The 72089-nt window shown below is 36.9% G+C and overlaps 1 long non-coding RNA gene across 1 annotated transcript; it reads left to right on the top strand.

Annotated features, from left to right (window-relative positions):
• Nucleotides 1–39879: 39879 nt before the first annotated feature.
• On the top strand, nucleotides 39880–58263 carry LOC138920108 (uncharacterized). The gene is made up of 3 exons (XR_011430789.1): nucleotides 39880–40029; nucleotides 56311–56608; nucleotides 58041–58263. It is a non-coding gene; the product is annotated as an uncharacterized lncRNA (long non-coding RNA).
• Nucleotides 58264–72089: the final 13826 nt, after the last annotated feature.

The following is a 72089-nucleotide window of genomic DNA, read 5'->3' as shown; positions in this document are numbered from 1 at the left end:
CCCAAACTTAGTGGCTTAAACAACAAACATGTACTGCCTCATGTTTTCTGTGGGTGAGGACTCCAGGTGTAGCTTGCTTCCTCCAGCTCAGATTCCCTCACACGGTTGCAGTGGAGGCATCAAGCAGACTAGAGTCACCTCAAGATTTGACTAGGGGAATATCCGACCTGATCGTCACTCACACGGCTGTTGGCACACCTCTGGTTCTCGACGGCTGTTGGCCAGAGGTGTTGGTTCCTCACCATGTGCATCTTTTCATAGAGCTGCTCACACTGACAGCTCTCCGCAGAGCAGGAAATCTGAGAGAGCGAGCAAGAAAGGTCCCAAGACAGAAGTGATCATCTTTTTGTAACCTAATTTTGGAAGTGGCATCTCATTGCTTCTGCGATATTCTTTTCAAAAGAAGTCAATGAGGATTTCAGCCCAACTTGGGGGGAGGGGGTCACACCTGGTTGTGAATATCTGAGAGCAGGAATCACCGGGGTCTGTCTTAGAGTCTGCACATTCACATCCCTTATCAAACAGCAGAGAGTGGAAACAAAGAATTAAAAGAAAGCAACTGGCAAAAATTTTGTGTTGTGTTGTAAAGGGTGAGGTGAAATATGGGCTATCAAAAGTATACACTGGTATAAACTTTCTGGAGAATATTTTTTCTCAAGAGCAATACACTGTTCACACTCTTGGACCCATAATTACGTTTCTAGAAATTTATCATGAGGATAAAAGAAGAGATACACACATAGATCTCTGTAAAGGAATGTCCGTCAGAGCCTTATTCATAATCACCAAGAGTGGCAAACTAACTTCCAAAAATAAAGGGAAGATGAAATACTTTACATTAAATCTAGATAATAGAATATTTCATAGTCACTTCACGGTGTTTCCGAAGTATATTTTACAGCATTAGAAAGTGCTTATAATGTTTTTGCACAAAAAGATGCAAACTACTGTGTAGTGTGATTTTGATTATACTGAAAAAATAAATGTATATAAAGAGAAAGAGATAGAAAGAGATACAGCGATATAAATAAAATTATTACTAGTATGCACCTTTGGATCAGAAGATTAGAGGAATTATGAGTGAAACTTTTGAAAACATTGTTTTGCTTTGTAAAAATATCTACGTATACAAAAAGGAACTTCCGGAGCATTTTCTTTTGCTCCCTCACTTCTCTAGCCAATGCAGAGTGGAGGGTTGTGATTTAATGTAAAGACCTGATTAGCGATGTTGGCAACAGTGTGTCCAGTGACTGGAATCAGTGGTGTGCCGCAGGATGGACAGGACCCAAGCAATGGCATGCTGCCGAGCTGAGGGCAGTTTCCAGCCCGCAAGGCCCAACATTCGTCTCGGCTAACATAGTAAGTGATGATAACGAATACCGTACTCTAAAAGTAATTTCATGTTGGCATACATTTAACATCATTTGATGCTTTTTAGTTAAAGTCATTGAGTTTTAGTTATGCTTCTAATATGAACCTAGTATAAATCCGCTTTCAGGAAGTTGGATCTCACCGCATCCTTGGTTAGCATTTGTCAAACCACCGCAATGTGTTTGAAGTCAGGGCAGCTGAGCATTTGAAACAAAGTGATCAATCAGGAAAATGCTTATTCTTTACTTTCAGGGCTATAGATGTCCACTCAGAGATTTCACCTGGAATGGGGTCCAGTCCGTTACCTCATCCTGTGGAAATAATTTCTTTAACATCTGCCCCTCCCACCAGACTGGAGGAAACATGAGGGCAAGGATGTTACCTGCCTTACTTGTCTCTCTGGTTCCAGCACCCTAGCACTGTGCCTGGAGTTTCTTGGGGACACAGTACGTCTTCATTAATTGAATGAATGAAGGAATGAAGCTTTGGAAATTTGAGTCTGTTTATAGTGACATGCCTGGGACCTTTCACTTTGTTTCTGTCCTGTTTCTATCCTCCCTAAGACAGGAAAATGCAGAATCCATAATGATAATTTTTTAGCTTTGATAACATTCCTTTTCCCAACTTCCCCACCTTTCCTCACAAAAAGTAGCAAGAAATGAAGAGAATTATTTAAATAATAAACTACAGACTAGCCACTTCTACTGGGAAACTTGCTGACTTTATTTACTCAAGTAACACAAAATAACCAGTATACCTGCCCTTTGTTAAATTTGGTTAAATGGGTTTGTCTTTTGATCATTATGTTTCTATGTACACCAGTCTTTCCTGGAGGTCAGTTTGAATTTGTGTACGTTGTGTGTATTTGAGTGAAGCAGGTAGAACAGTGGCTCCCAAAGGTACCACGCCCTAATCCCCAGGATTCGTGACTGTGTTACCTTATCTGGCAAAAAGGACTTTGCAGACGTGATGAAGGGTACAGACTTGGAGATGGGGAGGTTTTCCTGGATATCTGGTGGGCCCATTCTAATCCCAGGAGTCTTTTAAAAATGGAGAAAGTTTCCCAGCTGTGGTAAGAGAGATGTGACAATGGAAAAAGGGTCAGAGAGTTGTGACATTGCTGTTTTTGAAGATGAAAGAAGGAGGCAATGAGCCAATGAATGCAAGAGGCCTCTGGAAGCTGGAAAGGACGAAGGAAACCGACTTCTCCCCAAAGACTCCAAAAGCTACAAGGCCCTGCCGACATCTTGGTCTTCGCCCTTGAGATCCATGTTGGACCTCTGGCCTACTGCACGATAAGATGATAAATTGTGTTGTTTTAAGTCACTAAGTTTGTAGTAATTCATTGCAACATTAGACAAAAAATGCAGTGATATTTTGGTTAAATTCATGTGAACCTATTTGCTTAGTTCTAAAACAGCTATTTTAATAAAAACCTTTATACGAAATTTTTGTCTTTATACCAGCTTACTGTTTGGCCAAGTACATTTAAATATGTATGGATTTTATAAATTGTCCCTATTCGTTAAAAGAAAACATAACCAGGTGGACCAGATGGAACTTTAATAGGTAGTGCTCCTTTCCTGTTACTTCTTGGGGGGTTTTCTGGGCATCAATATGTGTAGTTAAATTAGGAATACATGTGGCTGCGGACGTGTTTTCCTTCCCTAAGGAGATGGGGAATAGCAGAAGGGATGTGGGAGTTGGAAGGTGACTTGCCATTTGTGGTCAGGTTGGTGACATATTTTGTGGGCTTGTTGATTTTATATATGACTCTTTTAGTCATAATCTATTGGCAATGTGACAACGGTATCTTTTATCTGGAGTTTTCTAATATTTGACTTGTTAATATCAACATGGGAGTAAAGAGATGAAAACAAGAAACTCAGTTTAAACAAATTATGCAAGATTGTGGTTAAAATTGAGTTAGAGGCTAAACTTTAGTTTCTTTTATTTCTACTTCTGTTATTTAAATATGAGGTAAAAAAAGGTAAAAAGCAACCAATTTTTAAACACAAATTCTTTATTCTTATAAAGTACTTCTATTTAGCAAATTTTGTAAGATTTCAACTCTTTCAAGCAATGCAAATATCTTTATTTCTTCTTCCATTTAGCATATGTACTAGTTGCTGTGGTAACAAATTACCATAAACTTAATAACTTAAAAAACACAGATGTATTCCCTTACAGTTCTGAAGGTCAGAAGTCCAAAATGAGTCTGAGGTGCTAAAATCAAGATGTCGGCAGGGCTGGAGGCTCCAGGTGAGACACTGTCACGTGGCCTCTTTCCCCTTGGAGAGACTGCTCACATCAGGTCTCATGAGCACGTCACTCCAATCTCTTGCCTCTGTTATCACATCTCCTCTAATTTGGACTCTTCCTGTATCCCTTGCATAAGAACATTTGTGATTACATCAGGCCCATCCAGATAATCCAGAGTAATCTCTCTATCTCAAAACCCTTAACTTAATCACATCTGTAAAGTCCCTTTTTGCATTATAAGGTGATATTCAGAGGTTTCAGAGATTAGGATGTGACATATTTAGTGTGTGGGGGGTGGCATCAGTCAGCCTACCACAGTATAAAGGAGAAATCACAGATGCTCTGAAATCTCTCAACGTTGTCCTTGTCTTTGAAGTTCAGACTCTCCCTTTCCAAAGGAGATTCTCTGTAAAAGTCCCTGCTTGTCATTTCAACCAAGACATTCCATGTTATTCATAGAGTGATAGTATTAAAGAGTTGCCAGAGGCTTGGGAATTGTGTAGTCCATAACTTTTTGAAAGATTTTATTTTTTCCTTTTTCTCCCCAAAGCCCCCCGGTACATAGTTGTGTATTCTTCGTTGTGGGTTCTTCTAGTTGTGGCATGTGGGACGCTGCCTCAGCGTGGTCTGATGAGCAGTGCCATGTCCGAGCCCAGGATTCGAACTGACGAAACACTGGGCCGCCTGCAGCGGAGCGCGCGAACTTAACCACTCGGCCACGGGGCCAGCCCCAGTCCATAACTTTTTGAATCAATGAGGAAACAATTTAAGTTTTTATATTATTAGCCCAATAATATAAAATCTTCAAAACTTAGAAGTAGAGCAAGAGCCAAGAAAGCCAATGAGAGCCTGTTGTATATAGACACTGTGTGTTTTGTCAATCTTCTGGGTTAGTCTGAGTTCTTCCACTTTTATAGATGCAGAAAGTGAGACTAAGAAAATAACTGACTGGTCTAGGATGACACAGACTTTTTGGTGAACCCAAGCCCTGCTTACCAATCTCGCTCTGTTTCTCTGCCCTGTTGAACTCAGATGTGGATGTGTGATTTTCTTTAGTGAATGAAATGTGTCCCTTCTGAGCTGAATTTCTAAGAGCTAGTGTGTGCTTTACCATACTGTTTTTTTCCTATCACCATGACTGGCAATGTTGTCAGTGACAGATGCTTTGCTAGGCTGGGTCTCAAAGTGAAATGAACCTGGATCCTCGTATATGATCTAAGCAAGAAACAAACTTGTGCTGTTGTAAGCCACTGAGATTCAGAGGTCACCTGTCACTCCTGTATCAGCTAACTTAGCCACGTAAAGCACTTATTAAGCATCAAGGCCAGAATTGGGACTCGAGTCTGTCTGATTTCAAAGCGTATGTTCTATAATCTAGTCTCTCCACACTGTGGGACACATATGCAGAATAGGAGGAAACCATCAAGTACTATGGATTGATTATAAAGACTTTGCCTTAGATAAGTTTGTGAATTAGGTAGATATCAACATTTAAGAAGGACTAAGTCATTATTCTCTTAATCTTTTTTCACCACTTATTAGAATATACTTTATGTGAAAGAAACTGAGCAATGATACTGAGCTTAGTATCAGAAAATGAGCGACACAGTGGTGACTAGGTGGCAGATGCTCATCTCAATTGCCTTGTTGTATATGTTAACTTACTTAATGCCCACAAAATGCCTGACAAGTGGGTATTACTATTATCATTCCATTTTTTAGATAAGAAAACTGGGACACAAACAGTAAATGGTAGAGCTTGCCCTGGAACTGGCTATGCTTCTAAACTTTATTCAGCCCCTTTCTAATCAAATGTTAACTTATTCCAAATACTCACAATCAAAGCCAGCACATTTAATATATGGGAATTCAAGAATGGTGGAATATAAACAAAATTATATTTAAAATTTTATATTGCAATTTCTGTTTTATTTGGAACTTCACATATAGGTTGCTTCTCTACAACAAGAAATTAGTCAATTCTAAGTATAAAAAACCAAACTGATAGTTTCAAAGACAGTAGCCATAATTAGATATACAGTGTTCTGCACATGCGCCCCTGTAGATACCAGCGTTGTTAAGCACAACTGCATCCCATTGTTCCCACTTTAAAGACATCTATGCCTATGGCTTCAACTAAAATAAAAATACATCCATTGCACTACCCTCTCACTTCTTTCTTTCATTTGTGCTACAATGGTACCAGGTTGACTCATCATCTTCTCAGCTTTTATAAGGAGCTAATGACTTTTTTTTTATGTATTAGATCTGAAATTCAACTCCTATGCAAGTCAAGTCACTGGATGCGGTAAAGCCCTCTCATGAGGAGTGATCTATGCATTGTTTTAGATTTGCAAAAGCAATTAGGGACAAAGTTGCTGGCACACTAGCCTGAAAGTGTGGAACTTACAAGATAGTATTTCTGAAGCTAATGGACCTAAATGTGTAACATCATAAGGAATTACAACAGTTTCCTTTCAGAGTCCACTGGTCACACAGACACAACACGTGGCTTTGAAATCATGTCCTCTTTCTTAGTTGTTCACTATGATGAGAAACAAACAGGGGCATGTCTACTTCCTATGACTGAACGATGTAATCTAATGGAGACCTCACACGATTATATAATTTATTAACATTATGAGGATCACTATTTATGATACAGTCTCCAATATTTCAAGGACTTGGGGGATAACTTACTACTAAATCATTCATTAGTTCCTATACTGTTGCTGCTGAAAATTCGTCAGCACTCTAGTTTCTACGTGGTGTTCCAAGATATTTATCTCTGATCCTTGTTCAGCAAGTTGAAGCTGCCTTAGTTAAAGGGTAATTCTAAATGTTCACAGTATTTAATCAGGAGCATTAGTCAGAGGGATGGTCCATTGAAAAATCACCTACTGTACAGAGATTACTCTTTTGAATACTCTCCCTGCCTTCCTCACTCCTCACCCCACCTAAGATCTCGTTGAACCTCAAGTATCAGAAAGAAATAAGCAAGTACAGGAATATTCAAATTGAGTATGTGATAAAGATGGAAAGATGGAGATACATAGTTAGAAATACAGCATTTTGAACTTCAAAAACAATTAGATATACATTTGGTCTAAAATTTAGGCTTAATTTTGGTTTATTAAACCTTTTTATTAATTGGAACTCCCTATCTCACTTGCTGCAACTTCTAAGAGCCTAGGAAGCTAGTGATGTTTTCTGGCTTGCTCTATACAAGCAGAACATAACTTGGAAGAAGATTTTTCCAAAAGTTGAAGGCTCTCTACATTGCATTTCTTCTGCTTTACCTTGTATATTTGAACCAATGCCATCAGTACATCTCGAATTAAAATTTAGAGTCTTTGTATCTTTGGAAAGACCAAAAGCATAGTGTAAAATGAAACAGGAGACTTTTTTGATTTATTGGACTGCATATTAAAAATCACACATGAATTATGTATACAATTTATGGTCATTTTTTGGTGTATGCAATGTAGGAACCACTTTTTAAAATGCAAAATATAGACTATGATTTCAAAAAATAAAAAACATGATTTCTAGCTAAAAACTTTTAATTAACCTATACTTATTCCAAAAATTATTTCAAAAATTTTTAACCTAAAATTTGCTTCCATATAAATATAATTTAATCCAATCAACAGAAACAACAAAAGAAACTTTAGACGTATTTAGGCATTGTATAGAATTGTGGGCTAAAAGTGAGCATTGCATACAATGACACATGCGGATACATAAAGACACACATGCACACACACACATACAGACATATATGTGTGTATGCATATACCTCATTTTATGGTTCTATTTTTTATAATCTTGCAGCTTCACATATAACTTTTATGTTTAATACAATAGTAAATACGTTGTAATTTGTTATTTTATTGACAATAATGTATTTTCACAGTGTTAAGAAAAGTTACCAAGTCTACCATATTATACGTTATTCTATCATGGCCACAGAAAATGTTCACTTATTAATACATCTGGAACTTCTCTTCTCACTGATAGTGAAAGACATTGCCGTATTTTGTAGCATTTCTAGGTAGGGCATAAAATCCATTCAGTATATTCCTGGCCCTAGAAATTTTTCAGCTATTAGAATGTACAATTTCATGAAACTTCTATTTGTTGTTTATTGGAATCCCAAGAATGAATTCCAACAACATAACAATTACATTTTTATGATTAATCAGATTTGTAAAAATGTATATTTTAATTTAGCTCTTTAAGAAGAAATTCTGTTCTTCTTGTGGTAATCTTAAACACATAGACATATTATCTGAAATTCATTTTGGTTTACAAATAGATTGGTCTGATCTTATTACTGAAATCCACCCGCAAATACTACAAGTGGTTATATATCCTATGAGAAAAACATAATGCAATTCCTCTTACTGTTACTTAGAAGAAACTGTGAACCTTAACTGTGCATTTTAAAAGATGACATTGTTTTGTAATTCATGTGTTCTTTTAAAAACAGATTACATTAAAACTAATGTTCAAAATTTAAACAGAGTCTAATAAAAACATTTTGAGTGTACTACCCATTCCATTCATCTGTTATATATTTGGAAAACAGTATTATTTATGTGTGTGTGTGCACGTGTGTGTGTACACACACGTGTTTATGTGTGTGTACACACATGCACACATTTATATAGCCATTCAAATATGTATCTGTGATGCCTAATTTTGTATGTCAACTTGATTGAGACGTGGTATGCCCAGATTAAATATCATCTCTGGGTGTGTCTGTGAAGGTGTTTCTTGATGAGATTAGCATTTGAATTGGAAGAGTGAGAAAAGCAGATTGTTCTCCCTAATGTAGGTGGGGCTCATCCAATCTACTAAATGCCTGAACAGAACAAAGAGGCACAGAAGGCAGAATTCACTTTCTGTGCCTGACTATTGAGCTGAGATGTCAATCTTCTCCTTACCTTGGACCAGGACTTACAGGAATCACCTTCCAGTTCTCAAGACTGTACCATTGGCTTTCCCGCTTGCAAACAACAGATAATGGGACTTCTCATCTTCCATAATAGTGTAAGTTAATTCTTTATAATAAATCTGTTTATATATATAAACATGAAGATATATAAATACAAATGTAAATACACACACACACACATAAATGGTCTGTTTCTCTGGAGAAACCTTTAGGGAATTACGAAATTCCTTTATGGAATAAGATGAGATATAAATAAAAATCTGAATCAGGGCATATATTCAGTACAGATATTACTTAATTTTGTTAGTACGGTCTACCACCATATTTTTTGATGTCACTGCAGTAAGAGGGAGAGGAGAGCAACATGCTTGTTATACGACAGAGAACAGGGAAAGATTGAAGTGGAAATAGAGTGGAACAAGTAGAGAGTACAAAGGAGAAGATGTCGACCTTTTTATATAACTGTTTCAGAGAGGGAGCAAATGCTGTGCTTGTGCCGGTGCTATACTGGCTCCAAGATCTGAAGCTATTAAAGAGAAAATTCGTTAAACAGAATTATCTCAAGAAGCACTTGTGACCATGACTTGAGATCCTGTGAGCTAGGCCACATGTACTTAGACTCTCTCTTAAACAGTCGGAGAAGAAAAACTAAAGTTATGAAGTTAACTATCACTAAATTGAAATAGCCCCTGAAAATAGACTGGTAATCTAGTAAACTGGCATAATGCTTAGGAGTGCTGAGCTTTCCTACCCGGGTACGTGAACGTAGCACAGTAGTCGGGACTGTAAATAATCAATGCCTTTTATTATTATCTTACAAAATGGAGTCAAAACTTTTTCTAGTCCTCGGGGACTTGGGAACCTCCTTTGGAATATGGTGTCACTGGAAGTGTTTACGCACAAGTGAAGATCTATTTAAAACCACCCACTTTCTTTACTAACCTGCTCTTACTCTCTTCTCTGGAATAACCAACACTCTCCCTCCCCTTTGTAAAGAACAATGACTAATAGGATCTGTTCCTTTTCTGTTCCTGTGGAGTGAGCTGTATATCCCCAAATGTTTTTTTTGTTCACCAAACATCTTTATGCTGATTGTAATTGTTATTCTAATTCTGTAATTTAAGCATGATATAAACCAATAAAAGTAATTGAATAAAGACAGCTGCTTTTATGAGAATTAAGTTGAATTCTACCTGATAGATAACAATAATTGAACATGTGTTTATCTATGCTCTTTCCTAAAACTTCATGACAGGAAAGGACTAAAAGTTATAAGACCAGAAGGATGAAGAAAGCAGGAAAGGAGACGATAACGGATAAGAAATAACACAGATGGACTGGTGGTAACTGACCCACACGGTCGGAGAGTTCAAATTCAAGCTATCATAGAGTGAAGCCAAGAAGAGAGCAATTCAACTGGTGCCCCAGAATTGTGCAAAGGTTCAAAATGTTAGATACCAGATAGTTCTGGGAGCAAGCGTAAGGAGGCAGGGATGAAAACAGAAGGACTAGTTGAAAGTCTGTACAGAGAAGTTTACAGCTGCAGATCCCTTTCTTCATCCGCTGTGCATCTAGGCACCTGCCCTCTTCACAAATAGGCGGAAGACTGGAGATGCGCAATATGGAGATATTGAACCGGACCTGTTCTGTACTCAGGGATGACAGACACTCCTGTGGGAAAGCTAAAGGAAATGTTTAAGTGTACCAAGTTATGGTGCCACCCCAGTTCCCTTCCCACTGCTGGGCTTACAGACTGTTTATACCCTCCAGGAAGGAGACTGAGCACAAGTTTCTGTAGAAACAGACAGACTTAAAAGAAATGACTTATACATGCAAATATTCAGGATGCTGCTAGGAAATGTCCAGATGCTTGCTTGATCCTCCTACAGGGACGTGCACTATTCCGCAGGCCCTGCTCATGTTCACAAGGCTGCCACATTTGTGTGTGGGTGTTTTATTCTTAAATAGGAACTTAGACAAGAATTAGCCAAATACGAGATCTCCTGGATTAACTCTCTAATTTTCTACACTGTTTCCTACAACTTAACTCTCTCTTAATCTTATTGGGTTTTTTTTCTGTAAAGTTTCCTCATATCTGTTTTTCTACCAGTAATTCTTTTTTACTGTTTAAATTCAGTAATTTTCATTGTTCTCTCGAAGTCATTTTTGCATAGTATTCTATTTTAGTTTTATGGATTCTATATCCTCTCACCTCTCTCTGAATTTACTGATTATGAGGAGGCATTGAATTCTATGGTCTCTGTTTCCTTAATCTTCTTAATTTTTAATTTTTTTTCTGTTTTGCATGAGTTATTTCTGCAAATATCTATGATAGTGTTCTGACAAGAGTGGATAGAGAAAACAGAAAAGAGAAAATAGCCAAACAAAGAGAACAAAAACTAGTGCAAGGATTGAAGGGGATGTGGGTTTCCAGATTGAAAGGGCCAATTGAAGAGCATACACAATGAATGAGAAAAGGCCTATGACAAGACACACCTCAACATATTTCACCTACTCAGGGAAGAATGACAAGAACAAATCAATCTCAGGGTTGATAGCGGTGCTCAGTAGGAGAGATGCCATGGGGACTAAGACTTGCATGTTCAGATGCTAAGACTGTTTACTGTTTTATCACATGCATAAATTTTCCTTGTGTATTTTTTCCACAGAGAATTTTCTCTGGTTCTATTTTCTTTGTTTCTCACTCTAATAATTAATTGGACATTCATGTGAAATAGACTTTCCTAAATTAAAAAAATATTTTAAATAAAGGTTATTACTATTAAAAAAATTTAGAACTCTAGGATAAAAAGAAGTTTCTGGAAGCTTCCAAAGAGGGAAGAAAAGAGGCCATGCACAAAGGATGGAAAATAAGAATGTCATTAGATTTTGCAGCTGCAGTTCTGGAAGCTGAGAGATGAGCAGGAATGATCTCAACCTTAGGTCCAACCAAACTGTAAACTTTGGTATGAAGATACAAGGAAAAGAGACATTTTTAGACCTGCAGAATCTCAAAATAATTTACCGCACATGCTTCCTATCCAAAAAAATTAATGGAAGATATATTCCATTAAACAAAGGAATAAATGACAGATTGGAAAGAAACAGAATACAAGAAAGAGGAGATCTGGCATAAAAAAACATGAACGGATTTCTAAGTCAACAGCTGCATATGGACCTACAGCATCAGAAGGATAGAGAGTTTCAGGAGGGCTATAACTGAGAAGCCATCGGAACTCACAGACAGTCACATGTGCCTAATTTAAGCAAGAGGGGTTTCACAGCTCAGCGGGAGAGACTGGGAATGGGTTACTGCTAGGCATACAGAAAACTAAGCAAAAACAAACAGATTAAAACCTTGACTATGATCAACTCGAAGAAAAGCAAAACTGTATCCAAGAAAGGGAAAGTATTCATGACATATTCTAAAACTCACCTATAAATACATAAAAATATGTTTACAGAATATTCATTTAACCAAAAAGTGTCCATATTGGGAGGATTGGGAATGTGAAGTATGTATGTGTGTGGGATTGAGAGGATGGTGGTAGAAGAAAGTTAAAGTGTAGCTTAATCTCCCACATTAAGAAGTTCAATCAATAATATAAAAGTAGTAAAAGTAATCACCTTTGTGAAGTGGGAGTCAGGGACTGGAAGGGCTGAGACAGGTCTGTCGATTTTATTCATGAGAAGAACAAATTGCATGCTTAAACATCTTAAATGATACACACACATTTCTTTGATAAAAATTAAAAAGTTCAAAGTGATATTCAAGTTACTTGTCTCATTCATTTAGTGATAGTTTAATTATGAATGCTTCCAGGATGCAGAGCATCTTCACTTTCATTGGTAAAATGCCTGGCATGCATGCCAATAATAAATAGCACAAAAAGCATGTGCACGGGGCATATACACCTGCACACACGCACCCAAAACAGGTTGAACATTTTGGACAGACTTAATATGAATCACATTTAAAATATCACTACAGAATTAGATATTAGCAAGTCTACTAAAAGATCTAGAGGGGAGGATGAAAAGTTCCAATTAGCTTTAACATTTGGGTTGCTTTGCAAATGTATTTAAGTTTATGCTCTCCTTCAAAGAACCAAAACTGGAAATGGTGACATATGCATCGTAAGTATGATTTATGCTGGCAAAACTATACAAAACTCCAATCAAGGGACCTGCTCCGAAAAAGAGGCATGGACTGACATGAGGGGAAGGAATATACCCCATAAGGCCTTACGTTAAAAGAACATGTATAAGGTTTGTATATTTCTTTTCCTTTTTTTAAATTATTTCCCTCTCTCACAGCCTTGTTGTGATTAAGTGACCAACAACTGGCCCCGACTGAGTTGGAGAAGAGGGGATGTGCCGTAATCGTAAAGAGCACGAGGGCTCTTGAGAGGGAAGCAAATGGTAACAGCCCTTCTCTTTCGAGTATTGGAGAGCAGTGTTCCTGTTTCTCATCCCACTTTTCACTGCAGATTAGAGAAACAAAACTGTTTCCACCTGCAAGCCTCTTCTTATTTCAGAGTCTGAGAGGGGAGGAGAAGCCTGCTCTTCCTTCTCCTGAAGGGTCCTCCTCCCAACAAATCGGTCTGGCAGTGCATCTAGCAGTTTTCTATCTCAGCTTCACCTGATAACAGGAATGCTGAATCCTCCTGGATGCCACCCGGCTCTGTGTACAGAGGATGCGGACAGCCACACACTCAGCCACCTTATTCCCTACAGCAGCCGCTCCCCCTTCTTGTTTGAGATTTCCTACAGGACAGACCATTTGTTTCCCCATCTAAATCCTAAATTCTTCAAAAGCAAAGGCCATGTGCCATTATGATAATAATATATTATATTCATGATAATATCATATTATTCTCTTTCCCATTTTTTTCTTTTTTACTTCTCTCTTGTGGCAAAAGCAATGCTGCAAACTTGCTAGTTGCTTAATTAATCTTGGCAGAAGAGGAGGTTGCTGATAACTTTGCCTTGAAATTGGAAACTTGGTTTTGTTCTTCCAAATACTCTGAACTATCTTTCTCTTCCTAAGGTTTTGCTCTTGTTAGATTTGCTGAAATCTTCTGTCCTAAAATTATGAGAGTTTGGTATAATTCAGAGATGTTTCAAAAACTGAAAATGATGCTTGAATAGAGAACAAAAAAGGAAGGCCAGGACTGTTGCTATCCATCTAAGGTGCAGAGAATTGGAGGGTTCCCTGAACGTTGCGATCTCCTGTTCTTTGCAGCCACGTGTCATGCATGACTTTATAACAGAATATTTCCAATTCCTCTCTCCTATCCTTTATTATTTTACTGTAATTCATTTAACTTAAACATGCATTAAAATCACCCAATGGATCACTTTTATTTTACTGTAAATAGTTATCATTTAAATCAATTAGGAATAAGAAAAATAAAATATTTTATTTTACCTTCATTTATTCCTTCCCAATGCTTTTCCTTTTTTATGTAGACCATTTATGATCTATGATCTATCTTCTTTTAATATTTCTTGCAGGGCTGGTCTTCTGGCAATGAATTCCCTAAATTTTTGTTTGTGTGAGAAATTCTTTATTTCTCCTTCACTTTTTTTTTTAAAGATTTTATTTTTTTCCTTTTTCTCCCCAAAGCCCCCCGGTACATAGTTGTATATTCTTTGTTGTGGGTCCTTCCAGTTGTGGCATGTGGGACGCTGCCTCAGTGTGGTTTGATGAGCAGTGCCATGTCCACGCCCAGGATTCGAACCAACAAAACACTGGGCCGCCTGCAGCAGAGCACGCGAACTTAACCGCTCGACCACGGGGCCAGCCCCATTTCTCCTTCACTTTTAAAGGGTGATTTCATAGGATGTAAAATTGTAGGTTGATGAGTTTTAACTTTAAATATATTGAATATCTCATTCCATTCTCCTCTTGCTTGCACAGTTTCTCTTGAGAAGTCCTCTGTAACTCTTATCCTTATTCCACCATATGTAAGGTGGTTTTTCTCCCTCCAGTTTCTTTCAAGATGCATTTTTGCCTTTAGTTTTCTGCACTTTGAATATAATATGCCTAGGTGTATATTTTTTGGTATTTTTCCTGTTTGATGATCTCGAGCTTCCTAGATGTGTGGTTCAGTGTCTGCTATGAATTTTGGAAAATTCTTAGCTATTATTACTTTCAATATTTTTTTGCTCTAGTCTCTTTTTATTCTTCATCTAATATTTCAGTTACATATATGTTATATGTTTCAAATTGTCCCAAATGGATGCTCTGTTCTGGATTTTTTTCCCCATTCTCTTTTTCTTTGCGTCTTCAGTTTGGGAAGTTTCTGTCGACTAATCTTGTAGATCTCAGTTTTGTTCCGTCTACTGACAAGCTTATCAAAGACATTCTTCATTTCTGCTTAGTGCTTTTGATTTCTAGCATGGACTTTTTTGTGTTAGATGAAATTCGTATAATATACAATTAACTATTTTAAAGTGTACAATTCAGTGGCATTTAGTGTACTCACAATTTTGTGCAACCACCAACTCTGTAGTTTCAAAACTTGTTCATCACTCCAGAAAAACACTCCATACAAATTAAGTAAGCACTTCCGACTTCCCCTTGCCCTCATGCCCTGATAGCCGTTAACCTGCTTTCCTTCTCTATGGATTTACCTATTCTGGATAAATCATGTAAGAGGCATAATAGAATATATGACTTTTGTGCATGGTTTCTTTCACTTAGCATAATGTTTTCAAGGTTCATCTGAGCTGTAGTATGTATCAGTACTTCACTCCTTTTATGGCTGAATGACATTGTATGTACATAACACAATTTCTTTATCCATTCATCTGTTGATGGATATTTGGGTTGTTTCTGCCCTATAACAACTATGAATAATGCTACTATAAACATTCATGTACCAGTTTTTGTGTGGACATGTGCTTCATTTCTCTTGGCTATATACCAAGGAGTAGAATTATTGGCTCATAGGGGTCATTCTATGTGAACTTTTTGAGGACCTGCTAAACTCTTTCCACAATGTCTGCATCATTCTATATTCTTACCAGCAATAAACAGGGGTTCCTATTTCTCTACATTCTTGCCAAATGCGTTATTTTTCATTTTTTTAATTAAAGACTCCTAGTGGATGTGAAGTGGTATCTCATTGTGGTTTGGATTTGCATTTCCATAACAAACAATGAGGTTGAATATTTTTTGGTGTGCTTGTTGGCCATCTTCTTTGGAGAAATGTCTGTTTGAATCCTTTGCCCATTTTTTAATTGAGTTGTTGATCTTTTTGTTGTTGAGTTTTAAATGTTCTTTTCATATTCTAGATATCAAACTCTTAACAGATATATGATTTGAAAATATTTTCTCCCACTCTGTAGGTTGTCGTTTTATGTCATTGGAAAAGTTCTTTGATGAACAAAAGTTTTTCATTTTAAGGATGCTCAATTTATAAATTTTTTCTTTTATTGCTTATACCTTTGGTGTCGAATCTAAGAATCCATTGTCAAAACCTAAGTCATGAAGATTCTTTCTTAAAGTTTCCATGTTCTGCTTAAATTACCTATCTGTCCTTGTATGTTGTCTGCTTTTTTCAATTAGAGTCCTTATGTATTAGTTACAGTTATTTTAAATTCCCCACCTGATAAATCCATGTTAGTGTTATACCTGAAGCTGGCTCTGATGCTTCCTTAATCTCTTCAGCTGTGTTTTTAATTGTTTTTTGGCATGGCTTGTGGCTCTTTGTTGAAAGCCAGAGATGTTGTATTGGGTAATAAGAATTGAGGTCATGGGACTTTACTGTGAGGATTTATGCTCATTTGACCAGGAGTTAGACTGTATTTAATGTTTGATATGTTTAATGTTTACGTGCCAGAGGTTTCAAGTCCCTCTAGTGTCCTTGCTCTTGTCTCCTGTTGTCTTTGAGCTTCCCTGAGAACTCCTCTTAGTCAGTCTCAGTCTTGCACCTCTCTCAGCTATAATGCACTGAGGTTATACTGGAGTCCTGTTGGTGGTGGTAAGATGGGTGGAGGGAAGCATTCTATAATCTTATGATTTCTTCCCAGTCTTTTAGTGGGTCTGTCGCTAGGTTTTGACATCCACAAGTGTTTCTTTACTTTCTCCCACCCCCAAACCCCATCCCCAAGTGAGATAGGAAGGCTAGAGGGAACTGGAGTGAGGAAAAATACCCTTCCCCAGATGGGGTAAGACCCTGGTAACATCTTTTCCCCTGGAGAGTAGGCTTCTGTTATGGAGAACAATCTGGACTTATTTCCCAATGGTTATTCTTCCCTTCCTACTGCCAGAGCCTGGAGGCGAGTTTGCTCAGCTCTTCATCCTGAATTCTAGTGGGGTTCCAAGAGACAAAACCCATGAGAGTGAGGGGACCCTCTACGACTGCAGCCCTTAGGAATTTCTCCTTCTCATGTTAGTCTATACTCAGCCTTTAGTAGTTCATCAAAATTACTATTTAAGTGTTTCTAGTGTTTACGGTTTTGTCAGCTTCTGCTTCAGGTAAGTACATTTTGGATGTAACTCTCTGGTTTTACCCGTTTCTCAAGATTTCAGGGTAGGGTTTTCCCTGCTACCTCATTTCTCTGAAGGGACCAAGAAAACTCATTGATTTTCAGTTGTTGTCCTTTTTCTTGTGTGCCCTAGTGCCATGGTTTCCAAGCGCTATGCTTCGGAACTGAAACAGGAAGTCCCTCTGGCAGTATTTGCACCTGTCAGATTGCCTAGATGGGCCAGCCCTGCTCCATTATTTTTTCTCTATGCTTTCCCAATAGTTCTCTATCACTCCTGATTATAAACTCTTATGTCCACAGCCTAACTGTCATTAACTCTGATTTAGTGCACTGCTAGAGTGGCTCTGTTCTTCACCCTCTACTAATGGCATTTGGCCTCAAGTTAACTGCATGGTCTGTGGCTTCATATAATCTCTAGCCTTTATCTCACTCTGTTCTTGTAAGGATTTCCTATCCAATTCTCCTAGCTTTACCTCTTGCAGCCCTGCATAATTCATAATTATGGATGTTTTTCCTTTCTGATCATCATGCTTATCTGCTTATCTCCAAGTTGATTGGTATTTCACAGTCTTTAGGTTTAGGCTTTCTAAGGTCTATTGAGTGGTTTTAATAGTTCACACCTATTGCAAGTATAGTAGATGGAAATCTTGCACCACAAGCTTAGGTGTGTAGAAACATAATTTTTCTAGAATTGGCCTTAAATTTCTATCTCAAGCCTCCATTTTAACCAGGTGGCAGAAAATTAGTTTTAATCAATCAATTTAAGGTAAAGTAGGCCTATCGTGGGTTTTATCCTACACTGCACTGAATTTACTGGGAATTTACCTAGGTCAAGGCGTTTTTCTCCAGAGGGAAAGACAACATGGCTCCCATTGTCTTCTTCCTTTACATTTGGCATCCTCTGAGGCTTCTTTGATTTTATTGGCGTTCTGATCATCCATCTGTGATGGCCTTAACTACCATAGATTTTCCTACTCACAGCACCACTCTAGATCTGTTGATTCTTGGTGACAAATTCTGTACCATTATCAATCACATGTGAAAATACTTGCCTGATTCCGTGTGATGATGTGGTGAACACTGAGGCTGTTTCAGAACTGACTGTCTTCACACTTCATGCATCTAATTCTACTCTATTGCTCTCATGTGGTATATTGTCTCCAAGAGCCCCAGATGAGAGGTAGGCTACTGGTCTTCATTAATCCTGTCTATCCAAGCGTATCTTGAATTTCTAACAACTTTCCAAACTGCATGATTCTTTCAAAACGGATGGTCAAGACATAGACACATTTTCTAGATATCTAAACGGGTTTTAACCTAATGGTCTCCTCTCTGAGTCTCCTTCTTTCTTCCTGACTGAGAGATTTTTATTTCCTTTAGTGTAAAAGGGAGAAAAAAATTTTTTCATTTACTATTTCCAACATCTATTGTTTATGGGAAAGTCTTATGCTCCAAATCTACTATTGATTCTGACATGAGTTTCAAACTATTTTAAACTCAGAAAGAAAGTCTCAATTCATGGTCTAGCTTTAATGAGGTGAAGCCTATAGGATAAAAATGAATAGGTGGAATTTACAAAAACATAGACTGAAATTTTAAAATAGTCATACCATACCTCAAGTTATTTTATTTTTTAATAGACTTACTTTTTAGAGTAGTTTTAGGTTCACAGCAAAGTTGAACAGAAAGCACAAATTCCCATACAACCTCTGTCCTTACATACGCACATTTTCCCCCACTATCAAAATCTCAAACCAGAGTGGTACATTTGTTACAAGTGATGAACCTACGTTGACATATCATTGTCACCCAAAGTCCATAGTGTACATGAATATTCACTCTTGGTATTGTATAGTCTATAAGTTTAGCAAATGTGTAATGACATGTATCTACCATTATGGTATCATATAGAATAGTTTCACTGCCCTAAAAACTCTCTATGCTCTACCTATTTAGCCTTCCTTGTCCCCAAGCCCTGGAAACCACTAACCTTTTACCTCTCCATAATTTTTTCTTTTCCAGAATGTTATATAGTTGAAATCATAAACTATGTAGCCATTTCAAATTGTCCTCCTTCACTTAGTAACATGCATATGTATGTGGACATACATTTTCAAATTTTTGGGGTAAATACCAAAGAGTGAGGTTGCTGGATTACACAGGAAGAGTATATTTAGTTTTGTAAGGAACTGCCAAACTGTCTTCCAAAATGGCTGTACCATTTTGCGTTCCCACAAGCAACGAATAAGAGTTTCTGTTAGTCTACATCCTCACCAGCATTTGGTGTTGTCAGTGCTGTGGATTTTGGCCATTCTAATAGTGTTGTGGATTTTGGCTGTTTTAATTTTCAATTTCCTGATAACATATGATGTTGAGCATCTGTTTATATGTTTATTTGCTGTATGAATATCTTCTTTGGTGAGGTGTCTTTTCAGCCTTTTGTGCATTTTTTAATTGGGTTGTATGAGTTCTTTGTTTATTTTGAATAACAGTCCATCAAATATGACTTTTATAAATATGTTCTTACAGTCTGTAGCTTGTTTGCTCATTCTCTTGACAGTGTCTTTCACAGAGCAGAAGTTTTTAAATAAAATAAGTCCAGTTATCAATTATTTCTTTCATGATTTATGTCTTTGGTATTATACCTAAAAAAATCATTGCCATATCCAAAGTCATCCAGATCTTTTTCCTACGTTATCTTCTAGGAGTTTTATAGTTTTGCATGTTACATTTAGGTCTATGATCCATTTCAAGTTAATTTTTGTGAAGACTGTAAGGTCTGTGTCTAGATTAATTTTTTTTACGTGTGGATGTCTAGTTGTTCCAGCATCATTTGTTGAGAAGATGATCTCTTCTTCATTGCATTGCCTTTGTTCCTTTGTCAAAGACCTATTGACTATATTTATGTGAGTATTTCTGAGCTCTCTATTCTGTTCCATTGAACATTTTGTCCAATCTTTCACCAATACAACACTGTCTTAATTACTGTCATTTTATAGTATTTATTGGAGTTAGATAGGTCAGTCGTCTGACTATGTTCTTATCCTTTAATATTATGTTGGCTGTTCTGAGTCTTTGACCTCTCAATATAAACTTTAAAATCAGTTTTCCATATTCACAGGATAAATTGCTGGGATGTTGATTGAGGTTTGTGTTGAATGTATAGATCAAGTTGGCAAGAACTGATATCTTGACAACATTGAGTCTTCCTATCCACGAACATGGACTCTCTCTCCATTTATTTAGTTCTTCTTTGATTTCTTTTATCACAGTTTCATAGTTTTCATCATATATATGTTGTACGTATTTGTTGGATTTCTATCCATGTATTTCATTTTTTAGGGTGCTAATGTAAATATTATTGTGTTTTTAATTTCAAATTCTGCCTGTTCACTGCTGTTATACAGGAAAGCAATTGATTTTTGTATATTATCCTTGTATCTTGCAACCTTGCTATAATTGCTTATTACCTCCAGAGTTTTTCTTTGGTAGGTTCTTACAGATTTTCTACATAGGTGGTAATGTCATCTGCAAATAAAGGCAGTTTTATTTTTTCCTTTCAAATCTGTATATCTTTTATTTCCTTTTCCTGTCTTATTGTAGTAGCTACTACTTCTGTGATGTTGAAAAGCAGTGGTGAGAGAAGACGTCTTTGCCTTGTTCCTGATCTCAGCAGGAAAGCTTCCAGTTTCTCACCATTAGGTATGATGTTAGCTGTAGGGTTGTTTTGTAAATATTCTTTATCGAGTTAAGGAAGTTCTACTCTGTTCTTTTTTTTCTCAGAGTTTTTATCATGAATGAGTGTTGGATTTTGTCAAATGCTTTTTCTGCATGTATTGATATGATCACATGATTTTTCTTCATCTTGTTGATGTGATAGATTATATTAATTGATTTTCGAGTGTTGGACCAGCCTTGCATGTCCCCAATAAATCTCACTTGACTATAGTGTATAATTCTTTGTATACGTGGTTGGGTTAGATTTGCTAATATTTTTTTGAAGATTTCTGTATCTACGTTCATGGGATAGATTGGTCTGTAGTTTTCTTTTCTTGTAATGTCTTTGTTTAGGTTTGATATTGGGGTAATGCTGGCCTAAGAATGAGTTAGGAAGTATTCTCTCTACGTCTATTCTCTGAAAGAGATTGTAGAGAATTGGTATAATTTCTTCCTTAAGTGTTTGGTAGAATTCACCAGTGAACCCATCTAGGTCTGATGCTTTCTATTTTGAAATGTTATTCAGTTAAGTATTTCCCTTCCTCCAGGTCAGTTAGATTCTGAAAATACTCTAGGGGGTTGCGTTCTAGTTAACTGTTTCTCCTAAAGGCAGACCTTGTTAAGAAGAGCAGAGTGTTCTGGCATATTTCAAAGTGGTTCCTTATCCCTTCGCCTTGCCAGAAGCATGAGGGTATTTTTCTCTCATATTTACAATGGGAACTTGATTGAGCTCCTGTAGGTAAATCTCACAATATTATGAGACGCCTCCATGACTGGGTACCCTTGGAATTTTTAACTCTCTCTTAGTTGTCCACACTAAGCCTCCAGCAATTTCATCAGTCTCTGTTCTAGTAAGCCATGATTCCTTGTATTCACCTGTCTATCTCTCCAATCTTGGGGGAAGCATTTTGCCTTGTGCTATCCCCTCTCGTACAGATCCAAGAAAACATTGATTTTTCAGTCTGCTAATATTTTTACTTGTTAGGATAGAGTGGCAACTTCCAAGCTCCTTGCATGTGGATCTGGAAACCAGAAGTCTCAGTTGTCTTTTTCATCTTACTTTTTAATACAATAAAATGTTGTATTAGTTATGATGCTTGGAGAAAGTAAAGAATTTATTGTATCAAGTTCACATATTTGATTTTAGATATTTTGGAGTCTACAATATCATTAATAATATCTGATTGTATTTACAATTTACTTTTAGTCAGTAATACTTATAAGCAATAAAAAACACCTAAAGATTTTCAGAGCTGATAAAAGTGGTAGGTCTCTGAATGGGACTGTGGTAGGACAGAATATCATTTGGTGCAACAATTAGCTAGACTAAATTTAGAGAATAATAAAACCAAAGAACAGGATTTCCATTTTGGGGACCATAGCAGACTAGATTCCCTGAAAAATCCTCCATATACGAAGTACTTAGAAATGCTGGATAAAATACAACAATATGTTTTCTAAAGGAATATTTGGGCTATTAAGAAAGTAAAGGAAATCTCCTGAGGCTCCAAATTAAAAAGATTGAAAACCAGGGAGTTTAGTGTGTACAGAGCTGTCACTTTATCAACTTCATGCATCTCTTACCTATGGAGTCCCAGAGATGAAACCTGAGCATCCAATGTATACCTCTTTCCTTGCTTATTGCATTATAATTTTATGTGCATGTCTGTTATGGGACTGTGAGTTCTTTGAGGATAAGCATGCTACCTTATTCATCTGTTGTCCCCATGGTTTATGCAGGTACCTAGCATATAATAGTAACTCACTAAATATCTGCTGAAATGAAAAGAAAAAAATGAGGCTTGTGAGTAAAGACAAATTACTACAGAGTAATGACATTAGAATCAGACATTAGAGTATAATAAACATTAGAATTAGACATTGTAATATAATATATTAAGCATTTTGAGATAAAATAAGCCTCAATATAGGTAAATCATCACTTAAGAAAGAAAAAATATAATTATGGACAAATTGAAAATGGAAAGTTTATCAACATCCAACCATTCTAAAAGAATGTTTGAAGTGTAGTCTTCAGGAAAAAGAAAAATGACTTTTGAGATACAAGGAGAAATAGCAAGAAACGAAATTAGTAAACATGTGGTAAATCTGAGCAAACATTGACTATGTAACACAATAATAATAAATAACGTGGAGGAGGACAACGAAAGATAGCATTAAGACCACGAAAATAATAACATGTAAGAAGAGAGAGTGTGATTGCTTTTATAATGTTTTAAGATCCTTGTATTTTAAATATGCATAATCAAAATTGAGTAACCGCTAAAGAAGAAAACAGTACATAATTTATAAGTTAATTGATTGGAGAACAGAATTTAAAGTTAATTCAAAGAATGCCAAAAGATGCATAGAAAAATAGGATACTTAGAAAGCACATATTAAAATAGGAGAAATAATTCCATAAATACAAATAGATAAGTTCATTAATTAATAGTCAGCGATTACACGAAAAAAATCAGATAGCAGAAAAGTGCTTATAATATGAGACCATTTATAGAAAAATCATAAATATGCAAAGAAGGCATTGTCCTTTAGGGATCATATGGATGTAATAAAAAATAAAGAAATTTCTGAATGATAAATGTTTAATTTGAGACAGTGATGATGATAGGAGTATGCTTGGTGGTTAATGCATAATGAACATTAGTTCATTCTTCATGCCTTTCACAGATCTGAAAGATTTGCTAACATTTTTGGTGAAAACTCAGATTGGATTATAATCCGCTTTTAATCAAGGCATTACTGCATGCTGTGAGTGCACCTAGTAATTTTGACTGTCAGAAAACCCTCTATGCATTGTAATATTTCAATTATGTGTATTTTAATTTTTGGCCACCTGCTGCTTTGTTGCTTGATTTCGTATCTTCAAATTATGGCATTGAAAGATGACAGTAGAAAAAAAACTAGTTTTCATAAGTAGCATCTTAGAAGTTGAACTGCATCTTAGCTCCTGAAAGATGAGGAATGGCCTCAGCTGTGGGAAAACTGGAATGTAGAAAAACACTTAAGCTAGTATCTGGTTACAAGAATTTTCTATCTTACTACTGCTCATTTTTAAGGGATGCCATTTTAGGGAGTGTGAAGAGCAGAATGAATTCCCTTATTCTCCCAACTTCCAGTGCTGCAATCTGCACCATCTGCATTAAATGACTCTATTTGCCCAATGGAGCAATAGAGTTTGTTATATTAGCCTTTGTGAGATAAATGACTTGCTAGAATTCTCCAGTTTAACTAACATGAAATTCCCACTATCCCGCCAATCCTGAGACTTGGTTTGAGTGTCGACAGAATGTTCACAAGAGTCACTGCAGAGACTGACAAATCACACCCAATCAATGGTTCTATTCTCCTCTCAATTTTTCTTTCTTCTGCAATATACTCTTTCACTCTTTGGACGTTGTTAAATAAATGCCTTCTTTTCTTTTCTTTTTTTTTCCAGTAATAGTGGAAAAGTGATGGAGGTATTTACAGAGACTTTTTCATTGTGATTTCAGCCATGACATTTGGTTTACTTTATTACTCATGCTGCAGATACAAAGGAATATTATTGCAAATAGTAAAAGAGCATTCACTGCTGCAATCTCATAATAAGATAAATTTTAAAAATTATGTTTTTCTATGCAAACATAGTTTCCTATGAGTCTATGTTGCTTATAGAAAAATTAAAATATATAGAAAATAAAATATAGACCTAATTTCACCATCCAAATATAACCACTGGTATTTCCTTCTGGAATTCTTTAACCTGCAAACAGACATAGAAACAAATACATAAATATCTAGCTATGGAGATATCTACATATTTTATTTCTATCTATCTATCTATTCCACATTTGTTTTATATCTTAATTTTCTACTTAATATTTTAAACACTTCGATAAAAACTTTGACCAATTTATTACTAAAACAATGTAGACTGGATCTGCTGTTGGGTCTATAGATGTAGACATAAGCCGCTTCAAAAGTGAACATACAGTAGAATTTAAAATTGCTAGATAAGATTAAAAATAAAACTTATTTACACCTATCTTTAATTTTACATTTAGGCTTAGGAATTAAAATATAAATTTGTAAGCCAATATAGAATATATACTAATTCTCTTGAAATGATGAACTTGTTTTTATTTAAAGAATCATTATAATTGTTTTAAATTTTTAAGTTTCGTATAAATTTGAAAGTAAAAATTTTATATTTCAACCTTGAAATCAGATGCCTTTATTGTAATAATATGATCTATAGGTGAGTATCTGCTTGTGTTGGTGGTAACATAACTTGGCTTTTGACCTGGTCCTTATACGTGAATTTTTTTATGACCTCTTTGCCTATTAGATTTGGTATGTTGAGGCACACTTGCAATATTTCAGAAAAGCCAATTCTATTAGTCTTGTATACCCTATACTAAAATTTTTGATGTTTTGGATGAAACTCTTTTATAACATTTAAAACTTCATATACTTAATAATGCTGCAATAATTTCAGTTAGAATTACTGCACATTTTTCAGGACTCTGACTCTTTAAAATTATATGTAGAAAATAAGTGAAATGATATTGGGATCCCATTTTCCTGAACAGGTGCAGCTACAATGGATTGTCAAATTGATTCTAAGATTTTAAGGGCTGTAGTCAACACTCGAGTAAAAGCTTAGTGGGATTTAAAAAATTTCATATTCAAGTTTCCAACATTCCCTTTAACAAAATAAAGCTCGTGATAAATCAATTGCCGAGAAAAGAAATCCAGCAAGACAGACATATAGTATGAATTCTTTGGGAGATTATTGAAAAAATAATGTTCTTTTCCTTTTGTTTTCCCTTCAATTTCTTGAAAATTTCTGAGTAACAAAATTTACCTCCTAATTTTACATTCTTGAAGTTTATAAGTTAAAATATACTATTTTCAAGTATGTCAGGTGATGAATGTTATTGCATACTATTTTCATGAATATAAAGTTGAGAATTGATAAATTACAACTTTTGAAGAAGGCAAAGATTAAAGATGTTAACTGAGCACGCTACTTCATAAAAATGAGCTGTTCAGGCAGATCTGATTCATATGGTTTTATGAAGAATCTTTAAATTTGGAAGGGAGAAGTTACACCAAAGATAAATGCTGTTTTGGTGAGTCATAATCGATAATAGAATTCTGAAACATAGTCAATAGCACAGTATTATACTAGATTAAAACCATTAATCTAAAGATACTTTATACAATTTATATTTTTAAAAGCATAACAACTTAACCATTTGGGCCACTAAATGTCTCTGATATGATTATATTTCAAATATTCATTAGGATTTGTGCCATTGGAAAGATGCTAATAAAAGGAATAAAATGCAGGATTTCCTTGCTCATAGTCAGTATTAGCTTAAACTTTATCTCATGTCTTTCATTGAATGAGACTCTGTCCTAGTGGAGAATAGATGTGATTTGGAAGAAAGCATCTTGATTCAAGCCGCTGCTCTCCTCATTACTAGCATGTGATCTTGGGCAAAACTCTTCCCTCATCCGCAGTTTTCTCACATATAAAATAACAACTGTGGCAGTAATAGTACTTTTGTCTTATATGGACTTAATTAGATAATTATGAAAACACAATGGATAACCCTAAGCAATATCTGTTTAATAGGTAATCTTGCATAGGTATTTCATAGGAAGATTGGTATTCCTCACATTACTCCTGAGTTTCTACTCACGTAGCTGAGGCAAAGTAAGAAATACTTGTCTTCATGGTTTGTTGGATCAGATCAGTCTACTGCTTTCTCAGAGCCTAGAAAGATTTTCCTTCAGAAGTCTAGAATTCAGTATCCTGTCTATTTTAAGCACTTCTAAATAGATTGCATTGTTCTGGTACCAGCATCTTACTGACTGATAGGTTGAATGGTTTTCTCATGAGGATTCAAAGCACAGCAAGTCATGACTTTTTATGAGCAAGATATTCACTGGATATGTGATCTTATATAAAGGTAAGTTTTATGCTTGAGGTCTCTCCAGTAGAAATATTTGATTAGTAGTAAAAATAAGGGTCCATTTTTATGCTGCTTTTACTTGGGTCATTTGATTTCAGAATCCATTGATATAAGCATAATTAGGGTCCTGAGCATCATTATCCCCATTTTACAGATAACACAACAGAGGCATATGTTAACTAAAATGTTTCGGTTTGCACTCACTGTCATTGGTGGAATTAGTATTCAAATGCAAACTTTTCCACTCCAAATACTGTGATTTCTCCATTGTACTTTCATTTCTCTCATTTCCTTTCGTTTATCGAATGATCAAATAACTCTTTATGGTAAACAACACTAAGTATGTCATCAGTATTGCACTATGCACTGGAAATACAGAGGTGAACAAAGCAGACAGATCCATATAGTCACAGAGCTTAGAGTCCAGTGGCTCAAGCTGACAGAGACATTAGTTGCCTGAGAGACAAGTGTTGTTATTTCATCCCCCAAACCTTGAGCAATTTTTCAGGAAAAATGGAATTGCTAGAACCCTCAACTTTATGTTTAAATTTATTTCTGTTCAAGTACCCTATCTGACTTATTCTTGAGTACGTTAGTTTTCCTTCATGACAACATTGAGAAGGTCTGGCTCCTCGTTGTTATCATCTCGGTATCATCCACATTGCCTTCAAGATCTTCTGTAGGAAGAACTTCAAATCTTGTCCTTCTAACTACCAGGTCTGTCAGTGGCAATACAGAGTTTCTAGCTGTTTCCAAGAGTGCGCTCTGTGACCAAGAGGCTATGAAAGTGATGTCTCCTTCCAGTGTGGTCATATAAGTGCCTAATGGGTCCAGACATCCTTGCAAATAATACTCGTACATTCTGAACAAAATACAAAAAACAAAAACACAGCCTGAGGGCCCTAGAGAGTGAACAAAAGCCGGCAGCTTCTGTAGGGGAGTTGAAACTTGGAAGAAGGGACCAGCATGGACTCTTTCCCATTTTTTAATGGTTTTTAGCTTGAGGATAGACTTATATTGGCATGATTTAGGGTGACTAAAACTCGGAAAGAAACGTCACAGCCTTTGTGACCTAAAGAATAAGAAGACAGTGTTTGGGGCAAAAGGGTCACTGGAAAGTGAGAGGAGAATGCTGGAAAGACAGAGGATGACGCATATTCTGTGTGTAAACTCAGACTGGCTCTTGAAATACCCCTGCAACACAGCAGATTCCAAGGAGCCCAGCTGTGACCTGAAGTGAGATTGGAGCTGCTGCCTGACACGGAGTTTGCAGTTGGAGTCCAACCAAATAACTTGCTTGCTGAGATAAAAACATCAATACTTCTTGAAGGAATACAATAAAATCCATGGATTTACAACATAACATTCACAATGTCTGGGACACAACCCCAAATTACTCAACCTTTGAAACAGAAAAATGTGACCCAGTATCAAAAAGAAAAAAGACCAAGATTCCTGAGATTACTAAATTGTGACAACAGAATCTAGGTGATAAGGGATGGGTGTCCACCTTCTTTCACCTTTGCTCTTTATTTGTAAATTTTCATATAAAAATAGGGAAAAAACAAGTCAATAATGATCAGACCCTCTTTTTTCCACCATTTTTCCATCTCAACTTCTCCACAATTCAAAGCTTCAGTTTCTTAAGATTCTACTCTCCACACCTTACTGGCTATCACACTTTTTAATCTTTAGCTCTTCATATAGTGCTTATCATGTGGTAGGCGCTGAGAAAGTATTTTTTTATTCAAGTTAAGAAATGAGTAATAAATTTAAAGTTTTGTGCTTTCTTATAGAACCCCAAATAGTTATTTTGGTCAGTATACGGTGAGTAAATGTGGTTCAGTGATTTTTTTTTACCTCCACAAATGATTTGCAAACATGACCAGTGGCACCAAACACCCCAATTTTGACCAGAGTTTATTTACAGATGGCTCATTCCTCTCTGGCTAAAACACCACCTCAATGGTCTTAAAAGCAAAGACCTAGCTGACATACTGAAGGTCCTTTTACTCTCTCCAAGTACCACTACACAAACTAAAAGAGTAAATGTGATGTGCATTTAGCTGTGTGTCATTAGATGCACATTTCCTCGTAAGCATAAGCTTTGTGTTCATAAGCATAATTTTTTTTTTTTTAAAGATTTTATTTTTTCCTTTTTCTCCCCAAAGCCCCCCTTACATAGTTGTATATTCTTCGTTGTGGGTCCTTCTAGTTGTGGCATGGGGGACGCTGCCTCAGTGTGGTCTGATGAGCAGTGCCATGTCGGCGCCCAGGATTCGAACCAACTAAACACTGGGCCGCCTGCAGCGGAGCGCGCGAACTTAACCACTCGGCCACGGGGCCAGCCCCTTCATAAGCATAATTTTATGTATCAACTTGACTGGCCGTGGGTGCCCAGGTATTTGGTAGAACATTGTTCTGGGTATGTCTGTGAAGGTGTTTCTGGATGAAATTAACTTTAAATTAGTAGACTGAGTAAAGCAAATTGCCCTCCCCAATGTGGGTGGGTCTCATCCAATCTGTTGAGGGCCTGAACACAACAAAAAGGCTGAGTACGAAAGAATTCACCCTCTCTGTCTGTCTTTGAGTGGGGGCTTCAGTCTTCTCCTGCCTTCAAACTTAGACTGAAACTGGAACTTACAGCATTGGCTCTTCTGGTTCTAGGCTTTTCTATACTATACTATTGGCTCTCCTGACTCCCAGCTTGCCAGCTGCAAATCTTGGGATTTCTCAGCCTCCATAACTGCATGAGCCAATTCCTTACAATAAATCTCTATTTATATATATGAGTGTGTGTATATGTATACATATGTGTGTATCTATGTCTATTTCTATATCTGTGTCTACATCTATCTCCTGTTGGTTCTATTTCTCTGGAGAATTCTAAGTAATACGAGTTTGATCTTGTATCAAGAGAAGTGCAACCTGAATGGATAAGACTGGTAAGGTGTAACTTCAGAAATTTGTTTTCATAAAATAGTTTCACCTTATTGGAAATTTTAACATTTAGCGACATATCACAAATGATTATTCTCTCATGCTTGAAAACCTAGTTTATTTGTTTTCTCTCATCAAGAGTTCATAGAACCTAATTTTCTAATTTCATCTTAGTTTTCATTGCAAGGGAGGTATCTGGTGTAAATACATTTGGGGCAAATAAGTACCTGTTTTAGTCTGAAAGACAGGTAGAATAGCCCTTATATTTATATCCTTCTGATAAAAGAAAACAAAAATATAAGGTAAAGATAAAATGTTTTACCTAAGATAAAACCCATTTCCTCAAATTAACTCTTACTATTATTAACTTCCTGTGAATTCTTACATTTATAGCGTGAATTTTCTAAAGGCACCTCAGTGTTGTGAGGCTCCCTGAGAGTCCACTGAGAACAATTTCACTGAAGTAGTGATTCATTTTGATTTAGGCAGCTATCCATGCCCTTTTCTTCTTTTTGCAAATAGGACCAGTGGCAACGGTGGCACAAAATTTGGCCTTATCATATGTAAAGGGAAAAAAAAAGTTGGCGTTCAATAAGAATACACATCTTTCCATGTGTTCATGAATCTTCACTAAAACACCACTTCTACGACAAAGATCCAACACACCTTTAGACGAAGAAATCAGAAAACATTTGCAGTTGCCTAACAGCTATCATCCCTTCTTGTCTGTGAGGTAACAAATTGGAAGGTTTTGTATTCCAGTTTGTTAGAGAAATGAAGATAATTCTAGAACTGAAGGAACATGTGAAAAGTACCTTTCCTTAGTAAGCTTGACATTTACTCCTAGGAATCTTTGTAACCGAAAACGTAAAAAATCAATTTTTATATACTCTCATGTATGTGAGAAAAAAATTCACCTCATCTCTAATAATAATTACAGCATTTAGTACTTACATTACTTAATTTTAAGAAAACCGTTTTGTATGTTATCTCAATTGATCCCCACAACAATTCTATTAGGTAGTTAGCATGGGGACAATTATGAGGACACTGATCCTCAGAGAAATGATAAGTGACTTATTATAAAATTCAGTGTAAGAATCAGAATATAAATATATCCCTAAATTTGTTTTTTTCTTACCCAAAAACATTTTTGAAGAGAGGAGAAGAGCTGATAAAAGTAATAAGTATTTGCGCACTGAGATTAATAATAAAATTTAAATTGATTTTGTAATATTCTTAATTAACTAATTCAATGACTAATACCCCCAGTGAAATTAGATAGATGTGATCTTTGTCACTAGACTTCCAAAAGAGCAAATTCATTAGTAATTAAACCATCACACAAAATTAATTTTGAATACCCTATGTCCTGCCTAGAAAAGCTACCTCACCACAAGTAATTTAAATAAAATCCTTTTGTTTGTCATAATTCCTTTCAGCAATAGGGCAACTTTGACTTCTTATCCAATTTTGCAATGGACAATTTTCTTTGGTTAGGAATTAGGTGACTGGTTAGAACATCATGTCCATCCAATAGGAGGCTTTTCTTTAGGTGGTCCAAACATTATTATTTGGCTCTAGTTATGAGTTAATCTTTGTAGTCTCCATAAGCAGAAATTTTTAGTCAATTACGTAGCCTCAAAAGGTGTCCTAAAAATTTTACAAATTAGCATTATCCACGTTATTCATATTACTGATCTGAAGGCAGAGAGAGCATGGTTTGAGAGTTGGTACCATAGCTCCACCACGATTTAGCTGGTAAAGACCTTGGCAAGTTACTTCACGCCTCTGCCTCTATCTCCTAACATGTAAAACGAGAATAAACACCTCATTCGGTTATTATAAGGATTAAATATTCTGTTCTAAGTAAAGCACTCAGAACAAAACGTGGTTCACAGTAAGGGCTATATGAGCGTTCGTGTATGTTGTATTGTTGATCCGTCCATAGCCTGACTTTTAGCTTCTCCCCTCCCCCACTCATCTTCCACTCCCACTATCTGCAAAATAGCAACACTTCCGTTACCTTACAGAGTGGTGGAGGCCCAGATGAATAGACGAAAACTTTCAGTAAACAACGCATTAACTTCTCTCTTTTCCCCAAGAGAATTATAGTAGACTGTAGACTTTTTCACTGGGTAAGATTTAAACACCTAGAAATAACTTAGGAAGTATCCAGCAAATTTATCTAAACTTAAAAAAAGAAAAAAAATTTCTCTCAAATCTTCACGTACGCATAAAGTGATTTACTTGTAAAATATTTTAGAAAGTATTTCAAATGTTTATCTTAATCAGATATGTAAGATGCTAGAGGTATTTCTGAAAAGCAGGGGAAAATTGGAGAGTATTTAAATGGTCAGTTTTGGAGAGGAATTGCTAAAAATGTCAACGAAGGTTTCTTTCTGTATCTACCGTGCCACAGAATAAACCTAGCTGGAGGTTCAGTATTGTTTTATTTAGATGAAATCTATAATTTCCTATATGGATCGGAAGGTAGAATGCAAAATTTTTTGGAAATGAGAGATGTATTAGTTAAAAGCCCTGACACTTCAATGCAACAAAATGGTAACAAATGATTTTAAGACCTTTCATGCAGTATCAGTTTTTCCTAGCGTGTTTATAGCATCCGAATTCACTGTCCTGCTGAATCCTGAGTAGAAATGCGGGCCAGCTAACATAAGCTATATTTTCTTTACTCCTTATGTTCCACAACATCACTGTAAGAATTATCGCTATTTGGCATGTAGGCTGCTAATATAATTTACAGGATGACATGAGTTCTAGTGTAATTTAGGTAACTTTCTAGTTTTGAGTAAGTCTGTCACCATTTTCAAGCTACAGTTTCTTTCTTGGTAAAATGGAGATAACTGTAAGTGGGTCCTCGCTCTCAGGATTGTGGTGATAATGAAATTATAGGGTATGTGTGGATGTACTTGGTAAGCAGTGTTGTTATTTTGACTATCTTGACAACTGTAGAGTCAAGATGAAGAATTTATAGAAATAGTATTCATTCTTTTCTCCAATCGACCACATTGCCACTGCTTCACCATAAACACAATGTAATTATTTCTAGAGAAATAATATGTAGTAGTTAAGTAATGGTAACTACTATATAGGACATTCTTCAACAGGGTGACAAAATGAATATGAATTCAGACCTTCCTCACATCCAACCAAGATTCCTAAAACGCTCAAGGGTGGTGGTGCAACTGTGCCATCCAGGTTTCCAGTTCCACCTCCTGCTGCTCTCCTGCATGCGATCTGTGCTCTAGTCATCCCCAAATAAGCTGAGCTCTTTCTTACCTCCTACCTTTCCTTATGTTGTTTGCTCTGCCTAAACGTTCTATTTTCCCTTATGCTCCTAGAGAACTTCTACCCATCCTTTAAAACTCAGTTCATATTTACTTCATCCATCAAGTCATTCCTGACTTTCTCAGTAGTTAAGCACTTCCTTTCCATGTCTATCATGAGTCTGTCGTAGCTGGTACTTATCATGCAGGTGGAATTGTAGCTTTGCATTTTAGTCCTTTATACTGAATCGTGAAGCTCCAGACAGCAGAGGCAGCATGGAGGCTAAGAGTAGGGGCTCTGGCATCACAAAGCTTGGGTTAATAAAATCCTACAGCTATACCACTTACTAGCCATATGAACATAGGCAAGTAAAGAGATAACTCACCTGTAAACTGGGGCTAATAATAATCTGTACTTAGATAACTGGGCTATTAATGGATTAATTAAGGGGAGCTCTTAGAACAATGCCTGGCACACATTATGAACTCAACTAATGTTTGATATTATAATTATTCACTTTTTTACCTTCGAAAAAACATTGTGCCTGAGACATACTAGGTTTCTAATAGCAATTTGAGTGAATAAATAAGTGATAGCAATATCCACTTATAAGGAAAAATCCACAGGTAACTCTTAAAATAAATTATCATTGTAATACTTGGAAAAAAATGGTAAAATCTTTATTAAAATGTAAAATTATTAAATGCATGAAAAACAATATAATTTTTTGGTGGAAAACAGAGGGACATATTAAATAAGGAGAAAGCAATTCTGCCTAAACTTATAAATTCTTTGATTTGGGCAATAAACAAGAAAACAAAATGGAAGAGAAAATAAAATTTCTTTGGCTTTCCAAAGGATTTAAAATTTCACATCAAAATCACAAAAGTACTAACAAACAAAAATAAGTAAGTTATGAGTTGCCTTGTCATTAAGGTCAATATTTAGTCTGGAAACAGGTATTCTCCTTCAAATTTATTCATAAACTTAATGCACTTTTTTTTCCTCAAATCTTGAGGGATTTTCTAACATATTTCAAAATATTTGTGAAGTTTATATGGAAAAATAAACAGGTGAGCTATTGGTAAAAACAGTTGAAATCAGATACATGGGTGACTTGTATTGTTAGATCTTATTATACAATTAAAATACTGTGCCAAAACATAAAATCACTGGTATTGATAAACTGGCATTTCTAAGCACCAAGGAAAACATAGATTATTAAATAAATGATCCTAGATTAGTTGGCCAACTACATGGTTAGAAAAAATAAAGATGCTTCATACCATATCCTAAAATGAATTGCAGGTAGGTAAAAGAGTAAACAGTAAAGGAAGAAATAAAAGAACTAGAAGAAAAGCAGAGGTGACTTTGTATCTGACATAAGCGTGAAGAAGGTCTTTCTAGGCATAAAAGTGAATGGAAAAAGAAAACAATTCATGAGACTGATAGATTAAAACATGAAAATTAAAAACACCTGTAATGATAATATGCCCACTGACCAAGAGCACTTACTTCCAAATAGGCACATCCAGATTTAAAAAACAACTCTGTTATTTATTTAGCATGACCTCACTAACCTCTATATGCCTCAATTTTCTGATCTGTCAAATAATCATAATGATAATAGTTATTACTATTATTAATATTACACAGTAACTACCAGTTAAGAGTTTTAGTGAGGAATAAATAAAACCGTATTCATCGAGCACTTAACATAAACATTGAATACAAATGGAAAAAAGGGGGGAAATATTTAGAATACTTATAACATACGAAGATTTAACATCATTAGTATAAAAAGATGAATCAAGAAATGAAAGACATGAAGATGTAATTCATGCAATAAACAATAAATGACACAACAGAGCTGGGATCGAGGCTCTCTCTAATTGTTAGGATTTGGAGTGATTCTTGATTTTGCAATTTTCCAAATTATCTGCAATAAACAAATTACTTTTTTGTTTCAGATTAAAAAAACTAGGAAATTGTTTTATTTAATTTACAGAAAAAGAAATGTCTCAGATGAGTATGTTGACAAATTTTTCAGTTTTGAGGGTCTACTCTTCTCTTACTATGTAAATTAAAGGGCTGATGCTCTGTCTTGTGTGCCTTGAGGAAATCAGATACTTCAGTGTATTTCTGGAGTTTCCTAGAATCCTTTTACATGTCCTGGATTTTGTTTATTACCTTTTATCCTGAGACACTTTCTTGAAATATCTCGTACCGCCTTGTAACTGCTTCAGTCAACCCCAAGACTAAGAGATAGAAGCAGGGTAGGGAATGAGATTGAAATAACTAATTGCCTGGTTTTTGATGAAGGTGTCAGTTTACTATTCTCAGTAGAGTGTAAAAACAGCCTCCCGCATGAAACACACATGATATGATGATATAAAAATTTCATTTCTTAAAATGTTCTATATTATGGCATTTGTTATTGATGCGGTTTACCTATGTGGATCTGAGGCAGAGTTTACGGACATATTTTAAAGGAAGACATAATGAGATTAGTCTACAATAATCCAGACTACTATTTCATACAGATTGCTATCCCTTATTTGTCTGTGCTTCTGCCTTTTTTTATTGCTGTCGTCCCATGACCTTTAACTGGGAGACGTATATAAAGATTGCATGCTAATGTTTCAAGTGATTCCTTTCATTGTTATTGGTAAGTTTTATACATAAGGTTCTTATTGTCCTTGTAGGAGGGAGAGGTAAAATCAATTTCCTCTTTAACATATTGATAAACAACTCCAGATATAAGAGGTAGGGAGGAGAAACTACATTTACCTTTGTGTGACCTACATAGGAATGCTGGAAAAAATTAATTCCAGAATATTATGTCAACATTCCTTGAAGTTGTGGATATGATTTACATAGTAGGTCTTCTGCATGCACCCAGCTACTTTCATCTCGATACTGTAAATTGCTTTCATTTTCCCCCTCCGATCTGTGTGCTTGAGGTATTGTTGTGATAAATTATGGAGGCACGGAACTGAAAATGGTGTGTAGATTGTCTAAGGAATCGAGTGCAGTCAGCCTTAGAAGTGGTGGATGATGTGTTAAAGCAGCTACCTCACCCTGGCCGTGTCCCATATGTCGTCAATGAACAGCTGCTTTTAACTTTGCCTTTTGCCCAGAGCACGAGAGCTGCTGGATTTATTGAATTAATAACCACTCCATTATGTGTGTTTTGTTTTCCTGTGACCGTGAAATCTGTCTATAATGTTAGGAAAGTGTAAGACAGGTCTCCTTAACAAACAAGGCGGTGTCTATTTTTTGGGTCATTATTTCATACTTAATCTTTTGGGTAGAAAATAATAGGGAAATCCTTTCAAATCTGGACTAGAATGTTCCTAACAATATTGAGTTAAAAAGGCATTTTATGGGTTACATAGATAGATAGAACCTGGCTTTCACTATGATTTGTGGTCTGGAGCACAGCTACTGACTGCAATGTGTTTGTAATTGAACAGGGCTTTTCTTTTTTACCTGTATTTTCTTTCTTTAAGGCAGAATGTTATATATATATTTTTCCTAGATGAACATCTGAATACTCTCTGCAGGAAATGAGGGCAAAATAGAACACTATCTTCCTTTTACAACCTAGGTCATTTCCTGAAGAGTTTTGAATGCAGCACAAAAGGCAGGTTTTTAGCAGAAGAGGAATGTGGCACATGTGGAAAAGGTTGTACCAGCGACCTTTAATTCTTTTGACCAAGAAGGTGCGAGATAAGTCTGCTATCAAGAAGTTGCAGTCAGGGCCATTTTGATTAATGGCGGTTTTCTTTCTTTCTTCCTTTCTTTTTTTTAATCAAGTCAACTCACTATTGTTCATGTTCCTTCCCCAACTTCTATCCCTTTCACCATGATTTTATGAAAACAAATACAGAAGGTAAATGAATACTCTTTTATCAGCTGTGTTTCAGCTCCTGGTCATTTCCCTATTGTCACTAGCAAGTGGCATGAATAGTTGCCTTTTGAAGACCTATAAAATAATAGCTTTGAAATTTTTTTCTGATTTGTTTCTTAAAAAAAAAGTAATAAAGATCATCAATTTTATTGCTAGAAACGGCTTAAAAGGTAACCTATTTCAAGCCTTCATCTTATAGATGGGGAAATTGAGCCTCAGAAAACAATTTGTAATTTGTCTAAGATAATACAAGTGATTGTAGCGTTATTTCTGCTGATCCCCACTTCGACATTTTATTAACCACAAGACTGAGCAGAAAGGCCTATACTTTTTTATAAAATCTAATCTTTTCTTTTTTTGTTGTTTGTTTAGAATACAATCACCCCAAACTACTAAACAATGAAATAAGACTTTTCTTGAATTGCCTTTTAAAATCGCATTATTTAAACCTGGGACTCAAAAGCACTGTGTATTCAAAGTGAACGGCTATAACAACGCTTTGCAAAAAAAACTGTAAGAACCTGGAATGCCTTCTGAATCATTTGAGTAACGTCAAATTTTGTTTAGCATAGTATGTTTTACTTTGTTCGTTTTGTAAAACTGAGTGATGAGAATTAATTATTAGTAAGTGCCTCCTGTGAGCCAGGCACTGTGCTAAGTGTCACCCATCTTCAAAACAGCCCTCAGTAACGGTTATTACAGCTCCCACCTCACAACTACAAAATGAGAATTAGAGTATTAGCAACATGTTCAAGGGCACAAAAGTAGGTGACTGTGTGGGTATTCAAATTCACATCCGTTTCAATTCAAAGCTCAGGCTCCTCCATTATATCAGGTTACTGGATATACGTAAAACGCGTATCAAATAAATTTGTATCCGTACTCCACGTCAACAGCAAAGCAGAGCATCTGCTCATCTGCCTTTAAAGGATACTCAAAAACGGACTGGACAGTCTCTCTCTCATGGGCGCACTTCCCAGCAAACACAGACTCCTCCCCCAGCACACACACTGTCATTCAAGTTGTTATGTGCAATCCACTGTTGAATGACTGAAAATTGGCTTTATTATTGGTTAAAATTCAGGAATAGGTATTGCTTTTATTTCATAATTTTATTTGTAATTTCTGAAGCTATTTAAGCCAAGGAAAATATTTCTGAAATACATTTTAAAATCTAAAAATGTGTATTATAAATTATAAAAAGCAGATTCAACTTCACAAATATTTACTGTCTTCTAGAATGAAAGTATTTATTGATGGGGACACATAGAAAATATGAGAAAACATGGTTTTTGGAATTTGTTTTGTTAGCACAAAGATGGTTAGTTGATTTAGAGTGGCATTTTGAGTCATCGTTACTATTTCTAAGACTAACATGAAAATGGAATAAATCATTTCCAATAGGAAAAGGATATATTTGGAGGAGTCTAGAAGCTATTTATAGATAGACTGATTCTATGTTTGCCTGGGGCAGTGCTGGTTTAACTTGTCCTTCAGGAACTCAGTTTCCCCTGTCAGTCTCAGCCATTTGGATCCAGAGTATGTGGTTGCCCATGCAAAAGAGCACCATGGCATTGCGAGGCTTGAAGAAAGACAAACTGAATAAGTTACAAGATGTTTTCACATCTCCAAGCGGAAATTTAAAGAGACATACTTTGTTTTCCACGTATACTGACATTTCCAATTATTAATAATCATGAAGTTCTTCATATAATTATTTCCTTATATTCCAAAGAATACTATTAATTGACTGTCTAGTCAAATAATTTTACTCTTATTGTATGCAAGTTGCCTGGTGAAAACAGAACAGTATCTTGCCATCAGTGAAACTAAATCTAGTCTTGTCTTCAACTCTTTATCTAAGCGAACAAAAAGAAAGGATCTAACCCATTGGCCCATGTGTCAAAGAGACTTATTTTCTCACCAGCCTCTCACAATAACAGAAGACAAATCCTTCTCCTGACACTTCACAGCAAAAACTAATCCCCGCAAAACAAAACTCCCATCTGTAGACCATTATGCACATTTTACATTAAAAGTATCTCAGACTATGATGCATTTTTAAAATTAAGTTGGTTCATTTTAGAAAAATATACATTTTTCTACTACATGAATAATTTGAAGCCTCGACTTTTAGCTTCATTTTCATCTAAACCCACTCCCGTATAAATGAGAAATGCCGGCTGTGGGTGGCCTTGTTGGTGCTGGCACTATAATTGCACACCCATTTTGATATCTGACATCTAAAGGCAGATTCCGAGGAGCCGTTCCTTACAGACTCAGCGCAGGGAGTTTTACTGACCGCAGTGGTGGTTAGCAAGTCAATCTTGGATTGACACGGTAACAAATGGAAAGAGACCAGCTCCCTGCTTCCTAGTCCAGAGCCTAGTCCCCAGCTATGACCGTGCAGAGGAGGTGATGTGTTAGAGAGGAGAACAAAGATTGGCATAGCAAAAATTTACAGACCAGGCGATCCGTATATTAGAGAAATGTAAGTAAAAGTTTACTTTCTATTCAAATCCTGTGACCTTTGATCTTTGCTAAGCTACACATAAAACATCCGTATGGGTGTTACTAACTACCTTTGGAAACTCCTATCATACATCTTAGTAAGCTTTAAATATTTTATTTATTCAATTAAATTCATAAATAAATCAATTAAACGTGCCTATTTAGGCAATTAGGCTTATGCGTAACTTGGGGATTTCATTTTTATTTAGGTATGGCATCAAATTCAGTAAGATCCTTGTTGAAGTGCTTGAGCTGCTTTTGTAGATGGACACAAAGCTGGACCAAGCCCTGCTTTACAAGCCGCACATGGGCATGAGAGGGCAGGGTGTGAAACTCTTCCTCCAAGGAGCGGCAGTCCAGAGAAGCCAAGTACTCACATTTCACCTTGCAGAATTTTAACTGTGCTCCAAATAAGCGGGCTGCTGTTACAGCGTTGACACAACTGAAGTGTTCTCCATTCCTAAATCCTAAATCGACAGACCGCTGCCGCATTCGGCAGTGGCTGAATTTCCTGGGTGGTCTTTAAGAATTGCCCCGGGAGGCAGGCACTGTCATAGTCTAATCCGGATGTTACAGAGGTATGTAAAATGACATGTCTTGCAAGTTTAATTTATGTGTTGTCTAGTCCTTTATGTGGAAATGGACATTCCTTTAAGCTTTTTTTGGAACCTCTCTGGAATGAATGGGCTTGAAAAGCCATTAACTGATTTTCTTCATAAAGTGTTGAAATGAGACCTGGCATTTGTGTTGAAATATGCAAATATGTACAAAAGAACTGACAAACTTTTAGAATTAAAGTTGAGGTTTGAAAGTTGTATGTTGAATCTATGACTTTCATCCTACCATACATTTTTGTTTGTTTCTGCATCACATGGCAATGTTTATTAAATTTGAAATTAATTTTAATGGTTATTTTTAAAAATGTGGGAGACAATAAAAGAGTATTTGGTGCACACTATGCACCTTATGCCATCAGTTCAGCAATGTGCTAGATCTACGAAATAGGAGGATAATATGAATCTTTCCATGAAGTTGGGAAGAAATGTGTGAGCAGATGCCTTTAAGACAGGGAGTTTTGGAGCCAAAGCAGAACCCCTCCCAGACAGAACTCCCAATAAGGGAATGACAGCACCTAGGAAGGCTTACACTGATGTGACAATCCAGCACCTGTCCTGCTAACAGCCCTAAGGAGCCTGTTCCAGTTAGTCCAGTAAATCAAAGTGGCATCTCCCTTAAGAGGTAACTGAAAGGCAAGGAGTCCAAACCATGCATTCCAATCCTTACCGGGCCACCTGGAATTTAAAAGCTAAAGTAATGGCTTTCCTTCACATGTAGAAGGAGCCCACCTCCCAGCATGACCTTTCACTCATTCTAGAGATTTAAATAGAGCTTACCGAAGGGGAACCTTCTCTCACTTCGTGCACCTGCACACATCCCAAGTCAAGAGTGCCGACACTAAATGATCCTGGAAGGCTGGGGAACAGCGGTGACCTTTTGTGAGTAAGTCCTCCTGGAAAACATCTGGGAGGAAAGGTCTTGATGATATTAGAATCAATGTCAAAAGAGCTGATAATTTGAGAAAACATTTAAAGATTCAGAATTTATTTCCAACGGAATCTCAAACTCCCAGGAAAGGAAGAACTTGCTGAAATTAAATGAGAAATGAAATATGTTCTTGCCTTGATCTATACGGCTCGAGTGAAAAACCCATGCAATGTCACTATTTGAGGGTTCCTAAGATGAATATTCTAATCATTTCATTATAACCAGTTATCGTCAATGAGAAATCCTACGGAAGCATGCTGCTTATGATTAGTCAAGTAAGAAGTCTAGTGTAAACGGTTTTAATTCTTTCTAGTCAAATTAATATGGTGTGGATGTCCTGGGGATGCAGACACTCAGTTATCTTTCTTGTTGACACATATAAGAAAATTCTGGCTGGGCACACATGATTTATTCTTTATATCTGGAGCCGCGCTGTAATCATTTACCCCTTTTCAAGTCTAGTTTGGCAACTTTATCTCGCTTGCAGTTTGCATTTTTTGAAAGTGAAAATATATTCTGCAGCTTTTGATGTGTTGATTGGAGGAAGGTTAAGACAGCCGCACAAAGTCTCTGGAGACGCGTTCAGGGGCTAAATGAAGACCTCCAGTGCTTTCTTGTTAGCCAAGATAGATCTACATCCCGATGAACCACAGCTAGTCAATAGCAGAGGCTCTCAAAGCATGTGCTCAGAAGCCACAAATCAGTTCTCCCTGGGACTTAGTTATCGGCAGATTGTGCCGTAGGCCATGCCCCGCTGCTGCTTGCCCGACTGTAATTTTTCCCTCAGTGAAGTTTTTAAAGTCGCAGGCTGAGACTGTAACCGTGCTCTCCTGGCAACGAGGCTGTCACTAGTCTGCTAGATATCAATTTCCCATCAGATAAATTGCTACTTTAATGTACTCGGCCTCTCGCTGTTAAGGAGGTTCCATGCTAGCAAGATTTCCCACTGTTATGTTTTCCTCTCCAAAATTTACCTCCAGTGTCTCCTTACCTACGGCAAGCATTTATATTATACTGGTAGATGTGTATGAATTAACCCACTACATTTTTGTCTCCATCACTTTTGTCTTATTGGTGTCAGCATAACTAGCCTCTCCACTCTCTAATCCACCTACCTAGACCTTGCTTCGAGAGGCATCTTTCTAAAATATAAACCTAGTCACGTTACTCCTCTTGTTTCAGATTTCCCATTGTCAGCCCACGTATCTCAGTGGGGCCCCTGGAAAATCCCCTTGTGTCGGAGCCTAAGATGCTCTAAGGAAATACAATTTTATTAGGGAGAATTGCTTTCTTTGGTCACCAGACTGTCCCCTACTACTCTGAAAGCAGTCCAGTGCCTCTTCTTTTAAAATTACAATTTGAATTTAGGCCCCAAAGTTACATTTGAAATATCTATGTGTCTTGTAGTGCTGCCCTTAAAAGGATTAGTGGATTATTTTTGTGAGGGGAGCCCCATCTCTGGCCAGTGGGCCACCCTGAGGTGCTCTGGGCTGACCACCGCCTAAATCCAAGTTCTCCCTTTCAATGAATAGGCTGTTCTCTCTCTGCCAGCTGGGCTGCTGCTTCTCAGAGTTTCCAATACACAGGATGCCCTCTAGGAAGATCCTGGTGTTGCTGCACTTCCTGAACCCTGATAGGGTCAACTTCTCCTCCTCTTCTGCTCTGATGCCGAGTGAGGTTCTCAGGGCAACACCTTCCACCTCCGCCCGTGGGAGCCATTCTCTGCCACCCTATCCGACAGTGTAAGAGCACCACACCAGCCTCTGGAGAGCAGTATCAGTGGCACATTGTGACCTGGTCTCAAACGGCCCACTTCCCCTCCCCACCCCAGGACACTCCAGCAATGCTGACTACTCACAGTTCCCCGAATGAAGGTCTGTCTCTTCAAGCCTCCTGATTGCATGCTGTGTACTGTGGCTGCCTTCATCTAGATTCTTCTTCTTTATCTGCCTGCTAAACATCTCTAAGTCTCAACTCAAACATCACTTCTTCTCTGACATTCACCAAGCCTAAATGAAAAGATATTCTTTTTTTTTTTTCAAATGAGAGAGACTTGAACTTGTTTGGGAAAGAGGACAGTAGAGTGGGAGAGATTGATAGGCTGCACAATTGATGGAGCGCAGTCCAGAAGGAGATGGTAAAGGATAAGATCAAAGCACAGAAGGAAAGCATTGTCCCCCTCCCCTTTCACAGCTCCACAGGGTGTAACCATTTGTTGACTTGTTGCTCTCCCTCCTCCAACCGAGCGGTGGCCCAACGACCACTGTCTCTTCCATGGATCACTGTAACAGTCTCCAAAATCTCCTTATTCCAAACGGGAGCTTTTGGAATAATCTCAACAAGCCACCAGAGCAGGTCTTAAAATGCAAGTCAGATCCTGTTACTCCCTTGCTCAAAATCTCCCCACCCTACTTTATGCAAACACGAGTAGGTTGCGAGCCCCCACCCGATGTGCTTGGCTCTGTTTCCCTCATGGAATATACCGCCTTCTGAAACGAAGCTCACAGTACTTATTTATATTGTTTCCTGAAACTCCACCCCCATGACCACGTAAGCTGCCTGAAGGAAGTGTTGCCTACTTACTTTTCTGCTGTATCACCAGTAACTAGAACACTTTGCAAGCCCTCCATAAATATTTATTGAATGAATGAGTGAATTTTCCCATGGATACTCATACATAAAAACAGTGTAGAGATTGAAAAACTCTTAGAATTTATATTATTCATGATTTTGGCAAAAATCTTAGATATCTCTAACAAAAGTCCCTTTGAATAAAATTTTTTGACCACTAACTAAGCTTAGTAAATTGGAATTACTCTCTAATGACACTACAGTTTATGTGAAAATAAGACATTAAGGTTATTATTCTCACATATTTCAGTTGATTATTTCTTAGTTTTCATTTTACCAATGACCCTTAAGTTTGTTGTTTTCCTGAATATACCAGCAGAATGATTTTAAAGCAATGAAATTTATGAAATTTTTCAAAAAAAAGGAAAAAAATTTATTCGCTAATAGAAAATAAGCAAAGTTGGCAAAATTTATAATCTATGTTTGGATAACTAAAATAAATGGAAACAACTCTATATCTATTTGCATGTTTATGTTTTGATTGCTACTGTGTGTACAAATTGCCATTATAATTTTTATTCAGAAAGTTGTCCCTGGCTAGTTTTCAAAATTATTTTCTTTCTGAACTGTATTTTACAGAAACAGGTCATCCTAGCTGAAGAACTCATTTTTATTTTAAACTATAAAAAGGAGTATTTCTTAACCAAGCCTGTATAGATTTTTCTCTCTCTGACTAGTATGTACCAAAAGAGTATTTTCATACCAAAAGACAGTTATACCTTCCATGCCCTGAAGATCAGAGTGCTGCCTACTTGGGCTTTGAACAACATGTCAGTGAAGTCAAGTCACATACTTCTCAATGCCATCACTCAAACAGAGGAAGAAGGAAAGCCAGAGCCTGTAGAAGTAATTCTTGAATGGCTTGAGGAATGTATAAAATGTGCTCTATAATTTTCAGCCTCCTGCAGTGCAAGCGATTAGCTAAAGAAACACTTTGAACCTGTTAGTTGTACATCTTTTAAGCCATTTTAAATTATGGAAAAGATAGTCCTCAAGAAATTAATTAAAATTTTGGACAATAATGCAATCGGGGATATCTGTGTTTGCAGTCTTCTCTCTCTGCTTGCATACATCTTTCTCTGTCAAGTACATCAAACAGCTAATTAGCCCCACTTTAAGAGCTTCACTGCTCACATCACTTAAAAGGATCTCCAGGCCTCTGTCTGAGGGAGCTCGCACTTACTACAGGCTGGATTTCTGACTGCTGCATAGACTTCGAGAGAATCCATTCCCGACGCAGTGGAGGAACTTTAAAAGTAGAGGGACTTTCTTTCCCACAAATCAATTGTCTCTGCTTTCTCACTCACAATCGGCATTTTATAGATAGTCCTGTAAAGGTTGATAAACCTATTTCAACTGGTATTTGCTTATGTGAGTTAAAGACCCTCGGGTTTGCTGAAGACATCTGAAAAACATTAGAATGACTGCTTTTTATTAAGACATGTGGTACCAGAAAAAAAATTATGAGAGACTAAAGTGTTGCTTTCATTTAGCATAAAGCGTTACCATGACAAAAGTTCGGTGTTTCAAGTACCCATTTTAGAAATAACTACAGGTCACGTGATCTACAGATATCACATGTTAGCACATGTTAAAAGTTATGACCATAGCTAGAGACAGAATTTCTGACTCAGAGCTTCCATTAATCTGAACTATCACATGTCATCTCAAGTTGACTATAAAAATAACTCAAGACGCCAGAGTGCTTCAATTAACAGCTGAAATATTGTGATATTTTAACACAGGTGAAATAAAGAATCGCAGCCACAAATAGATACAAGGCTGTGAATTATAGCTGTTCCCTTGCAGGTCTCCTGTTGAAGGCAGACGTAGAGAACGCTTTCCCTCCTCGTGAGCCACACGAGCAGGACAGGGTGCGCGTGGGCGAGGCAGTGAGTGGAGGTGGATTACACTTAGACGGTTTCCTGGTCATCTCAATATTTGTATGAATGTGACCTGGGGCGAGAGAGGCGGCAGGTAGACCAGGAACACCCAGGAGTGTTTGACACAGGGACTCGGTGCTGTCTTGAGTGGATCAAGGTGCCCAGAGGAGCCAAGTAAACATTTGCGAAATAATATTAGACAACCATTGTGAACGTGGTATGATTTAAGCATGCCTTCACATGTTATAAATATACATATTTTTCTAGTTTTGTTGAAATATAATGGATGGACATCACTGTATGAAAGTTTAAAGCATACAGGATAATGAGTTGAATGTTGTAAATACGTCAGCGCATTGAATCTCAACAGCCTGTTGTGGTAGGTACTATTATTACATTTTATCTCCAACTTAGCAGCGTAGACACTGAGATGTGGAGACTTTAAGCAACTTGCTCAAGATCACACATCCACAAAATGGTGGATGGAGGCAGTTGGACTCCAGAGGACTGCGTTCCTAAAAAAGAATGAAGAAAGAATGAAAGGAAGAAACGGTGGAGATGGGGTGGTGGAGAGGACCTGGGAAGGGAGGTGACGGGAGAAGGCAGAGAAGAAAGGAGGACTAAACAGAGGCTAGCAAAATGCTATTTGTTTAGGTGACACCTAATATTACAATTTAAATGGAAGGTCAGAATGTTTAGGGAGTGAAGGAAAGAATGGTGGGGAAAGATTTCCCTGAGGATTGTGATATTTGACCTATGCTTTTGAAGTGACTCATGCTGGATTTAAGACTTTTTTGCCTTCAAATTTCATTAAAACTGAACCCCTAACTAGTATTAATGCTTACTTACTAAAGTATATTTTCATACCAAGCAGAAAATGATTTCAAGGAAAATAAATATTATGGTTTCAAAGGAGAGGGAATGAAAGCCAGGTTGATACATGAACTATCCAAATAAAGTGGAGAAAAATAAAAACACATGAACACTTAAATTTTTTCTCTTATTTTACTGGGAGCATGTTCATAAGTCCCTATATTTCAAAATCATGCAATTGGAGATTTAAGGCTGGCCTCATGCAGGTATGCCTGAGAAGACCAATAAGCACGAAGCAGTCTTCAACGCTTAGCAATAACATAAAACCAAAAATATTTGTAGGGTAGCTGTTGCAGAACCTGGGCCTATTCTTCACTGTGTTCTCTTTGGCCAAACGTTTGTGAAAAACGAGCTCCCACTCCATCTGGCTTCAGTGCCCCGAGCTGGTGCCATCTGGGCCTTAGGATGTCTGAGCAACCCACAGCCATATAAGAGATTTAGGGGGAGTTTGTGCTAGAGGTTACACTGATTGTCATCCAACACAACCATCTCACTACAGAGTTGAGGAAATTCATGCCCTAGAAGTTAGGATTGTTTATGAATTCAATCAACCCACATTTATTGAGTGTCTCCCACATACCAGACCCTCTTCTAGACATTGTGTCGGGAGATTTCTTTAAGGTCCCACAACTAACGAGTGATGGTCAGGAGAAGCAAGATCTTTTGTCACTCCACTTGGTGCACTTTCCACTGAATCATGCACCTACCCACTTTTGAGGTTATTTTCTCAACTTGGTTTTGAAAATGTGTCTGATTATCTGGCCTGTTATGGTTGACCAACTTCTAGATGATTGCTTCTTGTCATTTATTTTCTGTATAAGTCTAGCCTAGAAGCATTTGTTAAAGAAGTGGAGTTCACTGCTGAGAATTTACCACTCCTTTTGGGTTTGGCCATCCAAGTCCTACCCCACAGTTTAGTACTAAAGGTAGCTTAAAAGTGATATCGCTAAAACTCCTGGGGATGTGGGTCCCACCTGCAGCGATTAGAAACTAACACTGATGGCAGATGGTGTTATTGGCCTTGAGATCTTTGCTGCTTCTGTATGCATTTAATATTATATGTTTATTTTTTAAAAGAGTTTTCCAGCTCTGGAAGAGAAGTCGCCCAAGCATGACATGATGTGGTCTTCATTACAGCATTCAGATTATAAGATGAACCCCAGTGTGTCTGACTGCAGTGCCTTCCTCCCCTCTTGATTGCTGGATATCATATTCATTATTTTTGCACTCTTATTGGATCAACTACCCCTCCTCGTCTACTTTACCAAAAATTTCCATTCTATTCGCCAAAACTAACCTCTCTGTGTGTATTTTGGAATCCAGATCTTGCATTTCTTCCTGGTCTGGAACTGCACCTTCTATTATCAATGCAATAACAACTACTACCAATGCATCTCAAGTATTAATAACTTTTTAGATAGCTGCTTGATTGTATGGTTGGCTAATATTTGTAAGCTAGTAGAGTAAATCAACTAAACATTTTTCACAAGTGCTTCAATTTATGTAAATTGAAGAGGTATTACCAACCAGGAACACATATGAATATCTATGTATCTGTAATTACATAGATATATATTTTTTGCCTCACCTTTTTGGTGTCCAATATCTTCTTGCTAGTTTAATTACATTGATCTTGTTGCTGAGGACCTTTTGGGAACATATTTATCTATGTTATAGTTATTGTCTAAATACTGAAAAAATCTTGAATGGCACTATGTCAGCAGGGCACTGCTACAAATCATGTGTAATTTCTGGACATACAGATATCAGTTATTTGCCAGTATGTTTTTATAAAGTTTTTCAGCCAGTTATTCTTCCTCTGAGCCAGCCATACTTTTTCTTCCTTTACAAAAGAACTTTCCAAGATTTGGGTGCTAGTTGCCTCTGATGAGAGGAATTTTACAGGGCTCCATTTCAGCTTAGGAGCAGGCACAGCACTGAGTTGACCATGTTGCTGATGCAGTCTGATCCTTTGGTATAGTAAGGAGTTTCTGCCTCATTCCTGTGACCAGGCCTCTGCCTTAAATCTGTTTATTTCACTTGGTTCTCTAATTTGTCCTTCCATGCTTGAGTCTGCCTTGAATCTACTTTAACCTTGAAGCCAGTGGGTCATATAGTGCCTCTAGGATAGTTCCTTGACCCCGCAGCTCCTCTTGAGGCTAAGATTCTGTTCCTGAATCCCGAACCAGGAGACTGGCCACATATATTCCCATGGCTCTCAAATTTTAACCACCTGTTGGCCCTCTTTGGCTTTACGAGTGGGCCATTCATAGAGTATCATTACTGTGGTTTGACTCATCTAGTTTTCTAGCTATGAGTTCAACCTCCAGAGATCAAGGACAGTCTATGTACTATATTTCTTGTGATATAGTGGCTGTTTATATAATGTTTATTGATTGGGTCGAATAAAACTTAATTTCTGCAAATTTTCTGTTCCTGGAGTATCCACTGCCTTTCTTGACTTTCACGCTATTACACTAGTTCTTACCACTTCTAGATGTCCCTGGTCACTGCCTCCTACCACTTACAGTCTCAGTTTCTGAATTTCACTTCTTACAAGTTGCTGTGTCTTTCGTTCTCAAATACATGATTCACAATAGTGTGTGCACCTCCTTTCCAGCTTCTTAGTTCCAGCCTTCCCTAACCAGTACCCTCATTGCATTGCCTACTGAAGTCAAAGCTCCTATTCTGACGTATTAATTATCCTATTAGTTACGTTTTGACTACATATTTTGCATCAGGCACTGTTCTAAACACATGTACTACAGCTATAAACTTGCTCACCTAATTCTAAAAAATTAGGGTCATACAAATTATAATGAGCCTGATTAAGATAATTTTGATATAAATTTCACTAGACCTAAACAATTATAGACCCACGTTATTTCACCAGGCAATGCATACATAGTGGGAAATCCAAGAACTTTTATGTTTATCATAGGCTTTATTATGGTGATTAAATTTCCTGTTCTAAGACTCTGACAAAAAGGATTTGCTCTAAATGGTGCCACAGAAGACAAAATGAAAACATTAATCTGCTTGTGTTTTCTTGGGCTTCTTTGGTCCCCAAGCCTATTGCTGAGTCTGAAGTTGTGGGGGAGTTCTCACATCGTCTGTACGTAGGACAACTGATGAACATATTTAGAAAATGTTCTGGAGTTAATGACTTCATCAAAATTGCTTCGTAATTGCCTTTTGTAAATTCCTAACTGGAATTGGACATTTCTTATAACCAAGATGTAAATATAATACTTTAACCTAAACTTTTAAAATGCCAGGCAGAAGAGTCTACTCAACGAAAGACACGGAGAAGATCTCGTGATTACTGAGTTCAGTCTGTGGTATTGCCTCCTGCCAACAAGGACAGCATTACTGAAGCATCATGAAATAAGCAAGACTGTAATTATTATCACAATAAATTCTAAATGAAATGGATATATTCATTTTAGTTTTCAAGGTAACATATAGTAAGGAAGAATGATTAAAAGAGAGAGATTTTATAATTCCAAGGACAAATTCATCATAAACTGCAAATATTACAGCAGAAGGGATTGACATCATGATAACTTTGCCTCAAATCTATTATCTTTCAGTTAATAGATACCTGTCATGATGGAAATTCGAAAACCTAAAGTAATATTAAGTTATTCACTTGATTTGTAACTGGAATTCTTTATTCTGAATTTGGAATGACAGTTACTATTTTATTTCTAGCATTGATGAGACTCCCAGAATAGCTGAAATAATTCTGAAAGAAGCATGTACCAAGAATAATAATAGTAATGTGATAGGATGTCAAACAGTCTGTCTTTGGTACTACTGAATCCTTAAAGTAAAAATTTACTTAATCATTTCACTTCTGGTCTAGCTGAAATGCATTTATATTCAGGTTATTATGAGCTTCAGACTGCTCTGACAATTTGTAAGAAGAGGGTGTTGGTGACAAGAATACATAAGAAGAAATTCTCATTCATCAGTCCGATTCATGCCATCAAAAATGTGAATGAATTGACAACATACAAGTGTTTCATTGACAATATACAAGTATAACTAGTGAATTTATTAGTCAAATACTTAAAGAATATGTACCCGAAATTGGATGTCAGCAATTAGCAAGGGCTTAGAATGTTTGTGTACCTACAGCTCCTAGAATAAAAGATAAATACAAACCTAGTTGTGAAATCAATTGTCTTTTTATCATTTCTTGGTAAAACATATTTGGTGAAAAATAATTAGCTGTTCTTGGTAGAAGACTTTGACTTCCATTTGAAAGTACTAATTTCTTCCTTAGTATTTCTTCCACTCGAAAGGATTTTTTAACAGTACATTCTAGTGATCTTTCCATGTTAGTGTTTATAGAGTGACTCTTTTTTGAAATAGGGGACAAAGTATTCCATTTTATAGATGCAGAATCATTTATTTAACCAAGTTCCTATATTAGCGCCACAGATTGTCTCCAATCTTTAACCATAAGAAGTAATGCTTGAATGAATAACTTGTACATATATTATTTTTTCACGTGCAAGTGTATCTGTCAATACATTTTCAGAAGTGAGATAGTTGAATCAGAGAGTAAATGCAGTTGTTATTTTGATAAATATTTTCTAATAGATCTCCATGAAATTTTTTTTCCCATGTCACCCTCCTTCCAGAAATGGATGAGCCGTGTGTGACAAGAATGATTGTCCAACAATCACCAAGAATGATTGTCCAACTTTTGGATTTTTGCCAATCTGATAGGTGAAAATGTATCTTGGTGTACGTAGTAGTTTTAATCTGAATTTCTCTTGTTATCAATGAGGTTGAACCTCCTTTAATGTGTTTGAGAGCTATTTGTACTTCTTTTTTAATATAAATTCCCTTTATGTCTTGGCACACTTTATGTCACATTTTGAACATATCTTTTTGAAATTTTCTGATTACAAATTCTATGGCTGATTTTCCAGTTCTCCATTTGGACCATTCACTTCTAAGACTGGACTTCATGTTGATTTTGACAAGGCCTCTCTATGCTGGCAATGTATCTTAGAGGACCTTATATGACACTTTCCCTCACAATATTCTCTCCCTACAAAGTCTTGATCATCTCATCTACTCTGCCTGTGGTGCTGGGGTCAGAGGGGTCTTTAGAGGTGGGAATGGGTGTTGTTTAGGAACATTTCTGACCTGATGAAAAAGAGACTTACTTATCAAATCAGACAAACATGAAGGTCTCTTTGGAGTCTCAAAATAAATTACTCAATTCAAAGTGATCTGTCTGAATCATCGGATCAGACACAAATGCTAGAAAAGCCTGAATCCTATTCAAAATGGTTTTGAGATCTAGTTTTGCTTAATTATAACAAAATATTTGAAATGATAATATTATTTGATTCTTATTCAAGATTTTAAACTCAGAATTCGAAATAGAATGATGTACAACTGAAATTTATAAATGTTATAAACTAATGTTACCTCAATAAAAAATTAAGAAAAAGATTTTAGCTTCCATATTAATGTCTAATGGCAAATATCTAGGTTTGAATTTCAGCTTCATTCCTTTGTAGTAGTGATCATGGGCATGTTACTTAAGTTAACTCAGCCTTAGTGTCCTTAAGAAGTAAAATGGGGCTATTAATAGTCTTAACCACATAGAATTGTTAAGTATTAAATTAAATTATGCAAGTAAATTGCTTAGGATAATACCTGACATATCCTAAGCAAATACTAAGTAAGAGATGATAAATAGTATCAGTAATAACGCAATACTAGAAGATATAGATGATTAATAATATTAATTACTAATAAAATTAATAGATGATTAATAATACTAGATTTACTGGTAACAGTAATAAAAAAGTAGGTCACTTTGAACAAAGTTAAAAATTTGTAATAAAGTGACAGATTCAGATGTTTATTACATTTTTAGTATTCAACATTGATGCTGTTAAATCAAAGTTAATAATTAAAGTATTAAGTTGCAGTACGATGCTGAAAAGTTTAATCGAAATTACCAGCTAACTAGCTTTCATTACTGAAAGAGTGGTGTCATATGTTCAAGAATTTAATTAATTAATCATATAGCCTATAAATATTTCCAATTGTTAGTAGTATATACTAAAGGAATGTTATTTCCTTGAAAAACTATATTGATGGCAACACGATGACTTTTAAGTTTCATTCATTTAAAAATTGGAAATAGAAAATTCTTGATCTTGAGTCTTAAAAAAATATTTTTATATCACAACCCATTACACACTCACACACACACACTTGCAGCAAGAAAAATTTCATGAAACAATGTAGCTGTTTTGTGTATTATGCTCTGATCTGTTATATTCTCTTCCTTTTCAATCTATTTTATTTCATATTTTTCAAATGATGGTCTACTCAATTGATTTCACACACTACTAATGGTTTATGACCTGCAGTTTGAAAAATATTGCCCTAAAATGCGTCCTAGAGGATGTTAATAGCTATAACAATAGAAAGAGTTCTATTCTAAACTAAAGCGGAAAACTTCGACTTTAATAAAGATAAGCAGATGTCTCTACTGAAAGGCTTCACAGGGTTTAGTGTCCTAGTTATGAGTTTCCAAGAAGAGCCTGGATATGAAATCCAACATTTTCTAATTGTGTATGAGACTGTGGAACTGAACAGAGCACCTTTTGCTCTTCCTTTCTTCCTCCTTCCTTCTTCCTATTTTTCTTTCTTCTTTCCTACCTCCCTTTATTTCCAGGATCCGCCTTTAGGGAGTGATTATATATACTGCATATATTTTCACATTTCAAAAAAAGGTCTCAGATTACTTTTGACCGTAACATCTCATTTTTTAATTGCCCAAATCACATATTTTCATCTTTGAACTTTGATTTTGTCTGAGAAAATTGCTATAACTCTCTGAAAGCATCAACTCTTCTACCTTATTACTTTTTCTCATCTAGCACACTTTCGTTTTCTATTCCCTGTGGTAGGATAGTCATAATTGCACCTTCTATATATATTCACCTCATAAAATCACATCTATGTTACAAATAAAAATTTACTGTTACAACCCTTGAGTCTATTTAGGTGCCAGGTATATTTACTGAGTCCATTTGATATTATCTACAGACCAGAGAAACATTTATGTTGTTTAAATCAATAAGTAATTACTATTTATTTGTACATCAAGAGAAAACAGAGAAATAAAAGATCACAGCTAACATTTATTGAGTGCCTACTGTATACCAAAGTTCTTTTCTTTACGAATGCTATGTCAGTTAATTTTTGTCGCATAAAAAATAGCTGTAAAGACTGGCGATTGAAAATAATGATAGCATTATTTCCCACAATTCTATAGGTTGGCTGGGCTGAGCTGGACACTTCTGTTGGTTTTGCCTGCAGTCATGTGGCAGCAATTCTTTGACAGTTCAGCTGTGGCTGGAGTGTCTAAACCGGCCTCACTGCACATCAGATGAAGCTTTGATGCTGTCTCTTTGTCTGGGTCTCTTTCTCCGTGTGGTCTCATAATTCAAGATCTCTGAGGTCAAGGCTCTAGAATTCTCAATTCTGCCACATTCTATTGATGGAAGCAAGTCACCAGGCCAGCTCGGATAGAAGGATTTCACATTTCACCTCTTGATGAGAGGAACGGAAAAATATTGTGGCTATGTTTTCCAATATACCACAAATGATTTCTAACAAAATCTTTAGAAGAATGCCATCAGATAGGTAGAAAGATAAAGAACCATATTAAAGCAGAAACCTCAAAGGGAGTTTGAGTAAGAAGTGTCTATTCCTGATGAGGAAGAAGCGGTAGCTTATAAAATATCTAATATGGAGTAAACAATTGACCATATTCTACGCTAGGTTTCACTCTTAAGTAATTCTGTCCATTTTTAAAAATTGTTTAATGAGAAAGAGTTATTAATTTCTCCTTTTGTGAGAGTAAGTGAAATATAGTAGAAAAAGCATAAGCTAAAGAATTGCAGAAACTGAGTCGAACACTGGCTTCTCCAATGAACAGTTATGTGGTCCAAGGCTAGCATAACACAAAGTTTCTTCAGAAGGATTCAGGCAAAGACTAAATGAAACGATTTTCTTTTTTTTTTTGAGGAAGATTATCCCTGAGCTAGCTATTGCCAATCCTTCTCTTTTTGCTGAGGAAGACTGGCCCTGAGCTAACATCCATGCCCATCTTCCTCTGCTTTATGCCTATCTTCCTCTACTTTATACGTGGGATGCCCACCACAGCATGGCGTGCCAAACAATGCCATGTCCGCACCCAGGATTTGAACCTGTGAACCCCGGGCTGCTGAGAAGCGGAACGTGTGCACTTAACTGCTGCGCCACCGGGCAGGCCTCGAAATGATTTTTGAACAGCACCAGCATTCAGTAAATCGTCATCGTCTCTCTTGTCCTCTTCTCCACCACTTTGGACTTCATTAATATCTATTTAAACAAAACAAAGCAAAACATAACTGCAGACTCCATATTACCTGCTCCCTCGCCTTTTGCACTGACTGAAACTAAAATATAAGAAGGATGCACGATACATTTTTTCCTTTGATTTGAAAAATGATTGTAGATAGAAAAGAAAGAGAAAAATGTTTAATTATTATTTTCAAAATGAGAAAAGCACCATTTAAAACTCAATGATTTTTGACTGTGTATGTCTTTATGCATATGTACTATTAGATCATAAATGCTTTTGACTATAGAGATATTAAATGTTGTTAAAACCCAGCAAAACATAATTTAGATTGAAAGTTCACAACTACATTTGTAGTCCCTCTAGAGCAAGCTGGGACACACGCCAAACTTTGGAACCACGGGTCATGGTATCACGCCACCACACTCCGAGGGACGTGGAGAGAAGTGTATTGGGATTTAAAGTTAATTTGATATTTTATAGCCAAAAGACAAAATGAGATACTGGATACCCGACATTGTTGTAAGGGAACAAGAAAGGCCCTAGGTTGCTGTCAAGGTGTCTCTAAGGGGGAAGATAGTTAAGGCACTTGCCTGGGCTGCCTTCTGAGGTGCTCATTCCGGAGTTTTGCAAAGGAAGCTTTGAAGTGTGATGATCTTGTGTTCCCAAATGTTTACTTCTTTCTTCTGCTAGATCTTTGTTCTGCAGAAAAAAATGATTGTTATTTATTTGCTTTTTACAAGAGGAAGAGTGTACTACAAATGGAAAGAAGTCAGTGAATTTATTTTGGGGGATTCTAATAAATATTTCAATCAATGTCAGGAAGAGAATCACCTTCCAGAATGCTGAGAGAGAGGAGCAGTAACAGTGGGGAGGGCAGAGCAGGCAGAGGCCACTCTGCCAGGGTGGAGGTGGTGGCATCTCTCCAGTGACTGCTGTATGCTGTGATGGGGATGGTGCCAGGCCACTAGGAGGCAGAGAGGGGATAACAATGAAAGAGTCACCGGCCTAAGAGACTGTCAAAAGTTCAGGACGGCTATGAGACCCTTGGAAAATCTTCAGAAGTCCAGGCCTAAGAAAATACATTCCTCAGTCACCTTCATTTATTATTGCCCCTACCCACCCACCCCTAAGTCAATATGGATGGGGCAAGCCAGGATTACGCTTCATTTTATGTCTCTGAACATCTCTCAGAAAATATTTTTAACTGTCCTAAATTCAAGGAAGTAGTAGTATATTAGAGAATTACTAAGGATCTAAAAGTGACTGTCCTTCCAGGGAAGGCGACGAAGGTAATCTGGTTTTTAAAGACACAGATAAGAGCTACAGCAGGATCTGTTGAATAGCTGCTTCCTCGCGTCCTGCCATAGCCACAAACACGAAATGTTACGGCCTCACCTTCAGCTTTTACTCTTGGCTGTTACAGACATATGGTTTGCATTATATTTATATAAATAATACTGATGCCCTTTTATTAAATTTGGTTTTTTTCTTTTTGCTTTTTTATCCCTCTTTTGGAATACATCTGTATGCAGTGTGTCCAGTAACGTTGAGAGTCGTATCTTCCACCATTCTTTGCCATCGCATGATGAAACGCTCTATTTATATTAAAATGAAGGTGTTCCTCAGGGAGACATCAAGCAGAATGAAACAACAAACAGAGCTTTAGAGACTGAATATGTGAAGTGACAGTGACGGCAAAAGGGTAGCTCTTGTTACCGAGAGGCCCAGAGGACCGCAGAAAGACTTACAGCGCGAGCAGCTCTCATAGCTTGAAGTACTCAGAGTACAGCGGTTAATCAAATCATTTCTCATCTTGCACATCTTGACTTGGTACGTCATTGTAATAACGTGTAGTTAGCTGAGGGTCAGGGGCTTTTTTCCCTCTGTTAACCAAATGAAGCATTTTATCAAGATAATCATATTTCTTCATGTAATTGAACTCATAATAATATCGTGATTGCAATGATGTGTTTACTCCAGGTAATGAGAGAGTAAGCCATGAAAATGTCACTAACTTCAATGTGATACAATATCCAGACTTGAAAAGAAAGAAAAGACAAAAAATATGAAGTATTAAAAGTCTCTCCTTAAAGATCAATTTTCTTGGTAATGGAATGGAAGCAACTGGAGATAGTAACCCTGGGGTTTCCTTGGAATCATGGAGGCCATGCAGCCATGTGTCCACAGACAGAAGTGGAAAACCTTCTACCACATCAACTGTTGGTTAAAATGTGTAGGTCCCGGGGCCGGTCCGGTGGTGCAGCAGTTGAGTTCGCACGTTGTGCTTCAGTGGCCTGGGGTTCGCCAGTCCGGATCCCGGGTAGACGTGGCACTACTTGACAAGCCATGCTGTGATAGGCATCTCCCATATAAAGTAGAGGAAGATGGGTGTGGATGTTAGCTCAGGGCCAGTCTTCCTCAGCAAAAAGAGGAGGATTGGCAGCAGATGTTAGCTCAGGGCTAATCTTCCTCAAAAAAAAAAAAGATGTATAGGTCCATATTTAACCATGAGTCTGGATAATCTGAATTCTGAGTGCTTGCCAAAAAAGTGTAATTTCAAACCCATTGCTTCCTAATGTGTATCAAAAGATCTACAGACAGAAACAATATATAGAAAAGATTGCTTAAAAGATGAAATCCATCCATAATTCCAGACGTATTAAAATCTGCCCCTGGATTTGGTCAAATCAGAGGACAGCTGCATACCTGGATAGTATTGTATTGACCCCTATAGAATTGCCTTTGCTGAAATGTTGTTTTAGAGTGATGCCAACAACACTATGAAACTTGTCATTGTGTCTACTCTGAAAGTGCGGTTGAGGATATAAGCTGGTATATTACATGGTGCTGGTTTTATGAGGACCATGGGGAGAAATTTCTGTCGGATATTAGTAACAGCAATAATTTTGCTTCTCCTAACAATCGTTCTGATTTTATCTTATATACCTTGTAAATTGTGTAACTGATCAGGATTCTATTTTCCCACTGATTGTTAGAAAGCTTAGGGCCAGATCTGCAGCCCACTAGTAGCAAATCTTTATGGTATGAATTTTTTTTTAGGGGTCTCATTCCTGGCTCTATTTTCTGACCCTACCAATATTTTTCTTCTCTTAATCTCCTCTACTTTTAATTCAAGTTATCGCTTTATTTTATTTTCCCTTTTAATCTGACAAAAATATTTTGCAACTAAGTGAGATAGATAGATAGATCTATATGCATTTGCTCATTTATATAGTGATTGTTTATTTTTTCCTTGTTTCAGAAAGGACTTAAAAGAGCTTACCAAAGGGCTGGCCCTGTGGTTGAGTGGTTAAGTTCGCGCGCTCCGCTGCAGGCAGCCCAGTGTTTCGTTGGTTCGAATCCTGGGCGAGGACATGGCACTGCTCATCAGACCACGCTGAGGCAGCATCCCACATGCCACAACTGGAAGGACCCACAACGAAGAATATACAACTACGTACCGGGGGGCTTTGGGGAGAAAAAGGAAAAAAATAAAATCTTTATAAAAAAAAAAAAAAGAGCTTACCAAAATATATGCAATCATATTTAAAATATGAGCCAGTAAATCATAAAACACAATGGAAATGAGGTGCACCTACTTGATGGTAAAGATTAGATCAGAACGATTCCTTAGTTGGACTCTCTGTAGACTTAAGGTGAGTAACTTTCACCAATTCAGGAACACTTTCAATTACATGTGGCTTAGGCATTGTCTACTTTCGCATTGCATTCCTTCAGCAGTTACCAACTATCATCACAACTCAGAAAGTCACCTCGCACTGCTTTCCTCTGGTCTTAATAGTCTGTGTATCCATAACTCTACCCGCTTCATGGACAATGTGTGGTGGTGGAAACCTCCCAGCCCTCTTCTGAAAGATTTCCAACCTTTCTGTACGCTGTCATTTATTGAGCATTTTTTACTTCTGGAAATGCTTATCCTATCTTCAGAGTGATTTCTTCTTCTTCTTAAAGTGGAAATAATATTACCAAAGTGGCATTTTTGGAGACAATGCAGAATAATGAATCATAGTAAAGGGTCTAACTCTACCACTTTCTTGCTATGTGGCTTTGGAAAGTGATTCATTGTCTCTATGCCTAAGTTAAGTATGATGTTGGAGACTTTTTTATCAAGCAATTTTGCAATAAAGAGACATTACAAGAAAGAATTCACTTGTGATTAATGTCAAGGATGCTTGACATTATAAGAATAAAAGCATGGAAGGACAGCAGGTATGAAAACTTCATTTATGAATGTATTTTTTCCACAGCAACCCATTTCTAGAAAAAAGTAGATAACAAATGGAGGAAAGAAAGTAATGAGACACTATCTGAGCCAGAAAGACCTGTGTTTGAATCCTAGCTTCACCATTTGCTACTCACATGATTCATTCACTATTTTAACTTCTCAGTTTTCTCATATGTAAAATAAAGATAATGCCTGCTTCTCAGGGTTATTGTAAGGATGAGGAAATATTTGTCAGTGATTCAGGATGGTCTTAAGATAGTGGTCCAAGAGAGTGAAGATGGGGCTGCAAGTTCTCTTCAGGTCTGGGCTCTGGGATGCACTCAGTGTCAGTTCCCCTACTCTGGGGACAAGGAACAGTCCTTGAGAGGGCCTGTTTCTGTTTCTGGGAGTGGGTCTTGACTCTATTTTCTGAATATCCTTCCTACAGAACCCTTTGTCTTAGCAGCCGAGTGGCTCTCTGACTGCTTCCTACTCATAGGAAGTTGGGAGCCCAGAGGTTCTAAGTATTTTTACCTCTTTCCCATTTAATCCAATCTAACAGTATTTTTTTCAATACTATTCCATTAAAATTTTGTGGATTTTTTTATGGATCTGATTGGGCTTCACTACAACTTTTTAAAGCCACATCCATAATTCTTTTTGAGACAAGTCTATCTCTACTTTGAACTCTGTGTGAGGCTGCTGTGGGACAATGTGTTCAAGATTCTTATCACTCAGAGGGTCTATAGGTACCACCTGAGACTTTGCAAAGGTTATAAAAGAGGTGTACAGCCACATGAATGGAGTCTAGCTCCGGTCCAAAAACCCATGTGTGGTCTTTCAAGCCCAACCATAGGCAACTACAAAGGCTTTGCTTGGCATGCCTCACGGGATAAAGCTGCCCTCCTCGCACCAGACTTGCTGCACAGTCAGCACTGCGGTCTCTGAAGGGAGTTGCAGTCAAGGGCCCAGGCCTCCTGGCGGCCCAGGCTCTTATGCACAGCTGCACTCTCAGCCCAGGTGCCTCCATTTGGAGCCCTGTTATCAGGGGCCTTCAGCAAAGCCTTCCTCAGGTATCTCTGTTGAGACCTCCTCCTTTTCAGCAGTAAGGAGGTATCTTGAAAACAATTTTCTCCATTCTAATTCAGTACTCAGTGTTTCACCACTCCTAGCTTTCCTACGTTTTCTTCTTCCTGGCCCTTAGGTTCATAAAATGGCAGGAGTCTTTTACACGGGGCTCCCTGGGCAGTGAGATGATTTCTCCCATCGCCCTGATCCACCTCAACTTTGCCCAACACCACTCCATGGGGAAAAATGGAATACTGAGGTCGCTGGCACTATCTTCTAGTTATTTAGCTCCCTGTTTGTACTATCACAAGGATTAAAGACTTGATTGTTACTTTAATTTTGGCTTTTTGTCTTCACTGAGTACTCTGATACCTGGCAGCTCAGCTCTTGACGCACCCTTGACTTGTCCCAAGCGTGATTTTACTTTGAGAATTTTTACACACTGGGGAGACTGGGACTGAGAGACTATTTTATTTCCCAGCTCAACAAGTCCTGGGCCATATATATTTTCTCTAGAGTCTCCTTGCACACTGAAAAATTCGTTCTTTAACCCATCTCTCTCTTCTTGTACCTTATCATATTCAGCTAAGACAAGCCATTGGTACTTTCAACATTCTGTGTAAAGATATCCCAGCTTGTGAAATGAAGAATGAACCACAAACTGGTTAGGTATATTTCCTAGCTTCCAAATTACCAGGTGACAAGTTTTCAATTGTTTTGCACTATATAACACAGCACTCTTTCTCCAGTCCCAAAAGGTCCCTTTTCCATCTTCCCATCTCCACAAACAGATTTCTCTCCATTTTTCCAACTGCTACCCCCTACCCAGAAGCCAGTGTCACATGTTTAAGGTTCTAGTAACACAGAACCCCAGTTTCACTACCAATTTCTGTATCAGCTAATTATTGCTGCCCAATAAGACATACCAAAATATAGTGGCTTAAATAATAACTATGTATTATTTCTCATGATTCTGTAGGTTGCTAAGAGATTTCTCTCCTGGTTTCTCTTGTGTTCACTCATGTGAGTATGTTTAGCTACAGGTTGCTTGTACAGGAAGGTTCAAGATGACCTCATTCATGTTGGGCAGCTGGTTCTATCATGTAGGATGCCTCAGCTCTTCTCCCTATGGCCTTTCATCCTCCAGTAGCTGGACTAACTTCCTCCCACGGCTCTTTCAGGGTAATTTCCAAGAAAAAGAGGGTAGATGCTTCAAGGCCTCTTGAAGTTTAGGCTCTGGAACTCAGACAATGTTATTTGTGCTGCTGCCTATTGGAAAGCAATTCATAAGGCCAACCCAGATTCAAGTGGCAGGGAAATTAACCATATCTCTTGTCAGGGGAAGCTGCAAAGGATTTGTGGACATATGTAATGTACCATAATAATATTTCACACTGAAATGAAAGGATTGTGTCTTTTAAAACTCGCTTCCCCTGTTGGGGATAGCTACTCTACAAAGAGTTGCTGCAAGCTGCTTCTCTTGGCTCAGCCTTGAAATCTTACACCCACCACTATATATTGAAACTCAGCTCTCCTCTGTTTCCCCAGGTTTCCGGCTACGTTTTACATTGCCCTTCTCTATGTATTCTCTTCTCATGATGGCTTGAATGTTCTGTCTGTTTCATTGACAGTGTTATGGGTTAAATTGTCCCCCCCCCCCAAAAGATATGAAGAAGTCCTAACCCCCAGTACCTCAGGACGTACCTTATTTGGGAATAGGGCCTTTACAGAGGTAATCCAGCTGAAAGAAGATCTTTGTGGGCTCCAATCTAATATGACTGATATCCTTATGTAAAGGGGAAATTTGGACATAGATATACACATAGGAAAGATGATTTAAAGAGACACAGGAAGAGCACCATGTGGAGACCAAGGGTGGGAGTGATGCATCTACAAGCCATGGAAAGTCATGCCAAAGTCCTGCCAAAGATGGTCAGCGAACCACAAGAAGCAGAGAAGACGTAAGGAAGAATTTTCCTGCAGGTTTCAGAAGGAGCATGGCCGTGTCAACACCTTGATATCAGAATTCTTGCATCCAGAACTGTAAGATAATAAATTTTTGTTGTTTTAAGCCAGCTAGTTTGGAGTACTTTGTTATGGGAGTCCTAGCAAACTAATAGCGAGAGTTTCTTCATGGCTCTCTGAATCTTCAGCTGTGTGCACTGCTGTCCACATACCAGCTGGTTTCCGTGTCAGTTCAGTTTCCTGAAAGGCCAATCTAAATATCGTCATACACATTGCTGATTTGTCACAGCTGAGTCACTGCCTGGTGCTCCAGGTCTATACAAAAGCCAAAATACAATGAGGTACACCTGAAATTTACGTAATATTATAAACCAATGGAACTTCAATAAAATTTAAAAAAAGAATATGCCCTAGTAACTCACATTTTACAATGTTCTTAGTCCCTAGTGCCTAAATCTCAGAAGAAAGCAAAGCCATAATTTTAACAGGGTCACTTTCATATTACAGTCTTGTGCCACATAATGACATTTCGGTCAATGACACTGCATATACAATGGTGGTCCCATAAGGTGAGTACCATACAGCCTAAGTGTGTAGTGGCTATACAACCTAGGTTTGTGTAAATGTACTCTGTGATGTTCGTATAATGATGAAATGTCCTAATGACACATTTCTCAGAGTGGATCCTCGTTAAATGACGCATGACTGTAGTAGAAATGATAGCCATTTTCAGCAGTAACCTTAAGAAAGTTCTATTAGGATATATCTATATTTTAATACATAGTGATAAGGCAGATTCCACACAAAGGAGTGACAGAATTTTCCTAAAAAAAATACGAAAAAGAATCACCCAAATCTAGAGAAATCAGAAAACAAATTCAGCATGACTAGAAACTAATATTATAAAAGACAAAATTATAAAGAAAAGCTCATTTGGTTGGCAAAAGCTTTCTTGGCATATTGCTTAATTTTTTAGTGGAATTTTTTCCCCAAATTCCTGCTATCAAAAGGAAACGGCCTATTGGTATTAATTCATTGGTATATTTTATGCCCCTACAAAAATTAGAATGAATAAACTGAGAAGATTCATTGAGGTGAGACTACCAAAGTAAAATTAATCATTTCCATCATAGTATAAATAGAAGAGGACTCCGTGTAAGTAGCGAGACTTCCAAATGAAGAAGATGTCATTTTATTAGAGCTGAAAACATAGGAAAGAGTTAGCATGGCTTATCCTGGCCTAGCTTAAGCCCAAAGCAAACCTTCCAACTGTTGTCGAATTATAAGTTAAAAACTCTTCAGAAAGTTTCCCCTAAGTACATATCCTACAAAATTTGAGATTTTGTGAAAAACTTACAAGCTAAAAAACTATTTTCCTATAATCTTATTGAAGACAAACATTAATTTTAACATTTAAAGAAATATGATAGTGTTTTAATGGAGATATGTGGAAAAAAACTTTTATTTATATTTTTAGTTATTTGGCCCTAATATATATGGCAGTTAATTCATGTAAGTATCCTTTCAAAATACTTTCATAATATCATGCTAATCTATTTGTATAAAAATTTAGCAAATAAATTATGTTCACATTATTTACTTATTATTACGTATTTTTACACCTAGAAATCCACTTTAAATCTTGTTTCTTAAAGATCCTCGTCTTCCTATTGCTTCACATTTGATATGAACTCAAAAATTATATTTGAATAACTTTTTACTTTCAGATACATGGTGATGTCTTCCTTTTTGTCTTTCTATCATCCAACACTCACACACCACACAGACACATCCACGCACACCCATGCATACACCCTTTACTTTATTTTACATAGAAACATAATCGATGCTTACAGGGTTTTTCAGAGCTTCGTCATCAGACTGTGACCTTATTACCTCACATTTGGTTAATTAATTAGCACATTTGGAGGTAAAACATCAGACAGAGATCTTGAAACGTTTATGGCAGTGGTTATCCGAAGCAGCTTCAAATAAAGACATTGGGTTACTCAGTACTCCATGTTCACAGTCGTCCTTTCAACCTGCAATGTTTGAAATCACTGCATTTAACTGAGCCTTTTTAAATAGGCACATAACTAAATGAAACATATTACTATTAGTTTAGAAAGAAATTCCAATAACAAGCAATATTTCACCTGTGCATTGGCATACAGTAGTCCTATTCTCTGTAACTCAGGTCCACTCCACAACCTTGAAGTGGGGTGGAAAGAGCACTCAGGGATGCCCTTGGACACTGCCTCCTCCAGGAAGATGGAAAACACTGTTTGTTCAGAGTGTCTGCCTCCCCTCCACAGGCAGCAACTACGGGCTTCTAGTGGATCAGAAATACTAGTTTTCATTATTTATGCTACCATTTTATATCTGAAAAGAATTTCCTATAACTTGCTTTAGAGAATGTTGAGATTATCTTGAATGGTACTCTGTAATTTAAAAAAGATTCAAATATTAGGGGGAGAGAGAAAAAGAGAGAGATAATATATGGTGGACAGGTAGATAGATCAGCAGATATTTTGGTTGTAAAATTCCAGGTAGTTGAACATAGAAATAAGACTTGTCTTAGAAATTTACTACTGCAAACGCCATTATAAGGAAAAAGTTCACATGCAGTTAAATTTTACCCTCAGGCATTCTGGTGTTTTTTCCACAGAACAGTGAATAACATTCTCCCTGTAGACCTGGAACCTGGATGCAAAAAGTGTGGATTCAAGAAAATGTCAGTCGCTAGCTCCTCTCCTGCTAACTCACTTGTGACCTCTGAGAACTCTCTTAACCTCATCTGCAAAATGGGGCTAATAACATTGACCTATTTTATTGGCTGCTGGGAGGTTTGGCAGTGAATGTTTGAAAAGCACTTTAAAAATACAAATGAAAAATGAAAAAAAAATAGGAAAGGTCATTTGGGTGACAGCAGAAATGCACACAGTATTTGAGGTGAACCAGGTTAAAGAAATATGCAGCTGAACTCCTGAGTCAGAGACAGTTCCACCGGGTGGGCGACCCAGCCTCTCCTCCTCCTCGATAGCAAACGCTTGTTTATGAAGCAATAGATAAGACCACACCATCAGGAAAGGGTGTTTGAGTCCCACGGAACAGTAATTTCATTATCGGTGGCTCTAAGCAAAAAATGTAGCACTGTAAACATTCTTCAAAATGTAAAAGCAAAGAAAACTAAAGTGAAAAGGAAAAAACCTCAGAGGCAAAGAGTTTTTCCACTTAAGTGCAAAAATACTCAGGGGTTGAGAACCGCTTGGAAGTCAGAATGTGGAATATTAACATGTGATCATCAGGGAGACAGTGCTAAGCGAAACATCTGGCAGGGAGCCCTTGCTCGAGTCAGGGGTGGCTAATGCAGGTAAATGGATTCACCGAGGGCAGAGGTTGGCAAGGAAACAGAGGGACTTCCATGAGCATCTTCTTGTCAAAATAGCCATAGTTTTGAGCACCTTTTTTGTGCCAAACGTATACTAGATACTTTAATAATTTCAGTGAACTCTCTCAATATTGCTACCGGGTCAGTGGTATGATCCTCATTTTACACATGAGGAAACCAAGGCTTAAAGAATTTATTTAACTTCCTCAGGATCACAAATCTAAGAAGAGACTCAACAGGGATTTGCACCAAAGTCTGTGTAATTCTAAAGCCCACCATCCTGCAGTCATAATATGTGTGTGTACTCCAACCGACCATCCAGAGACAGGGCAGGCCAGGTAAACCTTGATTCAGTAGGACCAGCGGTCTCAGGAATGCATTGCTGAGAAACATTGATAAGAAAATGCTAATCCAGATTCCTGGACGCTGCTCCACAGGTGCTGAATTAGATTTTCGGGGCTGCAGGGCAGTGGGTGACTCTAAAATTAGCCTTCTAAAAAGCACACCAGTGAATCTGTCCTTTGAGGTTTGAGAACCATTGCTCTAACATAGCTTCCAGAGCAACGTTTTCCAAACTTACTTCAGCATAAAAATGGTAAGGACTGTTGATTAGAAGTACAGACACCCCAGCCTCCGCTGTGACCCTAGACATTCTGACTAGTAAGTCCTCGATGAGTCCTATATATCTGAACAAGCTCCTTTGAGGATCCAAATGATCAAATAGATTTAAAGGGAATTTCTCCTGTATTCTATAGGCTAGCAGTTTCTAAACTGCTTTCTTCAAAGTCCCTGGAGTACTTATTAAGAGCCTCAGGGCTGGAAAAGGATAGGATGTGGGTAAAGTGGTGGGTGAAAGTATGGGGGTGCTGGGTTAATGCTTAAGCCTTTTTAAATGCTTTAAGCTCTCTGACTTTATCCAGAGTTTATCTGCTGTCATGTAATTTACATATTAGGTGTCCACGCTAATTTTTATGTTTTAAAAAAGGGTTCCCCAGCCAAATTGTTTGAAAACCATCGCCTTTTTAAAGACCTCTGTTTTAAAAAATTAAGCATTTAAGTTTACTTTCTTTTGACAAAGATATACAGAAAAGTGCACACAACATAAGTGCACATTTAGCGAACTTTTACAGTTTGGGAAATATTCAGATCAAGAAACTGAACTTGACCAACATCCCAAAGCCCCAGTCACCCCCTTCCTGGCCACTCTCCTTACTCAGATATGACCACTATCCTGACTTCAAATACGAAAGATTAGTGTTGCCTGTTTTTGAACTTGACAAAACAGAATCATTCAGTATATGCACAGTCTCTTGTGTCTGGTCTTTTTGCGCAGCATTACATTTAAAATTCATCTACATTATTCTGTTATATAAAGTACATTCTCATTGCTTCATAGTATTCTGTTTTGTGACTATACCATAATTTATCTAACTAGTCTATGGATGATGGTCATTTGCATAATTTCTAGATTTTGAATAGTGCAAACAATGCTGCTATGGACATTCTTGAACATGCCTTGTGGTTAACTTATGTTCGCATTTCTTTTTGATATATTCTTAGGAGGGAAATTACAGGGGCCTAGAGTGTAGCAGATATGGTTAATTTTTGTAGGTGCTACAGAACAGTTTTTCAAAGTGATGTACTAGTTTATATTTCCCCAGCAGTGTACAGTTTCAAGTTGCTCCACATCCTTACCACCACTTGATAATTTCAGTCTTTTAGCTTTTGTCAATGGGTGGCTGGGTGGGAAGTTACGTAGTGGTATTTCATTATTGTTTAATTTCATATCTGTTAACTTTTTTCTTATGTTTGTTGACCATTTAGATATTTTCTGTTGTGATGTGCCTATTTAGATCTTTTGCTCATTTTTAATTTTGCCCTTATTTATTCCTTCTCCAACCCTCTTCCTTATGTAGATTCAAGTTTCTGACCTATATCATTTTCTTTCTCTCTGAAGAACTTCTTTTAACATTTCTTACAAGGCAGGTCTACTGGTGACAAAGTCCCTGAATTTTTATTTGTTTAAGGAAGTCTTTATTTTTCCTTTACTTTTGAGAGAGAATTTCACTGAACACATAATTCTATGCAGTTGTTTTTTTCTACCAGAATTTTAAATATTTTTCTCTACTTTCTTTATGCTTGCATGGTTTCTGAAAAGAAGTCCAATATAATTCTTATCCTTTTTTCTCTATAGGTAAGATGTTTTCTCTGGCTTCCTCAAAGATTTTTCTCTTTGTTTTTGATTTTCTGCAGTTTCAATGACTTGCCCAAGCATAGATATTTTGGTATTTATCCTGCTTGCTGTCCTCTGAGATAGCTGGATCTGTGGTTTGTTGTTGGTCATTAATTTTGGAAAATTCTCAGTCCTTATTTCTTCAAAAATTTCTTCTGCTCCTTTCTCTCTTTCTTTCCCTACTGGTATCCCCACTAGGTGTGTGTTATATCCTTTGTAATTATCCCACTGTTCTTGGAGAGTCTATTCCACTTTTTTCCCTATTCTTCTTTCTCTCTGTTTTTCAGTTTGGGAAGTTTCTGTTGACATATCTTCAAACTCACTGACTTTTTCTTCAACTGTGTCCGGTCAGATGAGCCCCATTACAGGTATTCTTCATTTCTGGACCAGTGATTTTTATATCTAGCATTTCTGTTTAGTTCTTCCTTAGAGTTTCCATCTTCTGCATACATTACCCATCTGTTCTTCCATGCAGTCCATTTTTTCCATTAACACTTTTAGCATATCAGTAGTTTTTTAAAATTCCCAATATGATAATTTCGAAATCTCTGCCATATCTGAGTCTAGTTCTGATTCTTGCTTTGTCTCTTCAGACTGTTTTTCGCCTTTTAGCACGACTTGTAATTTTTTATTGAAGTTGTATCAGGTGTGTCAGGAAAAAGTAAATGAGGTAGAGAGGCCTTTGTGTAAAGGTTATGGTTATACGGCTAGCAGTTAGACTATGTTTACTGTTTGCTCTAGTTGTAGTGTCAGGCTAAAATTTCCTCTCATGTCCTTGTTTTTGTCTCCCCTGATTGACGTCTTTGGGTTTCCCTGGAGACACCTTAGGGACTGAGGTTTTCAGCTCTTTCAGCTTTAATCCTCTGTGGTTACACAGGAGCCCGATAGCTGTGGTGGTAAGGCATGGGGAAGAGGAAGCATTCTACAGCCTTTTAGTGAGCCTACGTTGGGTGTTTCTCTTGTTCCACGTTGAAGGCTGGAGGGAACTAGAGTTGAATATTTCCTGGGGGTCAGTGAAATTTCAGTAAACCTCAGTTGGTTAGGCTCTGGTAAAGCAGTTCTCCTCAAGGGCAGGCCTTGTTAAGGACAACAGAGAGTTCGAGACATATTTCAGAATGGTTACTTTTTCCCTCCCTCTGCCAGAAGTAGGAGGGGATTTTTCTCTGACCTTAGGCTGTAAAGATTTGTAATATCATTCCTTAAGTTGTAACTTTATAGTTTGATAAAGCATAAATCATTCTGTAAATATTTATTATGTATTTTTGAAAATTTATTTTTGATGATAATTCTCTTGACTATTAGGTGGAAAGTCCATATTTTACGTAAATGTATAACCTAAATGTATAATTATTTAAATTATAATTGTAAATCTATAATTAATTAAATGTAATGTATAAAGAGAGGAAAACATGAGTCGTAAATATACACTTTAATGGGAGAGGCAAAGACGCTCTAAACAGCTTAAGCATTCTGGGTATTATTTAACTGGTGTTTATAATTTAATTTTGGATGACAAAGGACGATGTTAAAGTCTTTCCTTCACTTAAAAGTAGAACCATTTCGAGGTGGTGGAGATTGATATATATATTAGTTTTAGAATTTTAAGCATTATTCTTCCAAGTCTCTGCCTATAAAGATATAAAATAGAGAGAGATCAACTTTAATTAAGCTCTTGTCTATATAATTCCCTTACAGATAAAAAAATCACAGGAGTTTTTAGTTGTTGGTTGTTGAATACATTATGTAAAGTAGAGGCCTTTACTTTTTTTAATTAGATAATTTTATGATGTTACACAATTTGGAATTAGTGAAGACCAAGAGTTATTTAAATTATAACTTAGGGAAATCAGTTCTCTGTGTAAGCATTAAAAAAAACGAACTAATAAGAAGGTAGAAATCTGTTTAAAGATAAATGTTAAAGGAAACACATGTGCTTTAAGGCAACACTGAATCCAATTATAATCTGACAGCTATTTCATGGGGAGAACAATGCATTAAAATATTTGAACCTCCAAATACATAATGCACAATACTACAGTAAAACTAGTTTTGAGTAGCTAATAAAAATATGCAGCTGTTTAAATAAGAGGACCTCCAGGATCCATGTTTATATGTTTAGCATTTTTTCTCTTAGTATTTTCTTTTCAGTACTTTGATTACTATCCCAAGTAGTTCCTCAGCTTAATTTATTCTTTTTCCAACAAAGATAAGTCAGTCTCAAATAGCCAAATGCATACAATATTGCATCATGTAAATATAACAAGTTGATAAATGCTAAGTTTTTCCAAATGAGACATCAATGAAGCATGGACTATGTGTTCAGCTGTTCCAAGAATAAAAGCGTACAACCAAGATATGGCAAATTACAAGACTGTGGTATCACCGTGGGGGGTAGAAAGGGGGAAGGGACTTATTCCTAGCGAGGATTTCCACTCCAGTTTAATTCATTTTCACTGGGAGTGGTATCTGCAGCAGCAGTACAGTATCTGACCTCCAAAAATCACAAGTCCTACTTTCACAGTTGCCTACTTTGCATTTATCTCTTAAGCTCCTCTTTTTACTACTATGTATTAGATAAGAAAGAACTGTGCACAAAGGGAACTTATTCTTTAAAAGTACTATGGTTAAGAAAATTTTCATATCTTGCTCTTATAAACATGCATTTTGCCTTTGCTTTCCCATTATATTTACTAAGGTCTGTGTCTCAGATTTTTCCCTCTTAATTTTGAAAAGTTAATTAAAAGAAGTGGAGGAATGGGATGTAGAGTTTCCAACAAGTCAAATTCATTAGAAGAGTAAAAATAATTGCTGTAAGAAATTAAGGTGCAAGCACATGCCTGCTGTAATTGGTGCATACTTATTAGGAGCTCTTCGTTTGCAACCGCGCTCAGTGTTTGGGGCCTGTGATAATGTGGATACTTAAGGGAAAAGTGTGATTAGGGATGGTGTAGTTCCTTCAGCAAACATTTCTTAGTGTTTGATGTGACTGAACTGAGCGTCACATATGATTTTACACTTTTATCCTTTCAGGCAACTGACAGATCTCTAATCTCCATCTCAGAATCTTCACTCAGGTTGAACTTTGGCTCATAAAGGTCATTTTTGAGCCACCTGGGACAAAGAGCCACAACCATGAAATCCCACAGAGTCGATAGATACGATAATAGCTTTAGGCACATTTTCTTAAGACCCAAGGGGAAGGACAATTTCAATAAATGTAAAACTATGCCATCTACAATCTGCACAATATCTTAGAAAATCTCATAGGAATAAATCTTCTCTTTTCCTTCAGGCAAGAACCTCCTTAACAATACAATGCAAGGCACTATTAAGGGCATGAGGTACTAACTATGCCCAAAACAAAAATCACACATAGGATCTATCAGAAGGAGAGCCTGAAACACAAAAAGAACATTCACACATTTACCATATCTCCCTTGCCTCGTAACTGCTTGTAAAGCATGTGCTGAATGTTCAGGTCTTAAATTGTTAAAAAGGCTATGAATGTATGAAAACAAACCAAGTTAATAATGGGAAAATGACTTAGGTATATTATTTAATTATAAAATGACTTAAATGCAGCTCCTCTTTTATTTTCCTTTTACCTTTTAGTCTCTAGCTCATCTTAAAAAAAAGAGAAAACAACCCTCACAGGTTAGATATGTCGGGATAATTAACAGAAGCTTCCTTAGCAGCAGATGTCTGAGATAAGCAGTAAAGGGCATTCTCTTCCCCTGACAGGCCATCAAAGGGGAAAACAATGAACATTTAAATGAAAGAAGTGAAAACTATGTGAGTGCATGTTTTAATATTTGAGTAATCAACAGAGATATTTTTAAAATCAGGATTTAAGCCATAGGACAGTTAAGAGATCTCATGACTGTATTAATATGATTTTTTTTGCCTGCCGCAAATTTTAGCATTGTCTTTGTTTTTTTTTCTTTCCTTAATATATTTCATGATGCAAAGGAATGCTTCTTGAAAGTAAAGTATCCCCTCCAGCGAAATATTTCACTCGATTTGCCTCAGAGAATTCTGCTGGCAGGAAAAAAAAAAAAGATGCTTCAGAAAAACTTCAAATTCAACAGCTTAAAAATATTGTTTAAATGATCTTTTCAAATAAAATACTTTGATCAGTCAAAATAAATGAACTCTAAAATTCAAATCTTTATTTTAGTGTCATATTTAAGCCTTATCTTAATATTTTATATTTTGTGCCTTTTCTCACTTTTGCATTTATTTTAAATAGTAATGTGAACGCAATCAACCACAAATCCCATCTTCCAAAAAAGATTATATTAGGAAGCGTTTTTTTGTTTACTTTTAAAAGGTCTTCTGAATATAACTGGTGCCAACAGAGAAATTCTTGTAAAGGTAGTATAGGGATTTTCATCTGCCCCAACCAGGAAGTGATGGAGGCCAATGCAAA

This window comes from Equus caballus, chromosome 2 (assembly GCF_041296265.1).
Source record: "Equus caballus isolate H_3958 breed thoroughbred chromosome 2, TB-T2T, whole genome shotgun sequence".
In the NCBI taxonomy this organism is placed as follows: Eukaryota; Metazoa; Chordata; class Mammalia; order Perissodactyla; family Equidae; genus Equus; species Equus caballus.
The sequence above is the reverse complement of the archived record's forward strand: the minus strand, read 5'-3'. Positions and strand labels throughout refer to the sequence as shown.